General features: G+C 32.9%; 6 protein-coding genes and 1 long non-coding RNA gene across 23 annotated transcripts in view; 3 read left to right on the top strand and 4 right to left on the bottom strand.

Moving 5' to 3' along the window:
- LOC127841969 (uncharacterized) overlaps positions 1-444 on the top strand; it is an 89,295-nt gene extending 88,851 nt beyond the window's left edge. For all 4 annotated transcript variants that reach the window (XM_052371178.1, XM_052371177.1, XM_052371180.1 and 1 more), the window contains exon 5: positions 1-444. This exon is cut by the window's left edge. The gene's annotated coding sequence lies outside the window, so the exon portion shown is untranslated.
- A 7,479-nt stretch (positions 445-7,923) lies between these two features.
- On the bottom strand, positions 7,924-12,101 carry LOC127842939 (uncharacterized). Of its 2 annotated transcripts, none has more exons than XM_052372738.1 (6): positions 11,940-12,101; positions 11,223-11,734; positions 9,767-9,903; positions 9,368-9,597; positions 9,059-9,219; positions 7,924-8,699 (listed from the first exon to the last, which is right to left on the bottom strand). In XM_052372738.1, the coding sequence occupies exons 1-6, from the start codon at positions 11,945-11,947 to the stop codon at positions 8,602-8,604; spliced, it is 1,146 nt and encodes a 381-aa protein (XP_052228698.1). In that variant the 5' UTR covers positions 11,948-12,101; the 3' UTR covers positions 7,924-8,601. The 2 variants fall into 2 exon arrangements, with proteins under 2 accessions (XP_052228698.1, XP_052228699.1); XM_052372739.1 differs by having other exon boundaries at positions 9,455-9,597.
- A 1,790-nt stretch (positions 12,102-13,891) lies between these two features.
- Positions 13,892-16,718, bottom strand: LOC127843197 (uncharacterized). 2 transcript variants are annotated; one of them, XM_052373061.1, is made up of 6 exons: positions 16,685-16,718; positions 16,052-16,170; positions 15,561-15,700; positions 15,112-15,335; positions 14,521-14,678; positions 13,892-14,168 (listed from the first exon to the last, which is right to left on the bottom strand). In XM_052373061.1, exons 1-6 carry the CDS (start codon positions 16,702-16,704, stop codon positions 14,089-14,091), a joined length of 741 nt encoding a protein of 246 aa, XP_052229021.1. In that variant the 5' UTR covers positions 16,705-16,718; the 3' UTR covers positions 13,892-14,088. The 2 variants fall into 2 exon arrangements, with proteins under 2 accessions (XP_052229021.1, XP_052229019.1); XM_052373059.1 differs by having other exon boundaries at positions 16,593-16,700.
- Positions 16,719-20,229: 3,511 nt separating this feature from the next.
- Positions 20,230-25,094, bottom strand: LOC127842109 (uncharacterized). 2 transcript variants are annotated; one of them, XM_052371436.1, is made up of 7 exons: positions 24,992-25,094; positions 24,664-24,791; positions 23,954-24,088; positions 23,056-23,195; positions 22,534-22,763; positions 22,024-22,190; positions 20,230-21,407 (listed from the first exon to the last, which is right to left on the bottom strand). In XM_052371436.1, exons 1-7 carry the CDS (start codon positions 24,997-24,999, stop codon positions 21,313-21,315), a joined length of 903 nt encoding a protein of 300 aa, XP_052227396.1. In that variant the 5' UTR covers positions 25,000-25,094; the 3' UTR covers positions 20,230-21,312. The 2 variants fall into 2 exon arrangements, with proteins under 2 accessions (XP_052227396.1, XP_052227397.1); XM_052371437.1 differs by having other exon boundaries at positions 22,024-22,184.
- Positions 25,095-25,143: 49 nt separating this feature from the next.
- LOC127842383 (uncharacterized) lies at positions 25,144-28,181 on the top strand. 3 transcript variants are annotated; one of them, XR_008031585.1, is made up of 4 exons: positions 25,144-25,215; positions 25,417-25,483; positions 25,830-26,560; positions 26,834-28,181. It is a non-coding gene; the product is annotated as an uncharacterized LOC127842383 (long non-coding RNA). The 3 variants fall into 3 exon arrangements; XR_008031586.1 differs by having other exon boundaries at positions 25,830-26,570; XR_008031587.1 differs by lacking the exon at positions 25,144-25,215 and adding an exon at positions 25,240-25,273.
- A 1,324-nt stretch (positions 28,182-29,505) lies between these two features.
- Positions 29,506-33,515, top strand: LOC127842993 (uncharacterized). 7 transcript variants are annotated; one of them, XM_052372812.1, is made up of 4 exons: positions 29,506-29,579; positions 30,574-30,664; positions 32,249-32,340; positions 32,765-33,515. In XM_052372812.1, the coding sequence occupies exons 2-4, from the start codon at positions 30,597-30,599 to the stop codon at positions 33,079-33,081; spliced, it is 477 nt and encodes a 158-aa protein (XP_052228772.1). In that variant the 5' UTR covers positions 29,506-29,579; positions 30,574-30,596; the 3' UTR covers positions 33,082-33,515. The 7 variants fall into 7 exon arrangements, with proteins under 7 accessions (XP_052228772.1, XP_052228771.1, XP_052228769.1 ...); XM_052372811.1 differs by having other exon boundaries at positions 29,563-29,697; XM_052372809.1 differs by having other exon boundaries at positions 29,569-29,704; positions 32,765-33,514.
- Positions 33,516-33,722: 207 nt separating this feature from the next.
- Positions 33,723-45,918, bottom strand: LOC127842992 (E3 ubiquitin-protein ligase MIB2-like). Of its 3 annotated transcripts, none has more exons than XM_052372807.1 (17): positions 45,846-45,918; positions 45,296-45,395; positions 42,716-42,829; positions 42,291-42,462; positions 41,748-42,094; positions 41,224-41,396; positions 39,629-39,712; positions 39,245-39,425; positions 38,937-39,127; positions 38,366-38,514; positions 38,036-38,192; positions 37,305-37,459; positions 37,102-37,219; positions 36,658-36,760; positions 36,331-36,452; positions 35,831-36,012; positions 33,723-34,651 (listed from the first exon to the last, which is right to left on the bottom strand). In XM_052372807.1, the coding sequence occupies exons 2-17, from the start codon at positions 45,390-45,392 to the stop codon at positions 34,441-34,443; spliced, it is 2,556 nt and encodes an 851-aa protein (XP_052228767.1). In that variant the 5' UTR covers positions 45,393-45,395; positions 45,846-45,918; the 3' UTR covers positions 33,723-34,440. The 3 variants fall into 3 exon arrangements, with proteins under 3 accessions (XP_052228767.1, XP_052228765.1, XP_052228768.1); XM_052372805.1 differs by having other exon boundaries at positions 45,656-45,909; XM_052372808.1 differs by lacking the exon at positions 45,846-45,918 and adding an exon at positions 45,548-45,674.
- Between the last annotated feature and the right edge of the window lie 16,162 nt (positions 45,919-62,080).

Here is a 62,080-nt window from a genome sequence, read left to right as displayed (position 1 = left end):
CTGTGTCTGTGTGTGTCCTGTCTGTCTGTCTGTCTGTGTGTCTGTCTGCGTGTGTGTCTTTCTGTCTCTGTGTCTGTCTGTCTGTCTGTCTGTCTGTCTGTCTGTCTGTCTGTCTGTCTTTCTGTCTGTCTGTCTGTCTGTCTGTCTGTCTGTCTGTCTGTCTGTCTGTCTGTCTGTCTGTCTGTCTGTCTGTCTGTCTGTCTGTCTGTATAGATTTGTACAAGTTGGGTGTTTCTTATGCACGATCTTTGGAGAAAACAATTTAAGGGTTAGTTTTTTTGGGAATTCATTTTTGTTTTAGAGTCTAGCATGCTCCATATTGCTATGTCACATGTTAATATACTTGGTTTATGCTGTAAATAGATTAATTTAAAACTGTTCAATTTTTTATCATAGCACCATTATTCGTAGTTATCTTATTAAATATATGTTGTATAAACGTTATTACAAGTGTATTATTGTAAGCTGTTTAAGTATTTTTGTATTATCTTTTTTGTATTTCCAATACAACCGATATAACCTCGTTCCGTTCGTTTGTTTGTATTTCGTTCATTTATGACAGAGGCATTTACATGTGCGAAATAATGTGTAAGATGTGCATGGAATACTGGGTCGTTTGAATTTGCATGTACATATATAAACCCTCGGTAACCAAGTTTTTTTACTCAACGGATTCTTCTGGTAGAGAGTGACAGCGGTGCATACGTGGGTAAACGACAAGAGTATTTTCAATATGACTTCTACTTTGGTCACAAAATATGTTGTAACTGCCAAAAAAAATGCAGGTATTCGGCGATGAAATACAAAAAAAAACCATAACAAAAACATAACAAAACAAACACAACAAAACGAAAGTACAACATTCCGTTGTAAAATATATTTACGCGCCATTTTAATAAAGTTTTATGCCATTAATCACTTATTTATGTACACATTTATTATTTATGGCTTTTTTGTTTTCTTTTTTAACGTTTTATTAAATAATTGAATGCTTGTGTTATGGGTTGTATATATAGTGACGTGTATCTGTAATTAATAACAAGGAAAACAACTATAAGTGATTAGTGTCCAAAGTATATTGCCTTTATATAACAAATACATATAAAACTATTTACTCGTAGCATATCCAGTGTTGCTACATTTTCTTAATGTGTATTTGTGTTACATCCTTATGCACCCGACTTTATCATTCATAATATCTTTTTTTTTACCTGTTCTGACTCCTAAAACTAGTGTCTATCTTTAAACACCATGTATCTTACCGTAATGTAAAGATAATTAAGTAATCCGTTAATAATGAACAACTAATAATAAGTTCTAATTAGATTATTTTTAATAAGTATTTCGAACAAGTATTATAGTTTATAGGCCTATTTAAAACTTTATCTCTTTGAACCTCTCTCGCTCAAAAAGTCCCGGGTATTATATTTTTAAAGGCATATCATAGTGGTCATAATGTACCATAAATGGTCAATTTACATATGCAGAAAACAGTGGTATAAATTTGTCAGCTCAAAGAAAATACTTCTACAAAAATTAGATATTTTAAGGTGGAATAATACACTGAGAGGAATACCATATGAGGCTTCCAGATATGCATTTATGTTATGTTGTGGTTATTATTATTATTAGTTATATGTATGAAGGTTTGTGCCGTAGTTGCCTGTTCATTTATATTCGTTTTGTATCAGTGAGTGCATGATGATATATTTTGAATGGTTCGTTGCATACATATGTTATTATATATTTATGTTTGTATTTAAATATTCATAGAACAAAAAGAGTTAGTCTTCTTTACACATTTTAATGTTAGCAAAACCGATAAAAACTACGATTGTTACCTCATAAACGGAACAATATATGTGTTTGATTTGTTGTAAGAATGTTCTTTTTCTGGATTTGAGATTACTAATAATGTTCGGAACATGCAGTCAGTTAAATTATTTATTATGTTGTCGTAATATAAGCAAGCATGAATAGTAGTCTATTGTTACACTAGGAAGTCTTCATCGTACGCAGCAATAAACGTGTTTGTAATACATCCATTCCAGGAAGGAAGTAAATTGCATATGAAAGAGAAAGAGGAAATTACATCGCATATGGAAGAGGACATTAGACGTCTTCAAAAAAAGCAATTGAGATTGAAGCTATTAATGTAATCGTTGTAAGCAACTGAATAAAACGATTCCAAGATGTTTAGGAACTGACATTTAACCACAACATATGGAACGAAGCATTATTCTGCTTAATGCGGATTGTAGATGAATTATGATAAGTTGTTTGACATTGACGCATTTGCTGAACATATTTAAATCGGGTGACCTTGTCATTCGTTTTGACTTTGTTAATCTTACCAATAATATATACACACGGACTGTTGACTCATTTCATTTTAGGCACAGCACAATATGTCCGCATGGGACAATCCGCAAGTTAAAAAATGTGGTCTTGCACCGGAAACATGTAACCGCCATCCTTGATAACAGCCGGTCATAGAGATTGATCCCTTCTGTGCCTCTTGTCCAACTAAAATGCGCACACATGAGAACCATACCATTTACTAAATAAGTAAGGTTACATGTAGTTTTATTTACACTTTGTCTACTAATACGATTTACGAACAATACAATTTTACACGAAAACGTGGTGGTTTATATATGGTGTACGGATAGGTCCAAAAAGTCTGAATCGTATCATACGGTTTAGCTTGAACCTTATCATACGGTTTATAAACCGTATGATACGCTTTAAACCGTATGATACGCTTTTAAGACTTTTGGACCGGTTCGTACGTTAAACCGTTTGATTCAAAACCGTATGATACGAATGGTATCAGACGGATTATGACGGGTATTATTCAATTTATTGTGCCGTTTTAAAAATAGATTTATTCAGTGTAAACAGTATGATACGGTTCACGCTAAACCGTATGAAACGAATCGTAAACCGTCTGATACGAATCGTATCATACGGTTTCGCATCAAACAGTTAAGCGTACAATCGGTCCAAAAGTCAAAACCGGCTGATACGATCGTATCAGAAGTATGGGATACGGATATGTCCAAAAGTCGTATTCGTATCAGACGGTTGTGTTAGAACCGTATCAGACGGTTTTTAAACCGTATGATACGTTTTAAACCATATGATGCGCTTGTAAGACTTTTGGGACGGTTCGTACGTTAAACCGTATGATTCGAAACCGTATGCTACGAATCGTATCAGACGGTTTATGACGGGTAATATTCAATGTCCAATCAGTCATTCAGATCTAAAAAAATAGATTTATTCAGTGTAAACCGTATGACACGGTTTACGCTAAACCGTATGATACGGATCGTAAACCGTCTGATACGAATCGTATCATACGGTTTCGCATCAAACAGTTAAGCGTACAATCGGTCCAAAAGTCAAAAAAACCCCAAAATGACCCCAAAACCGTCTGATACGGTTCTAGCTAAACCGTCTTTTACGATGGTATGATACGAATACGACTTTTTGACCTATCCGTATCCCATACAGAAGGTTTATTATCGCAAAACCGTATGATACGGTTTTAGCTTAACCGTCAGATACGATCGTATCATACGGTTTAGACTTTTGGACCTATCCGTACACCATACTTATATGAAGCAAAACAATAAGCGCAGAAAACAGTGTCGTTTTTTTAATAAACCAGTTATTATGATGAATTTAAAATATAGTAGAATGCTATGTGTGTAATACTATTTGCATATATCTCCAAACTATGTAATCGGGGTTTATACGTCTTCTTCCTGAGATGATCTTGGATTAGTACTAAATATTTCTACTTTCATAATTCTTATAAAAAAGAAGAAATTTGTTTATAATTTTTTTGCCATGCATATCAAACCATTCAGTTAATATATAACAATTCAATTGAATTTAAAGTATTGCCTTTTAAGTTTAATAAAAATGCTTTGCGTTTAATTTTTATTAACATGTGTTTTTCTGTTGTTTATTTATGCAAAGTGTGAGATTTTGCGCCTCGCCCGACCTAATTTAGCAATTATTTTTTCATTAACCGTAATATGGCGGTGAGGTCAGAATTAATGGTTGTTGTATTTGATGCCTGGTTTGTAATTTCTTTGAAGTCGTTAGAGTGCTTTCCCCATTTAAGTGATTGTTGCTGGGCTATGTGTGAGGTTTGCTTCGGCTTCAACTGCATGAAGTGCAGGGTAATTTAAATTGATATTTACAGGGTGAAGACTCAAGCTTTCATGGTTTTAAATAATAAAGTAATGTTAACATACTGGTGTTTGCTATTCTGGATAATGTGGTCCTTCATCTTCATATGCTAATCTTTGCAAACTTCTACTGGAGTATTACCTTTCCGAATATCGATTCTACGAAATAAAAACTACCAAGTAGGTTAATAAAAATATAACTAAAATACATAGATATCATTAAACTTAGAAAAGTAACCAGGAGAGAAATTCTTGTCCTCAGGTCTTTTAATCCAAATATAATAGATCGTTCTTCTGAACTTTTATTGTAAAACTAACATTTACCACAGCTTATTTATATACATACAAAAGCAATAGCGATTTCAAATTTGCTTTAAAAATCTCCGTCTGCGAAGGACGCTGAATTAGGTGCAACACACACATGAATCGGTGTAACTCCACTGATGTCCTTTTTGTTTACGTCCTCACCTTCAATAAAAAAAAAATAATTGCTTAGCTCAATAATGCGTTGCAATGCATAAATACAATGTAAACGCACGAATAATTTATATTCATTAGTGTTCTGATAAGCAAGCATCGTGTAAAGAAGGTAAATGATCTTCACTCGATTGATTGACATCAACTCCGATCTCTAAATAAATAAAACACAATAGAAAGCGATATTATGATAAATAATTAAACTTAATTTAAAATCAGCCCCATAATGTGACAATATAGTATAATATTATGACCTTGTACATTGCCTCTCTCATTTCTATGCTTTAAACTCAGATATGAAACCAAACACAAATCTAATTGTATTTGTTTGATCATTCAATTTGCAATTTTATTACATTTTACAAAAGGATTCAATAAATACTGGTTAATAAACCTTCTAATCGGATTCAAACATGTTTACACATGTCAAAATGACATTGTTATATGCGTATGGAATAGTAATACCATTGCAAACCAGTTAATAAAGGTAACCTTTATGAGTAAACGGACAACGTCCACATTATTGTGATATTTGGCGGCCTGTATCGGCCTCTCTGCAATTGTTGGGTATTTCTGTACAGGGCATCGCCGAAGAATAGCTTCTGTTGTTCTGAAATACATTATTTCAAAATTGCTGATACAAATATTTATAAAATCACATACTCGTAATAAATCCGTTAACAAAGGTAAGTTAACAGAACTTCGCATTTTGATTAAATGGATGATATATATCTCTAAAAATACTTTATCTATGATAATCTGGTTAACTCGCTCTGCAGAATGTTAATCTCGCCGATTAATATCAAATATCGACCAATTGCGTCATTTTGTAAAGTTAAGTTAAAGCGAAGCATATTTTCACTTCAAAAAGTCATTATATATAAATATCAATTCAATCAGAACAAGAATATTAAACGGCCTATATATACACCATTTTACATGTACATATACAAATAATAGATTCATACAGACAAATAAGATTTTATAAAACTAAAACGCAGAAAGGAAAGATATGTAAATGGCCCTTGGATAATGATGCAATTTCGATGTTTTTATTTTATAACTTCCAACTTGTCTTGTGAAAATTGTATTAATATTTGTCAAGCTATATATAATTATTATGCAGTCTGTAAATTATAAGGTATACCGTGGAAAGGATGGGTATGATATTATGACCAAAATAATCTTACTATTACAATGAGTATAAGACATATGAAACATTATTAACGTTGTTAAATATATACTATACTAATTGCATGTTTGAAAATATTTTTTTCTAACATTGATGTCATGTTATAGAAATTAATCTTTGATTTATATAAATGTATAACAGCAGCTTTATTTAAAAATAGTACAATCCTAAGTAATACCATTTAAAAGATTGCATCATTCCTCGATAGACTTTACGTGTTATTGTCCTAGATTTTGTTTATATGTAATTATATTGTTATTGAATTTTAATGTTATATAATGCTATTTTCAAGTGACATAAAATAATGTGTATACTTTAGTATTGAGACGATGTGCTGTTGAATATGTCTGATTACTTTCTGTCTGACAAAAACATTAAGTAATGTGGTTGCTAGATATTACATAGGGCGAAATAACGTCAACAGATTGTCAAATGCGAAGATGCTACATATATTTTGTCCAATAAACGAATGATGTTCATTTATTTATACATCAGTGGTTACGGGTAATTCATATCGCGTTCTACTTAAACATTTGTCAAACGATTTGTTTGTGTATTTAGACCAAGTGATTGACAAGTATGGTATAGTTAAATGTTTTTTTTTTTCATTATCAAGTTTGGACAACTGTTTGTTGACGTGCATGTTTCAATGATAAAGCAATATGAATAAAGCAGAATTTAAAAAATATAGACAAATATAAACATACAGTAAAACATTTTTTTTCTGATGTTCACTAATGATATATACGTATATTGTAACGTTCTTCAGGTATCCATATTTAATACAATCGTATACTGGCGATCACATCTCTTAAATATGCTAGTTTTATATATGTGAAGTTTTAAAAGAATGTTTCGCAAGTTGGCAAAACTTTTGTTATTGTGAAATGCTGCTAAAAGGTTTGATGTTTCAAACTGTCCTGTTTAAACGGAACAATTTGATACGGTCTATCGAGTGGAAAATCAGTGCGATTTCATGATATTATTGTATGGAAACCCTATCAAAACTACAGTTTACTTCAATTAATTTAATATTTAACCATATATGTTATATTTATTTGTATACATATTATATGACAAGCGCGTTTCAAAAGTAATTTTGTTTTTGAATACTTGTGTGAGGACGAAAAGAATAATTAAACGTGATCCGAACTGCTTTGCGGTTCCAGTCTTTTTCAGACTATATTTCAAGTAAATAACAACCCAATAGTTTATTTTGTGGGATTTCGGCTAAACATACCTATGCATTAAAATGATTTATTTCAACGAATTAAACTTATGGATGCAAGAGGTTTACCGGTAAATCGGCTTACCTACCGAAACAACCATTTAATCGGTTACATTTTTGGGAAAAGGTTTACCTGATTTTTATGAGTTTTTTTCATGGAATAATTCGTACGATTTTAGGCTTTGCGTGTGACATGCTGCCAACATTGTCTAAAGAAACTGATAAGCTATAAAAGCAAGCGATCTAAAATAACTTTCATTTCTATAAAGTACACGTACGAGCAGTATGGCATGTTAAACGTATACTTCAACATTTTTTCTACTTACGGCTTTTCGATAAACCTGTTAATAACCGGTAACGGCAAAAGGTTAACCTGTTAATGTTTTTTTGTACCTCTTGCATCCCTAATTAAAATCATTTTATTTTCCGAAGCGTATTGCGCAATTGTTTAATGTGGGATCCGAAAGATGTATACTCAAAAGTCGTGTATTTGAATATTTTCTGCGTACATGGAACTACATTGTCAGTAGTAGCTCCATCTCGCATGTTTAGACGACGTTTTTTGTTTAATACAGACCACTGATGAGTCGCTCATTTACTTGTGCAGTTCATGCGTTCTTTGTAACGTGGGCGTCGATTTTACATTGCTTTTCGTTGCATACATATCAAAAACTTTCAAAAAATGGAAAATATATTACAGTTATGATTAGATATAGTATTATTTATTTGAACTGATTAACGACTATGGTAACACAAACGCAAATTTGATACCTAAACAAAAACGTGTACCGTGTGGGGTGTTATCAATTTTGTGCGTAACGTCTCAAATTAATTGGATAATAAAGACAACATAAACAGTTTGTATCGATAATTATTTTGATATTTGTGAATGTCGATTCGAAACGTTTACATTTATTTTCGGTTTTAATTTAAATAAATCTGCGTAAGACACACACCATAAAAATAAAAACGCTTCCTTAATACGATTATTTAAATTATTATTTCTCAATCCAAATAAAATGATTACAAACCGACAATTTACCAAATGGGTTAAACAGTTTAAAAACCATAATTAACAAATAACACTTAAAACATGTATACAGACAACAATATAAACACACTTCTGCTAGATTATAAATACATTTACCATGTGTGGTGTGTGGCGAAAATCATAATGCACGTGCACACATGATTTCTAAAAGAAGTGGGCTGAAGTTTCATATGTATTGTTATTATTATAAAATACTAACAAAAAGTTAATACATTTTCCCATATCGTGTTTGAGTTAACAATATTTGCATTAATTAACCAATATGCCGAAACATTTCACCATTTTCATAAAAAGAATAATATTTCACGAGGACAGTAAAAACAACAACGACACAATGTATTCGATTAAGCTCATGGGTTAACCCACCATTTCTTTTTTTAAGTACCTTAATCGTTTAACAAAACACACGGCCCACATCATGCATCACTTTATCAATGATGGTGTCGTCTTATTTTGTATCAACAATACCATCGCCCTCAAACTCCTTAAGATCTTCCACAAGAACCGCAACTAATTCAGGCATTGCTTGTTCCATCCGCTTCGCACCTTTAACAAGACATTTCACGTTCATACATCAATATATATGCAGTGGTATTGTTTCTCAAACAAACTGTTCTTACTTTTTATAAAATGCGATGTGTAATTAGCATATAAGTGTGCTCCTCATTTATCTAAAGATATCTTATATAGACAAAGCAACGATCATCATAGATTAAACCTAGATTAAAATAGGTGTAATTCTAGATAAACCTTAATGTAAACATATTAATATACATCCCATTGTGGAACATGATAATGAAGAACAATTACACACGTGAAAATATGCAGTGGAGGTCATCGCTTAAGATACGTTGACGAGGCACATAAGTGCTTAGACCAAATGTAAGTGGAAATGACTATCTTACCGCGTGTATAAGCATCATCCAGTTCCGAGCGACGTGTTTCTGGGCTTGTTGCCTTTTTCTTGTCATCAGTTTTGAATTCTTGGTCAATTTCCATTGCTTCATGTTTCCCTTTAAAAATGTACTGCATATTTTCTCTGATCGTCTCTTCAGAGACGGGTTCTCTGTAGCAAAATAACAACCAATATATACTGTAACCTTTGTTTCGCAGATATGTATAACTATAAACTAATCATATGACGTAAGCGTGGACACAAATTAATTTTATAATATGCAAATTGTAAAATCGCTGTTTATTGACTTATCTGATACCTTGGTTGATCCAGAATGGTATGTTTTGTTTTTCCCTTCGCAAGAACTTCATACAGTTGACATATATATCTGTCAGTTTCACTGTACCTCATATTTTGTTCTTCCCTGACGGCGGCCCAGTGAAGTGTCTTTTGCCTCAGCTCTTTGTTGACGCTTTGACTAATCGCCTTTGGACATGCCCTTTGCTGGGTTTCAAACAATAACAGTTGCGTCTCCACGATGCTCTGCACCTACTCGTAAATCAATTTTAATTTAGTTTGACTAGATACTGAGTATATGCGAGCATGAAATATTATAAACGATGCATGCTCATAAATTATTTAGTGACACAAATAATATTTTATTGATCATTACAATTTAAAGTGTTGTTAAATTTTTGACTGAAACATTTGATCTCACATCATCCAAGTTTTTCTTGGACTGGTCAGGTATCGGTATTTTTGATCTAACAGCTTTAGCCTCGTGCGTTCGTGCCTCGTATTCTTCAAGTATGGATATGAAATTGCCGTACACGCCGTATAACATCTGCTTGCTGGCTACACAAAATAATAAGACATTAAATCACTACATATGCTGCTGGTGCTTGCACGTTAGTCGACATCTACTACTACTACAACAACTACTAAAACTACTACTAATTCTTCTACTACTTATATTACTACTACTACTACTGCTACTACTTATATTACTACTACTACTACTACTACTACTACTACTACTACTACTACTACTACTACTACTACTACTACTACTACTACTACTACTACTACAACAACAACTACTACTACTACTACTACTACTACTACTACTACTACTTCTGCTGCTGCGTCTGCTGCTGCTATTACTACTGCTACTACTAGTACAACTACTACTTCTACTACTACTACTACTACTACTACTACTACTACTACTACTACTACTACTACTACTACTACTACTACTACTACTACTATTACTACTATTACTACTACTACTACTACTACTACTACTACTACTACTACTTCTACTACTACTACTACTACTACTACTTCTACTACTACTACTACTACTACTACTACTACTACTACTACAACTACTACTACTACTACTACTACTACTACTACTACTACAACTACTACTACTACTACTACTACTACTACTACTACTACTACTACTACTATTACTACTACTACTACTACTACTACTACTACTACAACTTCTACTCCTCCTCCTCCTCCTCCTCCTCCTCCTCCACCTACTACTACTACTACTACTACTACTTTTACTACTACTACTACTACTACTACTACTACTACTACTACTACTACTACTACTACTACTACTACTACTACAACAATTACTACTTCTACTACTACTACTACTACTACTACTACTACTTCTACTACTACTACTACTACTACTACTACTACTACTATTACTATTACTACTACTACTTTTATTACTACTACTACAACAACTACTACTACTACTACTACTACTTCTACTACTACTACTACTACTGCTACTACTACTACTACTACTACTACTACTACTACTACTACTACTACTACTACTACTACTACTACTACTACTACTACTACTACTACTACTACTACTACCACTACTTCTACTACTACTACTACTACTACTGCTACTACTACTACTACTGCTACAACTACAACAACCACTGCTGCTACTACTACAACTACTACTACTACTACTACTACTACTACTTCGACTACTTCTACTCATTCTACCACTATTATTACTACTACTACTTCTACTTCCATTTTTACGGCGACTAAAACAAAAACATCATCAACAACGATTATAACTTCTACTACTGCTACTATTACTCCTTATTGAAATACAATACCTTCTGCTGCGCGTTGCATTTGCATCATCGCCTGAGTTTTTTGGTCCTGGTTAAAATGGGACTCAACGGGCCTTTCTGAATGATTATGTGCGTCATACCTTGGCTGTTTATTACTATAGTCATCCGCATAATTAGCTCCAGGCACAGACGATACATTTTGCTGCTGTCTTGATCCATTGCCTGGTCTCTTTGCAACCGTTCTCTCTTTTTGAGGGAGGCTGTTTCGTTCTGCAGATTTCATTTGCGCATGTCCGGGGGCTTTTGACTGATCTAGTTTATCTTTGTTCGCGGCCTCGTTCTGTTTCTCTAAGGCGTTTGGAATCGAAGATGGATTGTTGGTTGCTTGTTTTTCTTTCATATCGTCCTTCTTTCTTTGACCATTTCGTGGTTTTCCGCTATGTGTAGCGTTTGACTTGACTGCAGGCCCATTTGGCTGATCAACGTCGTTGTCTTTATTGCCTCTGGTGCTTTCTAATGGATTTTCGCTCGACGTTGTTTGTGCATTAGGTTTGCTGCAAATGTATACATTATTCCTTTTCACATAACTATTTAAAATACAATAGAAAATAAATTTACAATTAAATAAAAAACAGTTAATCTCCATTGTTTTACTTGAAATCGTAAAAGAAGTAATACTATAAGTAATAATAAATAAAGTAAATTAAATAATAATAATAATATCAATTATAATGATAATTTTAATCATAATATAAATACCTGTTCATGTTGCTGGAGTCTTAGTTTCTCAAACTCTACAACTCATGTACCAGTGTACAGAGTCTATACTTTCATTTTTAAAAATACCTTCCGGGTCTCGGAATGCCAGCTTACAACAAGGAAATTACTATCGCACAACCCTAGCAATGCTTCCTATTCCAATAAAACAAAACCAATTATGATATGAACCTTATTTTCCATGACACATTATGGCCTGTTCTTAATTATTACTTCCTGTTCTAAAAACCAAACCAACACGTCATTCAAAAATATTTTATTTCCCAGAGAAGTAAAACGAAAATGAAACACCCCATGCATACATGGTACCGTTCCAATCTTCTTAACTTACGTATTAGACTGTAGATATCCACGCAAACAAATGATAAGAGCGACTAAATGTTTTGCTAAAGATCATATACCGACGGGATGAAAACTTCATTAAAACCAAATGGTATATTATGCATGTATACATATACATTTCAATATTATGGTAATAATGTTAGTTGAAAAATAATTTTATAAGGACAGGTTGTGCAATAATGGAACAAATGCAACAATCGTAACCAAAATAATTAGTAGCACATCTTTATTAGTTTGATACATTGCAAGACATTCGAACTGTATTGATGTGCTATAATATTTTGACTCTGTATAAATTTGTTATAATTTGAATGTCGACATTATAGTATTATAGTGGTTAAATGTCCTCGCCACCTTATACTAATTAGTATATATGCTGCTTTTTACCTGTCAATCGGTCAGTTTGTTCGTAAACCATTTCGTTCGCACACGTTATCTAGAGAACGTTTGCAACAACAATCATGCAAATGAGTATGATTGTTGTTGGTGGGACGGAAGTTGTTTTTTGATTTTTGGGTCAGTTCAACATATAAATGTTTAAGGTTAGAGTGTTTGTAACACATACAACTATGATAATGAACATATGCTTATGGTTTACCTTTACGTTAAAAGGAATATCTTTATAAACTACAGGATAACATGTCAAATGTAAAAGGCTACACAATATCTAGATTACTAGTAAGATCAGCTAAACAAGTGTGCGTATTGGTATTGGAAGACAAAATACCCCTTTCCAGTTTCAGATTATGAGATCAACGGTCAAGGTTTAGTGGTCGTAGACAATTTATTTCTTATAGCATTTATCGACAACTTGGATTTTAATAGAGTATACTTGGAGAATTCAAGTCATAGTTTACAAAATCTCTTGTTTGATAGTATACGAAAGATAAAGGAGTATTACGCTAAACGTCAGGCGGAGACTTACATATAAAATAAATCTTAATCGAACCGTCGCTTATATGGTGCCCTTTGCAAGTTATTGGTTAGTAAGTATTGCAAAATCCAGATTGCAGCACATTTTTTATTTACTTCGCGTGTCATAAAGTAGTAAACTTTGATTAAAATTGTTATGACTTGAAATCGTTAAGGTGCAACGGGCGTCATTTAATAGGTAACTTTCTCGAAAGTTGATTTCTGGTATAAAAACTTTAATCAGTGGGACACAATAATCAAGAAATTAAACTGTGCAGTAACAGTTTATCGATGTACACTATTAAGGCTATGCCGGCATAACCTCTATTTAAAATGCGGTATATTTGATGCTTCTAACCTTAAAAATCAATGTATGTTGTATGCGTTTCGTGTTACAAGGAAGGTTTTTACACGTGTATCGATGCGGATCGATGCTGTTATGGTTGTGTTACACACTTTAATCAATGCAAGTTCAATCCAGAAAGAGTAAATTATTTTTTGCATATCACGGTTGCTTTCGAAATTGTATCTATTAATCTTTTGCCGACTGAAATCGATTTTTATATGCCATTATCTTTTACAGAATGTACAGAGATTGGATTGTGTAAGACAAATAAAACTCTTAAAACACTTCACCATGCAATACGTTTTAATAAAACACAACAACAGGTGTCGACAAAAGCAACAGCACTCATCGATTACATTCCATATAAGTAACATAACTTATCATGAACAATACAATCATTCACACTTACAACAGGAAAAAAAGAGTCAACTCTTTATATAAGCCACGTATAGTCAATCAGTAAATGCACCAATAATATTATTAAACATATAGTCTGCATATTAGGAATTTCATAGTTTTCTGATATTGAATTTAAAGCAAACTAGGTTGAGTCATGTATCCTCTGAGCGAGCCTTTCAGGTCCGGCTTGATTTCTGCAAGGCGTTCGCTACCTGGATGTAAATAAAGAAAGTGCTTTGTTTTGCTAAAGATGTCTTATATTGAAATGTCACCGACAAATCATTTGCGATTTGTTTGTAAATATATGATCATAATCTTTAACAATAAGGTAGATTTAAACGCCACTTCCTACATAGCAAACACAACTCTGAGAACAATAATTTACAAATAAACTAATTAAATAACTGTTTGAGAGGCTTTTACAATAATTTAGTAATAAAAGAAACATAAAAAACTTACGTTCAAATGTAATACATTTTAAACATTTCGATTAAGGTATAACACAATTAAAACTTTAATAAGTCGGTAATGTATCACCGAGATTTAAGGTAATGTGCAATTTACCCCTTTGAAGACTGTCCGCCGCACCGGCTCTGACATTAGGAGCGACAGCCTTGCGGCTCGTATCATGCTGGAAACTTTGGTCAAGGGTCGACTGATCATGTTTTCCCCGCATCAGATGGGGGATGTTCTCACGCATGACTTCGGCGTTAATGTTCGGCCTGATTATATAAAACGAAGATTCAATAAAAACTGAAAGGTGAATGACACCAGATGTATGTTCGGACAAAATGCAACAACATCATTATAAAATAAACATTTGACAAACGAACTCTTGTTCACACATTTTTTTTACAGATTATTATATATTATTTCTATTGCTTTTGTTAGTGTAGTGTTGCTGATGTTGGAATAAACCATTTTAAACACTGAAGTTGGTCAAGCAGGTAATGCATACGTGGGATTATTAATTAGCAGTTTAACAACATGTTGATGTGTGGGGTTTGCTTTATTTCGATTTCACTTATTTATTGCATTTATATTATAAATAATTACAAGGTAGGTAAATGCTAACATTTAAAAAGTAGGTCGCAAAGTAAACTCATAACCAACTTCTTGCATGTTATTCTTTTACTATATCTATATTCACCAAACCTTGGCCGTGAATGAAATGCATGCTGTGTGCGCCCTCTCGCTAGAATCTCGTACAGTTGAGCGATGAACTTGTCCGTCTTGTCGTGCTCCTGCCCGTGGCGAACTGAACACCATTTTATTGTCTTCTGCTTAAGTTCTTCACCCAGTTGATCACGCACTTCGCCGGGGCAAGTTTTTAGCTGGGTTTCGAACAGTAAAAGCTGCGTCTCGACAATGCTTTCAATCTTAAAAGCCAAACAACAAGATGAGTGTAACGACACCTGTTTGCTGACATAAAAACATCAAAGCACAAGCGCAAAATAAATTTATATAATGTTGTAATGAATTCATCTAAAATGTGTACGTTTATAGTTTAGGTTAACAATTACCATAATGAATTTAAAACAATTACATAAATACAAGGATTGTATTAGGTAAATGTACTTAAGTAACTATGGGAACAGACATACGTCGTCATTTCCCTTCCGCGACTGGTCAGGGATTTGAATGTCAGATATTGCCAGACGCTTGTTTGGGGATTCGCGCTTCTCATGCTCCTCGATTATGCTGATCACGTTCCCGTAGACGCCATAAACCATCTGTTTACTGGCTGCATTGCAGCAGGTATCGGAACATTTCATTTTTAGTTCAGTTACAGTATCCAAGAAAATTATTGTTTTCTTCATCTAACAAAATTGCAGGGGTTACACAGCGAACAAATTGCTTTCCTTATTATTCCCGATTATCCAAAACACAACTTTCGCATGCAAGTATGTCAGAAAGAAAAAAGCCATGATTCATACAAAACATAATTATTTAATAACATATAATTACATATTTAAAATAGGTTTGATTTATAGCATAGTATATTATACAGCCCGTTGAATTTACACTCAAACAGTTCGTATAATTATGTTCTTAAAATATGAAATAATATTAGAATTAGAATAATGATACGAACCCTCCATTGATCGCTGTTTCTGGCTTTGAATTTGGATTGGCGAATCTCCACCTCCTTGGCTGTAAGTAGTGGGAACATGACCGCCCGAAACACTCGATACACCGTCGGACCTATTGTACCTTTAATGTGTGTTTGTTCAATTGGTCACGTATCTTTAAAATCATTTCACAATAAAATATGCACCATAAAAAAAACAAGAAACCATGTTGGATAAATTTATATTGTTTACATCTACAAACGTATAACGCTTTTAGCATCGACTATAACTTTGTTATATTTAATTTCAAACAATAATGGTAAAGCTTTAATAAAATAAAATATATCTGGCCTTTGAACGTTCAGTCCCACCAAAAATCGATTCTACCATTACATTCAATTTAAAACAATTTAATAGTCCATTAATAACATTGCGACTGGTTTATGGCCGTATATTGGCTGTTGTTGTTTGATGCGGTAAAATAATAGCGCGTACGTGTAGGCAAAATCAATCAAATCAAATAGATATAGGTATGGTAATACGTATAATTAAAAAAAACCTTACTTTTGCCAAATGCGCTGACTATCCGGCAGAGACATGTTTTATTATATTTGAAAAACTACCGAATCAACTACGATCGTGTAATAGGAACTTACTTCATGGATTCGATCCGCATTGATTGGAAGCGATTAAGATTTTATCTGCTTAGACTTACCTAAATTCATTAACAAGGAAGGTGATTGATCAACTTTCTGTAAAAAACCAGGAACTGATTTGCTTTGGAGAATTTAAGAAAAGGACTCGTGTCGTGGTTTACGAATTATTGCAAAATATATTTAAAGAATACGTAGAAATAGCAGAACCATACGCAACATTAAATCACATTCTCCTCATTTTCCCACGTTTGCTCAGCATCATAAGCATCATGATGAATCGATATAATAACATACAACATTTTTACTCTCTTATAGCTTTGAACAAGGTATAGCACGACCTATTATGAGGAACCATTACAATGTTCGCTGTATAAACGTGTTCGGTTTACTGTTATTGCATGTTCTGATCATAATGATTATAAAGATTTTAACCATTGTCATAATCATTACTCTAATCTTTCTTCTCTCTTCTTCTTAAACAAAAAGGAAACAACATGTCTGATTGGTAATTGATCTAATGTCAATTGAAATAAGGTAATTCCATTTTTCCAATATCTAACTTCTTTTAAACGTTATTGGCGTGAGTTCAATACAAGTCATGGCTTAATTATGTCGAACGTGTCGCTAAACCAGTTTTGTTATGACGCTTTAATGTAGTAATTATTACAACAATACTTCTTCCAATACAGCTAATTACAACATTAGCCTTGCACAGTTCCAAATGTAGACTAGCACAATAAAAAGCTCTATAAAACTTAACTAGATATCAACAACTAAAATACGTTTAATTTACTTTAAAACATCTGAATAAACGAGAGTCTTCAATAATCTTCTCAGGTACTTAACCTACAAATCAAACTTGAAAAGTTTTCAACATCCCCTTCTTTTTCTCTTTAACAACGCGCATATGTTTTAAACGACCCCGCCTACCTATTACTTTCTTCCAAAGCATTATTCTAAGCATAACCCATTTAGTACTGGCGTAAATATATGACTTTACACTCCGTAAATGTATACATTTAATATAACAGTTTCATGCCACACATTGATTGAAAAAACATGTAAAAGATACGCAGTCCAATATTTTTGTACAATAAAAATACAACATATAGATGCACCGTTTTTACTGCGTTTATTTTATCAATTTGCTTCCTAAATATATATCTTAAATATGCATAAATTTACATAAAATAAAACATAATTAAAGAGAAACCCATAGGTAATTGACTGAATATATTGTTTGTTTTAATAAGTAAAAAGAAACTAAACACAAACAAATATCACTTGTTTTCCTTTTTTTCTGCATTTTTTTTTAATTAAGTCCGAAAAAGCCATAACTAAAACAATAACATTTTAATAATAAAACAAAACATTAACGTATACATCATTAATAGAAAATAAAGCTTCAAAACAAAAGAAGGTATATATTGATACGGTTTGGAAAGCAGATCACAATTATATTTTTAAAACACAATACAATATATACATATGTATGTCAACAAAGTATTCACATGTCAATAAACAGTTTCGTGGCCATGACATAGGACGGGACGGTTTGGAAAGCAGATCTTAATTATATATATAAAGACGATACAAAATATACGTATATCAATAAAACATTCACATGCCAATAGGCATGTATTGTTATAACAATTTCATAGACCGGGGACGGTTTTAAAAGTGGAACACAATGATATCTATAAAACACAACACATAATATATGTATATAGATACAGCGAAACTTCAATGCAGATTCTGACACTTATTTCACGTCAACCAAACTGTTTTCGAAGAGCTAAACGTTGTCTTCAAGTAAGATAGATTTATTTAAGTAGTATGATACAACATGACAAATCATATCTACATCTATATACATGATAAAACTATAAAACAATAAAACATGTATGACAAATGACACCATGTCAATAGCATCATACCAAGAATTACACAAAAATGAGAACCTATGGTATTGATATAGATCGTGTTATCGGAACTTAATTCCTGCTTCGACCAGCATTAATTGGAAGCGATCAAGATTGTATCTGCTTATATTTGCTGAAATTCATTAACCAGGAAGGTGATTAATCAACTTTCTGTAATAAACCAGGAAGTGATTTTGTTTACTTTCTTGAAAATACACCTTTTCAGAGAATAGGGTTTTGATATCGTTTTTAAAAAAGCTGGGTATCGGGAACAATCCTTTTTTTCTTATTGGCATAAGAACTTGAACTTTTAGAAAACATGTTTTTCGGTATTGTTAACGTTATACATGGAATAAGAAGAATTATGACATAATGACTGAGTCATAGTGTTTTATATTTAGCTGATTGTTTTCTTTTATTGAAGACAAATATTTAAAGTAGAGCGTCGGCGTTTATATCTTCTATATTTCTGTAATCAATGCGATATAAAATAGCTATTACAGTGAAGACATACAAGAAGAAATAATAAGCACATATTAGGTAAATAAATAACTTAGGTGTGATTTGTTTTCTTTGAAGGTTTACATATAATCTTAGAAAAGGTCAAGTATCATAGATTACCAATCTTAAAACTTTATTTAAAGTATACGCAGCTAAAGCAGAACCATAAGCAACATTCAATCATATTCTCCTCCTTTTCTCCCTTTTTTCTCCGCCTCATGAGCATCGTTATCCATCAATATGATCACACGCAACATTTTTTACTCTCTAAAAGATTTAAACAAGGTACAGCACTGCCACTTATAAGGAACGATTGCCATCTTCTCAGCATAAACGTGTTCGGTTTACTGTTATTGCATGTTATAATCATTATGATAATCGAATAATCATCATTTTAGCATGGTCATAATCATCAATATAATCTTCATTCTCTCTTCTTTCTTAATATCATATAATAATCGTTTACGCTCATTTTACAATTAAAGCAAACAGGAAGCTAAATGTCTGCTTTGTAATTAATCTATTGTCAATGGAAATGAGATCATTCCTTTTGTCCAATAAATAACTTTGTTTAAAAGTTTTTGGCGTTAGTTCAATACAAATCATGGCTAAATTATGTAGCACGTGTCGCTATACTAGGTCGGTTAAGACGCTTCAAGTCAGCAATTATTACAACAATACTTATTTCAATCCTGCTAAATACATCACGAGCCTTGCAAAGTTCCAAATGTACACGTGCATATTAAACAGATCATGTAACACTTCAATTGAAATCAACAACTCAAATACATTAAATCTTCTTTAAAACATCTGAAATAACGAGAGTCTCCAATGATCTCCTCAGGTGACATTACCTTCACAATCAAACCTAAAAAGGCTTCAAGAGCCTTTAGTATTTATTTGTGCAACAGGCCTATGTTTTGAACGATCCCGCGTACCTTTTACTTTCTTCCAAAGCATTATTCTAAATATACCTCATTTAGTACTGGCATACATATATGCCTTTACGATCCATACATTGTAAATATAACATTATCATGCCTCCCATTTATTGAAAACACATTGAAATTGATACGCATTCAAATATTTTTGGTTGATCAATTAAAATACATCATCGACATACACTGATTTTAATTAATTTATTGAAAACACATTGAGAATGATACACATTCCAATATTTTTGGTTAATCATTAAATTTACAGCATATTAATGCACTTTTTAACTTCATTTTTATATCAATTCGCTTCCTAGATGTATAGCTTAAATATGTATTAATTTACGTACAAAAACATAATTAAAAAGAAACGCTTAGATAATTGATTGAAGAGATTTTTCTACTTTAATTAGTAAAAAGAAACAAAACACAAACAAATATAGCTTGTTTTCTTGGTTCTGCCAAAAACTTCGAATTAAGTCCGAATAAGTAGTAACTCAAATAAGATCTGCTTTCCAAAACGCCCCGTCCTATGTCATTGCCACGAAATGTTTTTCTTGACATGTGTATACTTTGTTGACATGCATATATATATATGTACCAAGAAAATCATTTCGTGGCAATGACAAAGGACGGGACGGTTTGGAAAGCAGATCTTAATTGTATCTATAAAACACGATACAAAATATATGTATATAAAAAAGCATTCACATGGCAATAAGAATGTATTGTTAGAACAATCACATAGACCGGGGACGGTTTTGAAAGCGGGTTACAACTATATCTATAAAACACAACACATAATAGATGTATATAGATAAAGCAAAACATTTATTGTAAGAGCAATTGCGTAGGACTTAGTGTTAGATTAGGTAACTATAAATTGTTGAGCTTTCCACTCCAATATGTATAAATGCCTGTTCTGAATATATATGTACACATCAAGTATAATGATTAAATTTTGAAACTGTTACCAATCATGTATGAATTGTTGTAAGGATTCTGGCCTTACATTTTTTTATTCTCGAACGATCTTAGCAACGAGCTTACACATTACTTATTGTATAACGTATTTTACCATTGTTTTGTTTAGAATGGTAAATATGCATAATTTTTTCACAATAACTAACACATTTCATTTATATTTTACATACAAAATTTGAAATGTCAAATAAACACACTAATTCTTAATACATTATTGATAAAATGTAATAGTCCCCAACAACACTCGAAGTTAACACAGGTAAACTTGAATGAAGATTGTTGATACTTATTTCACATCAACCAAACTTCCTTCGAATTGCTCAACATCGTCTTCAAGTTGCGTTTTTAATGCTGGTTTGCAATGCAAAATTCGTTTTGCACCTAAAAAAGAGCTTGTAAATTAGAAATAACAATAATTTGACTTTAAAATTAGATCGATCGCACACACATAATTGATGTATACTTGTAAATCAAATATTGTTGGCAGGATGTTTTATTGTAAATAATGACATTTTTAGAAAACAACCAATGCACAATGGGTTGTAACATGTTTAACTTCATACATTCGCCATTTGTTTTGAGCGTGCAGCTAACACAGTTAATTATATGTGTCCCTAGTATTTATGATTAATTAGTAATGGGACATAATAAGAATTCGGCAACCTTTTAAAACTATGACATTCATATAACTTGAACATACACAGGCACAAACATTCACAATATCTAGACAATTAATATGTACGTATTATCACATACAACGACATTATTGTCATGAATTATAGTTACTCGTAATGTATACAATTTTTTACTACCATTACTATACATTGATAGTCAAGTAATAAAAAACATCATTGAAAGCTCAATGGCAATGATTTACGAACCCACTGATGTACACTAACGTTTGGGCGAAAGTGAAGAAGTCTAGTAAAACGATTATATCCTACATTCAAAAACAGCAAGGTCAAGCCAACTCTGTGTAATCTCGTTGGAAACTTACCTGCTTTGATAGGCTTTCTAGAGGAACTGCGTCTTGTTTCAGGACGCACGGCTTTCTTTTCCTCGTGCGTCCGGAAGTCCTCGTCCAGCTGTCTGGCAGAATGCAGGCCTCCAAGAATGTGAGGCATGGACTCCCGGATAGTGGCAGCACTGTGGGGCCTTCTGAAATTAAGATTTAAACATAACAGCTTGCTATTATAATCATACACAGATCTTGTGGTGTAATATGGTTCTTTTGTTTATTAGAATTCTGTATGTTTTAAAGCATACAAAAAGCGACAATATTCATGAATATCGTAAATGCAGTTATGCATATGTACGTCCACGTCTATAACAATATAAATTGTACTTCGCATTAGTGTATACATTAGTGTTTAACTCAAACCGCATGCTATATTATGCCAAAGACCAACACGTCCTTTTAAAATTACTGTAGCATGAAATACCTTTGCACAATTAATCAATACAGAATAGAATAAAAACAAAACCAGAGCAGATAATTTTAACCAACCTTGTTCTACTGTGAAAGGCATGCGTTGTTCTCCCTGTAACCAGTACCTCGTACATCTGGGCAGCAAACATGTCTGTGTCCTCAATGTTGCAATCCTTGTCTGCTCTGACAGCCATCCACTCCAAGACCTTGCGTCTTAATTCCGAACCCACCTCCGCCCTTACATAGGAAGGACACGACTTGGCTTGGGTCTCGAAGAGTAATACCTGTGTCTCAAGGATACTTCTAATCTAAATATTGAAGAAATGAGTGAATAAATAAGAAACTCCAATGACTAATTTGATGTAGCATTTCCATAAAATATTTTTATTTGTTTCGTTATTGTGCAAGTGTGTAAGTAAAAACATACAACTATTTCTTACAGAAGACGTAATTTACGTTAACCGCGATTATTTATATTTTATAACTGCTTTTAACGTTTAAATGAATCATCATTGATAAAAATGCGTCATTGATTGTAATTTATTATACAGCGTTATATATAATAAATATAATACTTTTTTTTATTAAAGTTATACTCACATCCTCGTCCGATTTTCCACGTTGATCAGGGATGTAAAGGAAGGATTTTTGCAGATTCTTGCTGGGCGACTCTCGTGTTTCAAATTGTTCCAGGATTGCCATAGCATTCGAAAACACGGCGTACAGCATTTGCTTGCTCGCTGGAGTCAAGAATAAATGACAAGCAGAGAAACAAGACATTGTGTTTAAACATACATGTGCAAAGTGTTTTAACGCCTTTAAGAATAATGTTGTAATAATGTATAAGCACTTTTTGTTAATATTGATAACGAACTACTCCTACTACTACTTCTACTTCTACTACTACTTCTACTACTACTACTACTACAAATACTACTACTACTACTACTACTACTACTACTACTACTACTACTACTACTACTACTACTACTACTACTACTACTACTACTACTACTACTACTACTACTACTACTACTACTACTACTACTACTACTACTACTACTACTACTACTACTACTACTACTACTACTACGACTACTACTACTACTACTACTGCTTCTACTACTACTACTACTTCTACTACTACTACTACTACTACTACTACTACTACTACTACTACTACTACTACTACTTTTACAACAATAACAACTATTGCTACAATAACAGCAACAACAACAACAACAACAACTACTACTACTACTACAACTACTACTTCTTTCATAATCATCACTATCATCATCATCATCATCATCATCATCATCATCATCATCATCATCATCATCATCATCATCATCATCATCATCATAATCATAATCACCATCATCATCATCATCATCATCATCATCATCATCATCATCATCATCATCATCATCATCATCATTATCCTGATCATCATCACCATCATTATCATGATCATGGTCATCATGATCATCATTACCTTCCTTAGATCTTCGAAGCTGGGTCTGCTTCATGTGTTGGCCCGGTAAATCGTCGAAGGTGTCCGACAATTCAGTATCGAAATCAGCACTACTGTAGGTTTTACCACGCCGTTCTTGGTCATAACCTACAGTTGCTAAAATTATTCAAAAACAAATATTTACTATTGAAAAAAAGAATGTTGAAAGTATTAATAGCTTGCACTATTTATGCTTCGATGATACCATAGTTATTCTTTAAATTTAAACAGAACATGTAAACATTTAAACATCTGAAAAGTATTATACGTATTGCCGTCACTATTTGTCGAAAGAGATACATAGAGCTATTTACAAAATTAACAATATATATTAATGTAATATGTATGAACCATATATCAATCGCCTGCTTATCAAAGCTTTTTGCATACGTGATGCACTGATCACCGAGGAACACGAACATGTATTATGGCTTTGTCAAAGGAACGTCTGAATTTCCATGAGGTCTTACACTCAGCGTTATAATTTATCATACAACATGTTATCCCGATCAGTATTTTTCTTTCATATGACATATCTATAGTTTCCGTATCGTTTTCGTCTGCATCTGGGTATAAATCACCGCTGATAAGAGTCCGCAGTAGTCAACAGTTTAATGGGATGTAACAAGCGAGACTTGGGGATAGGTTTAAATAAAGATGAATAAAAGTATGCCTTTACAGTTTAAACTAACTTGTCATTGGTTTGAATCCGTGTACATTCCTCATAGCCTGGCCAAATGCGTCATCTCTTGACAAATACAATTGTGTTCTTTCCAGACCTTCTCTCTTCGTTGACCTTTCAACAGCAGTGCGTGGTCGTCTAACAACACAAGCAAATCAAAAGTTTAACAAATACATTAACAATACGATTTTATTACAATGCATTTACATGTATATTTAACTGCGCTTCTTCAAACTTTTTATTCAATTTTACTAGCTCTATATAATAAAAATAAAATACAACAATTTTTTTATATAAATAATGAGAACAATACATACATTAATCATTGTGTGTCTTACCTTTGCATTTTAGCTCATCAATGACTACAATGTAACGTAATTCGGTTTATCGGATTCTTAAGAAACTGACCGAATAATACATCCGCGTCATGAAATTTCAAAGCAGGAAGGTTAATGTGAAAAGGAATTATATTTTTCTGCAAGGTGCGTGTGTTTTTCCAGTTGTTTATATCGAAACTAGCTTTTTATATAGTTCTTTCAGTAAGCTTTCGAACGCATGGCAGGTATAAGTTATTCTTAATTCCTATCGTGGATACACAATTTGAATCATTGTTAACGAATGTATTATCATTATGAAAATTGCATTATTATTATTATCATTATTATTATTATTATTATTGTTGTTACTATTGCTATTATTATTGTAATTATATGATGTTTAAAAACAGGTTACCAGAAATGATATATTTTGTGATTTGTTTTAGGTAAACCATTTTCCGAGTGGGTGCAGTTAGAGAACTTCCAGTGCCCAGCTGCAAGGTGTCCTTCAAAGTAAGGACTCATTTATGAACATACCTACTTTAGGTTTTAACCCTATTACCAGCATGTTCCAATGTTCCATGTTCATTCGTTTCCCTATATCATAAATATTGGTCAATTTGCGTTATTTTCTTATATAAACAAAAAGTCATGATCTTGCATTTTTTATATTGTAATATTTTAATTGTGGAAAGATATTAAAAATAGTTAAGTCTTCAATGCATCTAGATACTTCGTATTCGTTATTTTTTATAATCGACACGCGTTTATTACAAAGACATCATACACTTCTAATGCTAGAACACATTCTGTTTGATTGCGAACATTAATACGTGTTTTATATTGTAATATTTGGCAGAAAACCATTCACCTGGGTGTGTGCAAAAGATGGGGACTATACGTATATGAATGCACTGGGGAACATGAAATGTTTAACAAATGCTCACCATGGTAAGTATTATTTCTGACAGTGCTAAATATATCTTCATATCGTCATTGATTTCATGGCAGTGGCTAATGGAAATAAATTTTCAACATACGGTTTATACGGCGAACTCGGCCATGCACAGTGTACCCAAAAAACCCAGATCCAACTTGGCAATCAACGACCGAGTTTACTGTGTCAGTAGTAATCAATAGCATATGGTAGCATAGTCCAATACATTTCAAACAATTCAATAAACAATTCGACTCGATGAGTAAAGGTTTCTAAAATGAATTGAAGATCCGATATAAAATTCACTAGTACACCAGTGATTAAAAAAATCACATAAAGACCATGGTTTTGACGTATCTTACTGAAACGTTCGGTTTCACCTATAATCACAACATCGAAATACACACATATCAAAAATATTTCAAAATACACAAGGACATTAGATTTAAAGAAAATGATTGCTTTTTTAAAGTAACATTATTTCATGGACCTGGAACTGCGGCGACGAGTTCCACAATGGCGAGTATCTCGCTGCGGACCTTGAAGGTTTCACATTCGCCCTCTCTCAAGCGGTGCAACTAATGGGCAAGATGGGAAGCGCCTGGGTGGCGAACCTGATTACGGAGCTGGGCAAGCAATATGGGCAATAATAGGTGCAGTATGGTAGGCATATTGTTGCTAAATACGATAATGTTGTATGTATAAAGTAGTCTACATTATATGCAGGTTAATATGTAGTAGTAATAGATATACTTGTTAAATTAATGTCTAAATCAAGTGTATCATGACAAGTGTTATCAACATTCGCTCGCAGTGAGAATGTTGTTATATTTTACATTAATATGTGCGCTCGTGTGTCATACTTATAAACTTATAATTGTAGTTATTTGGTATATTTTGCAATTATAGCAAACTGTATGTTTCAGGAGGTTCATCCAGAATTATATAATATGGAACAAATCACCGCTCGATGAAAAGATGACGTGCATTTGTATAAAATATGAAAACGATATATACACAAATGTGTTGCGCTAACATTTGTTTAAAAAACTGGTGTATTTTATATCGGTTCTTCAAATAACATGTTACTGTTTTATCTCTTCTTTTCTCTTTTTTTTACTATGCTAAATTAACGTGAACATCTGTTGACCAAAGGATCTTAAACGAAGTAAGAAAGACTTACCTATTCTACAAAATGTGTCTCTTTTGTGTGCATTGTTATATAGATAAATGCATACATGAATAAGTAACATACTTACGGTATTGAAGCAAACCATGTTTCCTGATCATACATGCTTCGTATAGAAACAATTTTAAACATATTTGTGGTTGTGTGTCATTTTGTTTTAGGGTCCCGTTTTAATTTTAACATATTTTAAGCAAGTGAAGAACCACCACTAAATTATAATATCTACCTTAATGGATTGGTTCATCATGCATTAAAAAAAAGTATTTCATGTTCATGCAAAATAGTTTAGAGCAAATTACACCAGGGTTATTATTAAGGATGTAGTTTTTGATCAATTGACAACATGTTACAAACAGATTATTATATAGCTGGTGAATATTAACATCATTGGTTTATATATTGAATAAAAACATTAACACTGTTAAAATCTTAACCCATATACCATTATTAAAATTGTATTGCACATAAGTATTTCTCTCCAACGTATACTTAATTTGTTCTATCTTGTTTTAAGTTTTGATTGTTTGATTTGGTTGTGATTATATGGGATGTTGTGTGTTTTCCGTATGGTATTTCGCATGTCCGTTTAAGCATTCATGGTTATGAAATAATTGTGTACATGTTTGTATAAAATAAATTGCTATATATGTTGCATAAACGTTAATAAACGTGTATTATGCTTTAAACATAGTTGAATTATCAATTATGTTTTTCCAATACAATTGATACCACGTCGATTCCTTTGGGTGCGTGTGCTTCGTTTATTTATGACAGAGATGTGTACATGTGCGAAATAATGTGTACCATGTGTATGGAATGCTGGGTCGTTTGAATTTGAAACGTAGGCGACTTATACATTTACGCATCCGACGTCATTATTGTTATTGTTGATTTATGTAAATATCAGCTTAGTTTGGAATTGTTTTAAGTGTGAGGCATTTGCGAGTATGGAATCATTTATGTCGGGTAATTATATTGTTGGTATTTATATTGTATATGTACGTTTGTATTTATTATTATTACGAGAGCGCGATTATTTGAATTATTTTATTTACATAATATTTTTAATGTTTTTGTAAATTTGACTGTTTATATTATATATGTATTGTATTTGTTTTTATAGAATCGTCAACGAATAAAATTTAAGACGCATATCTCGTTTCTAAATCTTGAACGGCGGAACTCTTAACACTAATTATCTTGTAACTGCAAATGACACGCATGTATTCGGAGACGAAAAACAAAAAGAAAATACCTAAATTCATTGTAATTAATATTAACTCACACTTGTAATAAAGTTTCAGAATATATATCACTTATTCATGTACACATTTCCTATAAATGATTATTTTTGTTGGCAATAAATAAAACACAACTGAAACCAATTATGTTTTATGCTTACACTCAAAATAATTGTGTGCGTGTATAACGGGGTCTTTATAAAGCGACGTGTGTCTGAGTTTAAAAATAAGGAAAAGTGGTAATCTTCCAATTTATATTTGCCTTTATGTGGCTAACACATATAAACCTGTTTTCTCTTAGCATATTCAGTGTTGCGGCACTTTTATAATATACGTTTTAATATATGTTTGGTGACCTGTTCCGTCCCATAAAATTAGTTTCTATCACTACACACTATAGATCATTCCACCGTATTACGACTAAAATGTAATCCGTGAATAATGCACGTCTCATGCAACATTCTATTTACATTATTTGAACTAAGTATGCATTATCGTTAAGAAGCTAATTAAAGCCTTCTTTGTTTGAATCTCCTCATCATCCCAATAAAATTAAGTTAAAACCCCGCGCATAACTCATCAATAGGAGTAATAAGCCATGGAGGGGGGGGAATTCATTTATGTAACGTTTTCGTTATAATGAAAAGTAGAACAAGAGATGTCTCCATTGGAAGACATATGCCCCCGAAAAAGGCATTTTCGAAACCTATACGCTTATTTCGAAACCTTAACGCGGACCCTAATTTCAAGGTCAAGGTCAAATGGGTCAAAAAGGCCTTGTCCATATACACATGCATACCAAATATGAAGGTTACATTTGAAGCGACATAGAAGTCATGAGCATTTTCGAAACCTAAATGCAAAGTGTGACGCACAGACAGACAGACAGACGAACGGATAGACAGACAGTGCGATCACTATATGCCCTCCTTCGGGGGCATAAAAATGAACGAGGGATTGTAGATGAATGTTCATTTACGTTCGGTGTGTATCAGTATTTTCTTGATTTAATAATTTTCGGAATAGTTACAGTAAGTTAAATACATCATAAGGCTGTCGTGATAAAAAAAAACACATTAATAATATTCTATTATTACACTAGGCGGTCGGTCGTCATCGTACTTAACAATACTTGTAGCTGTACTGCATTCGTTCCAGGAAGGAAGTAAGTCGCATACGAAAGAGAAAGAGGAAATCACATCTCATATGGAAGAGGAAGTTACGCGTTTTCCCAAAACGCAGGTGAGATTGTGGCCATTAATATAGTTATTGTCAATAACTGAATAAATGTGATCACGATTTTTAGAAACTGACCTATAACCAAAGATTGCGGGACGACGCATTATTCTGCTTAATACAGGTTGAAGGTGATTTATGAGTAGATGTTTGACATCGACGCATTTGCTAAAATTATGTGTCATTTTCGTTCAATGTGTCGTTTTTAGTTACCTAAAATGTATTCTTCGTGTGTAAGTACATAATTGCCAACATACCATTCTTGTCAAGATTAATTTTGAACTTGAATATTTTCGCTTACTGAACAGGCGATCTGATGGGAATCAACAGTATGCTGTGTCATTTGATTTTCCAACACGATTAATATTAAGAAGAGGAAGAACATTCGCTCAGCTATTCATGAATAGAGGAAGTAATATAAAAAGGATGTCTTGAAATGGAACACTAGTTGCTTTTAAGAGGTTTAAGTCAGTTGACCTTGTTATTCGTTCTGACTTTGTTAATTTAATCAATAATAAATACACACGAACTGTTAATAGATTTGTACAACAACCTTCCGTTTTCTTGAATTTTTGCTACAAAAAATCCATTTATTTATACATTTGTATTGAAGCATCTCCACCAAAATGATCGCTTGAATAGAGGGCATTATGTACAAACATATATGTTAATTATACAACCTGCACAAATTTCAAATACGTTGCATATTGTTATACGTTTCAATCGAACATCGGCAAAAGAAGAGTGTCGTTACTATCGGGGATATAATAAACATAGAAACGTAAAGTTTGCTTGTTTGTTACCGTTGTTACAACTTATATTGAAGAAATACATCAATTAAACATTAATTGTACACGCTCGTCCCTATTATTTCCATTCGGAAACAGAATTGGATATCCCATATTTTCTTTATAATGTGATTACATATTTAACCATAATGGTCATGACGGTATGTAGTAGGCGATTATTTCAAACGTAAATACGTTTCAGTTTTATTTAGGTATCAACTAAACAAAGCAATCAATGGCAAGACCGTTCGAGTGGGTGAAATTAGATGCCTTCCAATGTCCGGTCACAGGATGTCCTTCAAGGTAAATATAATGAAGTGTGCCAGTTTCTGTCTTTCTTATTTTAAGTTTGTCGGCGTCATGTACATTTGAGTCAGTTGATCATTGTTTTCTTTCCATCTGGCTTTATACCTATTTACATTTATCAGCACACGATATAACCTGTATTTCTGACACAAATGTCTTTTAGATTTATATGTTTTAAATGTAATGTTATAAGTTATATACATAAATGTTATAATATATTATTAATGTTTTATATAACATTTTTTGCATTTGTGTTTGTTATGTGTTATTACAACAATTCGTACGGTTAAAAGTTTTGTATAATCATCACTAATTTCACTAGTTTATGTTTTGTCGCGTAACGGCTTATACTTTATACAATTCTCTCGGTTCATTGATTGATTTCGTAATTGTCTGAATAGAAACACAGTGCAGCATACGATCGATCCGTGGCGAAATGAAAATTTAATATCTCTGTTATATTCATGAACACAGTCCTTATGTATTAAACCAAATAACTTGATTGCATGACATCAAAACGTAAATGAAAATCATCTTTCATTACAATGATCAAATATATATCATAAATACAGATTTGCTACATATCGATACATTATATTTCAATAAACATTAATTAAAATGCACCGCCACACTACTTTTAAAAACGAAATTAAATCTTAAATTCACTGAAAATCAATGTGTACGACTATAAGTTGATCTATATTTGTTTGAGCCTTCTATGTTTTGATATCTGATTGATCGGTATTACTGCGTATTTGTTGATAGGCCAATATTTCTATGTTTGTCTACCCGTTAATGGTTTTGTTTGTTCCTTGTGTAATTATATTCTGTAATTTGTTGGTCATTCAACCTTTCGACTTGTTTATGAGTTTGTGTTTATACTTGTACCGGTCGGTCTTCTTACTTGCTATTATGAATATGCCTTTATTGTGACTATCTATCCGTGTGCCTCTCTGTATTTGTTCATACAAACGCGTCTTTATGTCTGTCGGTCGAGCAGTCTTGTACAGTTTGTAAATGTATTAGTTTATCCGTATATTATCATTATGTCGGTTTGTTTCAAAACTTTACTTACACCGCTTTATTTTTGCGCTGTATTAAAATAAGTATCGTTTATGTACTTTTTATGTGAACAATTTATTCAATAGATAATTTAGTCTAAATTGTGAACTGTGGTTAATTCACCATCATTTCTATACCTTTTGAACTATCTATATCAAGGATTTACTGTTTTGGTATTGCTCAGCTACATACACGTTTAATCTGTAATTACTTTGAATCTAATAAAATTACATTAACATTATTATAACTCTAAACAATACTTTTAAATGTTTTATTACACATAGGTTTTATTAGATGGGTTCCGTTTATTTTCCCCTTAAAGTGATTATTCCCGGATAACTTATATAACTGGTATGATCCCTATGTTTTTGCAAGGACTGCTTTATGGCGGTGATTTCAGCTGTAAATGTGTTTTGATAATTTTGTTTCTTAAAGATTAGTTTGAATTATCATGCACACTTAGGCAATTACTGCTATAATATGTGTTTGTGTTTTATCAATGGTTTCATATATTTCAAGGAAACCGATTGCATGGGAATGCTCCCGTTGCCATAGCGCAATGTTTTTGAATGGCCTGGGACAAATGGTTTGTGAAAATGGAAATCACTTTGGTACGTTTTCTATTCTTAATGTTTGAAATAAATCACAGAACTTGTACTTCTGGTCAGGGCCGGCGCCAGAGTATTTGGCACCCTAGGCGAACCTGTCGTACTGTGCTCCCCCCTCGTCCACGGCAACTTATTGTCTAAATAATATTAACGTTCACAAATGAATGCTGTTCTGCCGTTTGTTTTGTATATATTATTTAAGCATTACAACTGGACAGCTGTAGGTAAACGGCTTAATGTTTCGGCTATACTTTCCCTTATAAATGTATAATGTTTATAAATTATTATGTTTTATGTACGTTGCGAACTGCTTATCTAGTTGTCTTCAATATGCAATGAATCATACCTGACAAAAATTGTGTCTTGTTCTGAGAAAATTGCACGATTGAAAAATGTTGCACGATTACGATTACTTTATATTGGGCAGGTAACATCTGTGAATGGAACTGGAACTGCGGCAGTTCCTATCACAAAGGACGGTTCCAGAGGGCGGACATGGAGAGCTTTACGTTCGCTTTCTCTCAGGCAGTCCAGCTGATGGGAAAGATGGGAAGCCTCTGGGTGGCGCATCTTATGACGGAAATAGAAAAGCAGTACACACGGCAGAATGATGGTTATAATTATAACCGACGGGATGATGGTTATTACTATGACCGTCGGGATGATGATTATTATTATAGCCGACGGAATGATGTTTATTATTATGACAGACGGTATGGCGATGATTATTATGATTATAGGTAGAGCCATTTTCGTGATTCACTATTTTAGCCATGTTTTAACTGGCGCTTTATTATTTGTTAGAACAGTTTTCAACCCTTTTTTTAAACGAACGTATTTTCAAATACACATACAATGACATTTTGGTTTGTGAAAGTATAATGTTGTTCATGATTGTGCACGTGACTCATTTAATTGCATCTTTTCAGCTTTGTTAACTATTGAAAAATATATTTTCTATATTTGGTTTGTAATTTTGTTCGCCTTTTCAATGAAAATAATACATGTATAATAACTATATGCGGTCTGATGGTAACAGTCTGACCGTGTACGTGTAGTAAATTGATGAATATCGTATAAAATGGATATGCTTTTGATTGGTTGAATGAATGCTTGCTTTGGTTTCGATATATTTGTTGAACCATTCATTCAAATAACACATAACAATTGACATAATCAGTTTTAATTTATAAATGTTTAGTTGGCTTTCACAATTAAAATATACATGCAAGAGTGGTGAAGAAAAATCTAATTAAGGAAATGAAAAACCTTTCCAATAATTACAATTAAAAGAGAATGCATACACTATGCGGTGAATGGATATCAGTTAAGTTCAATCATGTTAGCACATCTATCGGCGGAATATAAATTAGTGAAGAACTGCACATGGTTACAGGTTTCTTTATTACATCATACTATTGAAAGTAGGTATACCTCATATCTGCAAGAAGTTTAATATTCAGTAAAATAATGATATTCGAGTCTGACAGCGGACTTGTGTAATGGCAAAATATACAGTAGATGTAATATAAATATGACCAATGTTCTACGTCTACCGAATAAGTACATACCTGGAGTCGATTACCATTGTGAATACAGCATACATAAAACTACACGTACGAAAGTGATCTGAATTTGACAGAGTGATTTCCATATGTATCTGTTCATAACAGCCTTATCTCAATCACAGGAACCTGCGTACTGTTTTTGATAAGACTCGTATATAATCGTCACAACTGTTATTAACACACACTTATTAAGTTTGATGGGGATATCCAAAGGATATGCAACCAATATTACATACAATCATGCAAATAAAATATAACACTATAAATAGTAAAGTTAGTCTATTCAAATGTTCTTATATTCTATTAGAATGTAATAAATAAAGTAACGAGATAAATAAGCAATAATTTCATCAGATCAACTCTTCAATTATTTTAACGAAAAGACAAAACGCTATTTAAAAATTTAGAAACGCGTTTTAGAGTCAAAATTATGTAAATCATGTTTTATATAAGCATTATAAAAATATATCTTCATTTATTATACTATATGCATTCCATGCACATTTAATGGGGCAAATTCAAATCAACATACAACTTAACCTAAACAGAATGACTCTTCGATACGCGTGTTGCATCTCGGACATTCTTTAGCAAGCAACGTAGGTATGCATTTCAGACAAAGCACAATATGTCCGCATGGGACAATCCGCATGTTCGACAAGGTGGTCTTGCATTGGACACATGGAACCGCCATCCTTGATAACAGCCGGTCATAAAGGTTGATCCCTTCTGTGCCTCTTGCACGACTAAAATGCACAAACAAGATAACCATACCATTTACATCCATGGTTGTATTTGTATATGGCTGGACGAATCAGTTTATATGCATGCAACAGATATTGATTGTGTTTGTTTGAAGTGTATGTTAGCCGATTCTGATATTGTATTCGTATTTTTTAAATAGATAAAATTACTGTGTTTCAGTCGTATGATCTGATCAGCACGGAACATTTTGGGAATTTAAGATGCCGGGTTTTGTCTGTGTGTTCACGATATAAACTAACGTATCCCTTCTTTATCATCAAATATTTAAAAAAAATGAAATTTGATTTCACAAACTACATACAAATTAACTTAGTTTCATGAGCAACGATATTTAGGTTCATACCCAGAACAATATATGCTTTAAGTTATCGCACGGTAGCCTTTTTATTTCATGATAATTGCTCCAACTTTATTCAGGACTGGTTATATCTTTGACTTTGGTTCGAATTGTATATACATAGCTTTAAAAACCTATGCCTAAATGTGTTAGAGTGCATGTATTTTTATCTACACTTTGTATACTAATACGACATACGAATAATACAATTATACATGAAAACGTGGATGCTAAGAAGAAGCGAAACAATAATCGGAGAAAACAATGTCGGTCTTTTGCATAAACCAGTTATTATGATGCGCGTCACCAAACCTAATTAAGTCACATTTTTTCATTCACCGCTATACGGTGGTGAGCTCAGAATTAATCATGATTGTGTATTTGGTGCCGGTTTTGTTATGTCTGTGTTGTCGTGCGAGTGCCTCCCCTACTCAGTGATTAATGCTCGGCTATGTGTCAGGTTTGTCGCTCCTTCAAACCGCATGAAATCCAGAAATCTTTAAATTGATCTTTAAAAGGCGAAGGCCTAAACGTTTTTATGTCGTTTACACGTATGCATTGTCTTGTATTGTATTTGCCATCGGAATCTGTGCTAAAATTAAATACTTGTGGGGATTTCTAAACATTTATCTTCTGATAATCTGTAATGAATTAAAATAGTTGTATATTTTCCGTTATATTCCATTTTTACATCTGACGGTCATTTATAGCCTTTGTTAATTTTAGAATTTTTTAATTAAAAACACACGTTAGTCATACATACACTATTCGAAATGACATTACCTTCATGGTTATACAAGATAATAAAATAATGGTAACATACTGGAGTTTAAAATGCTGGATAATGTGGTCCTTCATTTGTTGATCTTTGCAAATTTCTAGTGGAGTATTACCAAAGCCGTCCAGAATATCCACACGGGCTCCATGTTTCACAAGGAAACATGCTAAGTCTGTCCGCTCTTGAAGTTTTTCTGTTGTATTATTACGGACGTTCATTTCTTGTATCTGAAAGATGAAACAAGTTTTATCATATATGTTGAACTCATGGTCAACACTATAATGTAAGACCGCGTGCGATCCCATGGTTCAACCATAGCTTTATGAACATTGATGCTACGAAATAAACACTACCAAGTAGGTTATTAAAACATAAATAAAATACATAGAAATCAGGAAACTACAGAAAAATAACCAGGAGAGAAATTCTTGTGCACTGGTCTTTAAATCCGAACATACCAGATCGTATTCCGTAACTTAGATTATTTGTGTATTGTAAAACTAACGTTTAACAGAGCTTAAGAATCTACATCAAAAAAGCAATACCGCTTTCAAATTTGCTTTAAAAAATTCCGTCTGTTCCACAGCTTTTAAGTACGGGGAATCAGGCGCAACACACAGGTGAATCGGTGTTACTCCACTGACGTCCTTTTTGTTTACGTCCGCACCTTCAATAAACATTTTTTTAAATAAATAATATTTGCTTAGCATAGTTGCATATAGACCCGTAATCGTTAATTAACAATGGCAATAAGTGACCGCCAGATGTAAAAATGGAATATTACGGAAAATATTCAAATAATGAAATTCCAGATGAATAAGTAAAATGTATACACAAGAACAATTTTTATTTAAAACAGTGCAGTGTCATACCTGCTTGTACTAATAGTTTAGATATCTCAAAGTGTCCTGATACGCAAGCATCATGTAAAGGAAGTAAATGATGTTCACTCGAACGATTTACATCAACTCCCATCTTTCATGAAATTAGACACATATAGAAAACGATGTATTAATAAAACAAAATAAACTTCGTTTAAATAAATAACATAATGTGACAATATAGTATAATAGTATGACCTTGTAAATTGCTTCTCTCATGTCTAGTCTTTAGACTCGGATTTGAAACCAAACACAAATCTAATTGTATTTGTTTGATCATTCAATTTGCAAATATATTTCATTTTGCAAAAGGATTCAATTAATTCTTGTTAATAAAACGTCTTATCGGATTCAAACATGTTTAGACATGTCAAATGACATTGTTATATGTGTACGGAATATTGATACCATTGCAAACCAGTTAATACAGGTAACCTTTATAAGTAAACGGACAACGTCCATATTATTGTGATATGTAGCGGCCTGTATCGTCTCATCTGCAATTGCTGGGAATTTCTGTACAGGGCATCGCTGAAGAATAGCTTCTGTTGTTCTGAAATGAATTATTTCAAAATGAATGTAACTTACACCACGTAATTTTAATGTAACTTACACCACGTCTTTTTTAAGTAACTTACACCACGTCATTTTTAATTGCGGCGAGGAGCACTGCTGTTTGTCGTTGTTTGTTCTTTATTAGAAGGTTCACCTTCCTACAATGTATAAGTTCAGCAGCCACTGCAACATTGCCTGCCAATACTGCCATATTCAGGGGTGTATCACCGTCGCAATCCTGTAAACAATAATCATATCAACGATCTTCTTTGTCATTATTACGATTGAGCTAGCAGATTCACTCATTATTAAACATGTGTTGCATAATTATGTTCAGTTATACATACAGCATAGCATAAAGGAACGCGAACATTCTAAACATCTGATTGAGAATTTTTTGTATTGCATCGTTTAAAGTTTCACGCTGGATTAAGTAGGCCAATTTTCACATAGCCAACACACGAGTCATTATAAAAAAAACTTGAAATAAAATGTGCATGGAATTGTTCTCCACATGTAGCGGTATAATATAACGTTATGTTATAATGTATGGTTTACCTCTGGGTTTGTTAGTATTGAAAAGTGAATATTCGAGCCATTGCATATCAAAAGATATAATTTATAAACATAACATGAACTATCTGTTAGCACATATCGATTGACAGGGGATTGTTGTGCTTTGTTTTATTGCACCCACAATAAATCAAGTTAATTTGTACACATGTTTATATTGGTAAGCTATGTTGTAACGAGCATTAAAACAAATGATACGCTGGTATTTAAAACGTATCACTTTCGGCTTGTATATATTTACCTGTGCATTTACGTTGACATTTCTGAGAACTAATTGTTTTATAACAGCAGTTGATGATTTGAGTGAAGCATAGTGAATAGGAACTCTTCCCTGAGTGTCTTTGTAATTGACTTCAGCACCCGCTTCGAGTAGCAATAGAGCCGTCTGTTCATGACCACTTAAAATCATATTGATACGTTTTAACGGATGTATATAATTAAGAGAAGTTAGTTTAGCAATCTGGATAGTTCGTTATATAAGTTGTTTAATCGATGTTATGTGTGTATACAACTTGTCATTTTACATATTATTTATTTACGATGTTTCCAAGATATAATAATAAACGTTTACTTTACTAGGGCCAGTATAAGGGCTGTAGTTCCTTTGGAGTTTTTGATGTTAACATCAGCGTTGCAGTTTAATAGCACTTTAGCGATATCTGCGTGTCCTTTTTGACAGGCTAACATCAGCGCAGTGAAATCGTCGTGCTTGGCATTGACCTTCAAATAAATATTAGTGACTTAATAACTCAGTGTTGTACTTTAAGGAATCTTGTTTAAAATACAAATTAGCATAGTTCATCTATACATGGCATATGTAATCCAAAAACGAAGACACACTCTTATCAGTGTATATAGTATTACTAACATTATGCAGGGGAATTTACGAATACATTTATTAATATTCGGATGTCGAATATTGATTTCTAAATTGACGTGGACTGCACTTTTAAATTCATAATATGTCATAGGATACGTATCATTTCCTATCTAACCTACGTTTACACATATAGTAAAGAAAAAACTGCAAATATAATGTAGTAGCCGTTTGCATAAAGTGTTTTTCAATTAGGTAAATACAGTTTTAAAAGCGTGTACAAGCGTTAATTGATATACCATTTATTTAATAAAAAAACGCTTACCAAATGAGGACATCGGGTCGCAGTAAGAAATGATACGGCTGCATTATTGTTCAAAACCGCATGGAAAAGGAATCCGGGTGGTACATCTGTAGGTGACGGATATTGTTCACAGAGCCTTTCTAATGCCGTTGCTAGTTCCTCTCCGCCAAGTGCACCCACTAAATGATGTAGTGCACGATCCGAATTGTTAACTGTAACACCATACATATACACATTTGAATTGTTTAACATCAGTGATTAATAGGCAAACACACTATAAACTATATGACTCGGACCACTTAATAAAAATTACACAGAAACGAATATACGAATGGTTTTTCTGGCGGGCGCCGTGTCGAGCTCATCCCCCGTATTGCATGGTCTGGTCGACTTCGTTTCTGAGACAACTTTACAACAGTCCGGCGTAAATACCCAAGATTTGCCAACAAAAGCAACCTCCAGATTACCATCTGAACATATTTGCGCTATGATTCCAATCTTGCCGATCACCTGCCGACATATTAACAATGTGTGCACATATGAGGAATAATATTCTTACATAAGATATGAATTTCTTAGTTGTATTAACAATATGTTATCCGTCATTCTTTGCAAACAGAGTAATACAACTTAAATTAGACAGCATCTGGACAAATCGAACTGAACCAACACGTCAAAAACGCATTTAATACGATTCGCATTTGAATAATTACATCTTTCATGCTGTCACTCCATTGTTCTTTCAACGATGCTCTAACAAGTTCGAGGTTATCAATGACTCGCACTTGATCCCCTACCTGTGAAATATATAATTAAACAAGAATTAAACACAAACAAATATTGAATAATTTCCAAATCAATAAAAGACAATATAATGCAAACATTTAACATATAACATTGATAAACTCTTACCGCCTTTGAACGGCTAAAGCCCATTATATGTATAAACTGATTCAAAGGCTTTCTCAATAAATTATTATTCAATATTAAAAATGAATGTTTTTTAGGTTAGCAAATTCATACGGACAAATACGATTTTATAAAACTAAATACGGGCCTGTTTGCATTAATTTACTCATCGTATTAATAGCATAGTGTATCGACGATCTGATCACCAACCTAATGGTGTGATGGCGATTTTTGCTCTCAATATACATCCTAATACATGCTATTTCCAGAAATCGCATGTTTTAAGGATATGTTTTTAACGCATTAGTCCTAAAATATGTTGATTAATATTGTCTCTGAAAATCGAGCATAAAATGCATGTGTACAACATAACTGAGCAAGTTTTTGAAGTACAACTATCAAAGTTTCGTATATAGAGAATACTAGGTCGGTGCCGAATAAAGCAAAGTTTATTTTGCGTGGCTTAGACAATCAGATTTTCGTGCCGAGCAAAATTAGCTTTGCTTTATTCGGCACCGACCTAGTATTCGATTTATCCCATCAATTTTCTTAGTCGTAAATTATTTCTTTTAAAGTAGAACAGGAAAATCGAACTACACGGAAAATGCCAAAATTATTTTTAGCAAACATGGTTTCATTATTTTAATCGTGCCGAGCCTTATACATTACAAAAAGATCAGTAACTAACCTGTTTTTCTGTTTATCATACCTCTACGTCCCCGATTTTTAAGAAATAATGAAAAAACAACAACACTAAACAACTGCAGCTTACGCGTGAAAGAACATGCATTGTGTCGTATGACGTGTAAATAATGACGTCACGAGTACGCGCGCGTAATATTTGTAAATAATGTTTTTTTGCTTTTTGAGTTGCATTATATGTTAAAAATATATTACATCTTGGTATCAAGTTGTTTGTTTTGTTGAATCTGATTCGATTTCACTAAGAATGATTACTTTATAGTTGATTCCGAGTAATATGACCATTCTCCGCCGCGCGTGACAGCTATATTTCAGCACTGCCGTAATAGAGGAAAATTTATTCCACAGTGGTTTATTTCGACTATGCACGTCTGATGATGGGATAAATGCTTATTAATTGACTGTATAAAAGCTATTTGGTAACGAAAAAATGTATTACTTCAAATCCAGTATGACAGTACTTTGTTCTTATAGGTATCAATTTTTTTAAATAAAATGTCGATTAACAAAACCCAAAAACTTCAACAATTTACCTTATGAAATGTACGTGCCGTTATATATGATATAGCCTTAAAACATGCGTTCTCTGGAATTCAGCATCTGTTTGAAATACACTCGCATACTCGGTTGACGTTAAAAAAACGTTAAACGTTGTGAATTTTTTTTTGGAAAAAAACAACATACATGCCCTACAAACCTTAATTTCAATGTTCAGTTCGGCAGCTGTTTCATTATTGTCAATTCTAATGTTTTCATGCTGACTAGGTTTGTCATCATAACCCGTGGATTTGTTTGTCATTTTGTTGTTTTTCATCGCAGGATTAAAATTGGTTTCTGTATTTTTCTCTTCTTCGTCATCCTGTTCACAACCTTTTTAAATAAATTCACACCACATTATGTTTGCAATGGATTATTTTCCAAGTTACTTTGTGTGGCGATATCATAAACATATTGTGTTACTGTTTATTTGTGAATATACATATGTTTGTCTTTGCAAATATTTATTGTTGAATTCATCAAATATACTATATTAATTAAAAGGGCAAAAAACTCATTTAAACTCAATGACTTCCAAGGGTGACAGATATTCCTCCCTTGAAATTAAAGCCCTCCGTTATTACTGTCAAATAAGATTAGCGATTTATTATGCAAAAACCATATATTCCAAATTAGGTCATGCTTATGCATAATTCTGACAATTTAAATCAAAGCGTTTCTTACGAAGAACAGGAATATGGTCTCTGTAGTATGACAATCCGGGCATCTCTTCAACACAGAAAACGTCTTCCCCAGGGCGACATATTGACATTTCGTTGTTAGACCACGTGACCTTCACAGCGTTACGATCACCTTCGTTCTCACCGTTCGAAATTACCTCTGTTACTGTTCCTAGTCCTCCATCGTCTTCACGTGAGTAAATTAATGTACCACCTTCACATGACTTTTGAGTAATCATCAAATGTTGTGTACACTGTTTCTCGTTGATTGGCAATCGTTTCACTTTTGCCCCCAGAAATAATCCAGTTGATCGAACTTTGTAACTAGCTGACCTTTTTGCAACGGCGACACTAAATTCGAATGTATAAACTACGTTAAACAATAACACTATATTATTGCAAGGAGACACATACATGCATACAATCTAATAAATAACAAAGTTAAACAAGGAAATGGTTGACCCGATTTGTTAAAGTTTACAAATACATTCACTTTATTATTGTACATCTAGTGGTATATAATTCCAATATTGCAAATACATCACACCCTTCTTCTGTAGGCGAGGAAATCCTTTTGCATGGGTGTCTTATATCATGTCGGTCACCACAGTAGCAGCTGTTGCAGAGATAAATACCGGGGCATTCCTGACACGCCCACACTACACCCATGCAATCCATCTCCTTACAACACCCGCATCTTATGCCGGCATGGTTTTGTCCTAAAACAAGTATGATAATATTGTACCAGATTTTACATTCTGTATATTTAAGAGCATGTGAACAAATACAGTATGGTGTTACAACAGGATCTACCGATAAATATCTGCTATATCAATACATTTATTTCAGACCAAACATTATATTTACAAGATATGTGTGATTGATTTGTTTTAAATCAAAAGAAAGGATTGTGCTGCATTCGTTAGTTAGCGGACACAACTCAATACTATACATCGATGCACGTGTGTATACCTATTAAAGTGTTGTCATAAACGCGGAGTTCATATTTGCTGTCCTTCCCGATACTGTATGTTCCAAATTTGCCATTGTCCCAAAAGACTCCGACAGTCTTGTTAGCGTAAACATCTATATAATTATTCACAAATATACAAGTTTATTAGTATGTGGCTATATTATTTTCTTATGCATATAGATTTACCACAATAATCCATATCGTGGACTAGTTAAATTGATATTTTTAATTACAAAACAATTAATTATACATATATTTAACACAACAAGTACATGGGACTGTAAGCTTCTTTACATGGAAGATACAATTGCTGAAATTGCGCTCATCTCTATGCGCTCAAATGTAGTTTGAGTTTGGGGTCAAGCAACGGAGACCATTTAAAGTTTTAAATATTAGCTCTTTATTCTTGCAATCATTAAATAGTCTTTAATACAATAATAGCTCTATAACTATTATGCCAAGATATTGACTAATAAATGATGGATGTTTGGCGAACAGTTGCCCTGCTTTAAAATTGTCGATATCATAAAAATAGTACTGATATTCTATGAACTACTTAAACTTTTGTTTTATTTATAATACCAGTAGTTAGAAGTTCATGTAACAAAAATGCTGTTTAATACTTTAAATTCGTGAAATGAAAATGTTATTTCTATGAACTAATAATGTTTGTTTCTTACTTTTACAAGGGTTTCAATTTAACGAACAGTGATGTTTGTTGTTAGCAACTGTTGCCAAAACTATGCGGAGAACCTCCTTATATACCCTTCGGATGCTGCAGATTTGGCTGCAGCCAAAGATTTGGCTGCAGCCAATCACAATCCTGCAGCATCCTGCAGCATATATGGAAGTAATGCGGCTACATGTAAACAAGAATATACTTCTAATTATAATAAATCGACAATCATCATAAATATCACATCTTAATCACAGAAAGCAATACGTTTGATGAATTGAAACAATAAACAGCTTTAAATATGCATGGAAAACAATACAATATTAAATGCTGCAGCATGAAAACTTTAGTAATTCTTACGCAGTCAGCGTCTCAAATAGTTCCCTGCAAACTATTATGTTTTCACAATAAATATGAATGAACAATTTGCAAGTTATAATACATATCACCTTTTATACAAATAGAGGATTGAATATTACAATTGTACAGCCTATTTGAAAGTCAAACGCATGCAATAACACTCCACCATATTCCTACGTATGACGTCATCAATATACATTGCTGCAACGATTTTGACAGTGCAGGAATTTCAAATATGTTGGATTATTCTCACAACAAACAACATATAATGGACTAAACACAAGGTAAATACAAATATATAAATATATTAGATTTTGGAGAACATTATTTTGCTAAATGCAGTGCACTGTATAGACAAAATGTGAACAACAAAAATAATGTGCACCGATATTCGGATCAGGAATGAATTCGGATGATATTTACATGTAATCGTGAAATGTACATTACATTACATAGATAATGCATTTTCGCTTAAATATTGCTCTTCTTTTTTTGTATTAATTATTTTTCATTCAATCTTCATCTTAATTTTTACATGATGACATTATCGACTTCATAAGGTGTTTATACATGTTAAGGTTTATAAACGCTTCATTTATAGCAGTAATTGAAGGGGCTTTTTCACAGGTTTTGGTATGTATTGAAGTTTGTCTTTAAATGCTTTATGTTGATAAATGTAAACAGTGGATCTAAAAAGCTTCAGTAAAACAATCAAGAATACAAGTTTATAAAAAAGAAAAAAAGGCAATTAACAGGACTCGAACCACTGACCACTGGAGTCCTGGAGTCAAAGTCTACCCATTTAGACCACTCGGCTATCCGTGCTCAAACAAGGAGGGATGTATTTTATACCTTATATAGGCAATCCTCGTAGTTTCACAAAATATAACGACAACAACAGAACTATCGAAATTATTCAATCGTTTCACGTTGCAACGCTTTATAATTTCAGGTTTTTAAATCGTAAAAAGGTGCATATAATGGCTTTTTTATGTAAATATTCAGTATTACTGTTTCCTCACAAATATCATAACTAAAACAAAATTCTGCGATTCTGAAACAACTTTTTTAATTTTGTCAATTTACCAAAACGTGAAAAGGCGCCCTTTAAAATACATGTTTCATTACACATGTAAATCGGAATTATTCAACTCACTTGTTTTATTTTTATTATGTCTCCGCAAACACACGTATGTATGTAATATAAAACTAACGATGTAGTGCTATTATACAAAACGTGATTTGGAGTTTAAAACTATATCTGATAAATAGAGATAGATAAAAATACATCAGACACGGTTTTAGTTCAATAATGCGCATGAGGATTGAATTATTGTAGTTATTGTCAGTAAAGGATTGATTCTTACACGTATTGGTATATATTTAAGAGGTCAATAATACAATCTAACATTTTCATATCTTTGTTCAAATAGCCTTGGTCTGAAAGACATGCAAAGGAATCCAGGCTATTGTAGTGTTCAGATCTGAAATATATCAACAACAACACAACCAATCGTGCATAAATGTTTAATATGACGCTGACCTTTAACTGTACCCACGTGACCTTCACCCCCATCCTCTTCACCCTTGCTCCAGTCGGGACCTCTGACAACGCGGATGCCAACTCGTGCTATATCCATTATCTAGAGTGTGAAATAAGAATATATCAGATGCACACAAAATGAGCCAATATGTTGGCATGAATCTAATCTGAAATGAAGGGCTAGTCATGTTTACTAATAATTAAAACGCACATTGTCATACTATACTATGCTGAACCGATAAAATGTCTTACTTTATTATACAGGACACATATAGCTTAAAAAATATCCAGTACAAGAATATCCGAGACGTACACATTCATGCAATTAACAGGCATACCAATTTATATAATTGTACATACTGTTTATGCTACACAATCCTGACACAATATATGAATCTATTCTACATTATGTAACACTCATTTTATCACGAGTTTAAATCAATTTGATCCACCGGTATATACGATTAAAACTCTATTTTGATTTCTGAATTATTAAAAAGGTTTATATATAAATATATATTTTCCAAACAATTTACAAAGAACAACGAACACAAAAACACAGCTATATCCCAAATACGGTTATTTCTCAAACTAGTTTCGGTTTCCATTATAATGAGCTATGTCATATGATACCTTACTTTTGCTACGAAAATCGATAAGGTCTATTGACACACGTAATACGCATGGTTTATGACTAACACATTATTTGTTAATAATACGTTTCACATATTTTAACTGTGCATGGTTAAATGTTGTTTGTTTATTCAGGCTTTGCGTATTGCATTTAACCAATCCGATTATATGCTCCTGTCCTATTATATGCATTAAACATCCAAAGTATATGTATGAACTATTGCTTTTTGAATGAACGTTTCAATTTAGTCGCACAAAATCTACGGATGGGATCCACAATTCAACAGATAAGATTTATAACTCAAATTACCGTAATTTTATTTGTTTATGTCGTCTTGCACGATTTATGCAGTGTTAGATTAATCATGTACATTCCATAAAAGATTTCATCTGATTAAAAAAATGTGTATTCTTGACATAAATCTAATATTGATTAGTTCAGGTGTGAAAATAATATTAGAATATATTCATAGAAGACACACATTGCTATATGGTTTCAAAATGTATTAATGAGATCATTCATGTTTGGGTAATGGCATGTATTGATGCAATATAAATCTAAAGTGGCGTACATTACGATGGGCATCGCGATAAAGAGACAACCCATGCATATTTAGCTTAATCATATGATTTAAAGGTGCGTTTGGGATGTACAAAATTAAAAATATCTTACGCAGTGAATTGACTTATTGCAATAACCCTTTCATCAAATGAAAAATCAATTTAAAGTGCACATAATTTAACAAAAAGTGTTAATGTTCACTACACGTTTCATTTGTATACATTCTATTCGTTACAGATTTAAAAAACAATATTTATTCTCACTCGTAAACATTGTTAAATTTTCATGAAATTGTAATGCCTTAATTTACCTTGTTGATGATACTGTTTATGTTTCCATAAAAATGGGCTATTTATGAACATGATTTTACAACATTAAAGCCACACACCTAGCCTCTGACTTTGAAATGAAATACATTTTAATCAATACATATAAATGCAATTTGGAAGTGTACAAAATTGTCATTAAATCTTTAGCCTATAGAGCAAATAATTTATTAGTTTTCAAACGGTACCGCTTTTAAAACCGAAAGTAGGATTTATAGACGCATACGTCCATTCATTTCGACAAACGCGATTATTTTTAAGTTTTAAAGCGCAACAAAGACGGATTTCTACCTTGTCACCACCAGATAAATTCTAATTTGCATAGATACAATTAAATCTATAGGCTAGTTAGCAAGTTATTTATTATTTTTCAAACGGTACCACTTTTAAAACCGAAAGAAGAATTTCTAGACGTATACGTCCATTTCGACAAACGCGATAGTTTTTAAGTTTTATGGGCGCAAAATAGACTGATTTATACCTTGTTACCACCAGATTTATTCTAATTGGCATAGATAAAATATGTTTCTTATTTATACTTAAATTTACTATGCCAAATAAGGTGTGAGGCTTTAAGATAAAAATCTAACATTATTTGACTTACAATATATTTGAATTTACTAACTTTTCACATTTATCAAAGAACAAACCATTAACACCTAATTATATCCACAGTTAGGAAAAAATACAACCAATGTCGGAAACGATAACCTTCAGCGGGTATAAACTATTTCAAGGGTCCCATGTATGTGCCGCGAACAATGGATGCCCATAGAGCTTCTGTAAGACTGCATGAATAGCGTATAGTTGTTTCTTTAAACATCTTGTATTTATTGTAAAGCATCAGATAAGTTAAACGGTGTGGATGAACCAAACCCAATAATGCACATTTGATAAATCATACAATTAGTTACTCATAAACTTGTTATGTTTTTTTAATTTATACTCCAAAATGCATATATTTCATACCGCCATGAGTGTTATCAAAACATAAATCTTTCTTTGCAAACAAATTATTTTTTATCTTGACTGGATGTTTTCAATTAGTTGAAATCTGATAAAGGCAAATATGTTTATTAACCAGATACGTTTTAAACGTTTCACATTTTTTATGGCGATTTATTTACTAATGTGACGTTTTTTTCTAGAGTGTCCTAATTCAATTCTAAAAGAAGATCATTCTGTGAAACAATCAAAAGCAATTCAAAGAAGATACTATTTTTTATGAAGGGACACATTCATCGCCTGCAATTTTGAAGTTTATAAAAATAAAACCTATTAAACGAACTATTTTCACAAAAGCGACATTTTCTTATTACGTCCAACATCAGAAGAACAGATAGGCGTGCTCTGTCTGAAAAAATTTCCACGAGGAAACAAATACGGGACACACTATGATCTGCAAAAAGAACATCGATCACTAGGACAATACAATAGATTAAATGCGATTTTGCGTATCGATATGAAATAATGACCTCAACATAATGTTTGTGCAGTTTCATATATTCATTGTTGACATTGTTGATTATCATAACGATTGTAAATCGTAGTATAGTATAGTGCAATCATGATGTGACACTTTACGATTTTATCGGGTATTATCGGTTCTAGAAAACTTTTCTTCAGTAGTCGTATTCAGAAAATCTGAACGATTAAATTCAATCAATTTTAAAACGGATCATCTCATCAAATCGTATTTGATTCTGTTCTAACGTAACAAAGACAGAGCATCTACATGCAAGTAAATCTTAAGAAGGAGCGACGTCACATTTTTACCTTTATGTTGAGCTCTAAATAATACATTGACTATATAGTTTATCGGACTGTTTTTAAAACATCCTGCTCCAGTTGTCGCTTTTATTGAGGATACCATCGTAACAATCGTGAAATATATCAAAACCAAACTCGTATCACATCGTTACGTAAAGGAGCGAATTGATTATTGCTAAACGTATGGTAACGTATCACCTCGTTCAAAAACGTAATGATTCGATGAATTGTGATATTGATGATTGTTTCGGATTCAAACTCAATCGAGGACGTATTCGAATACTCCCAAAAGAATGTATGTATTTGTATTTTAAAAAGGCTTTCACACCGTTTAAGCTCGTAGCGTCAAAAAATTTGAACAGATCGTAACCGAACGAATGGTAGCGCATCATCACGTACAGACTCGCGCGATATGTTACGTACACTTGAAATCTTAGTGAATGAAAACGATCAGTAACATGTGGCAAATCGTGATGTAAATGGCGGGTCGCAACACAGTTAAACGATTTAATACTTTTATCACAATTTACCCCATAACCTTATAAAAACTGAACAGGTTCGATAGGATCACTATGTTTACTTTGATATCCCGAAACGAAGACAATATTGTGGTTGTGGTACCTGCTATATTGTTAGTAATACAACTGTGTAAGATCATAAATATATAAAATGCAATTTGAAATTGGATTTGTTAGCTGCCCAATCATGTTCATTTAAACACAATGTAGATACATTTCCCACGCGCTACGTTGTTAAATATTCAACAGTTCTTTGATAGGATTGACTAACAGAAAATGCATGCATTAAACAAGTCTCATGGAATGTGTAAGGCTTAAAAACATATTTGCAAAATATTGCTTATTTTTTACGAGAAAATGTTGAACTCATGTTATCATATGATTTATGCAAGCTTATGCACACAACATACACATCAACCAGCTTATAAACTGGATACTTTTAAAGCATGTTTTGAAATGTCACATATTTTATTTACTGATAACATCATGTGAGTTATAATTGTACGGGGACATAACTTATCAGACAGGAAACGTATGTGACTGCAGAACATTTGATAACAAACCTAAATTAGAGGACGTGAGGAAAATAGTTGAAGGTTAAATATTACACCACGAAATAATTGCGAAGTTATCGACAACAATGTTTTTTGTGAAACGATAATTAAATTGTGCAACTGTTTTCCGACTATAACATAAATTAACGTCAAATACAAAATGTGCCCAACACTGTTAGCCTACACTCAGTCAAACATTTAAACCATCATTTTTATATTGAGTGTTGTCTTTTAACGAATTGGTTGATTGATTTGGTCCTAAATAATATGCTGTTTGTAAATACACAATATTGTGTAACGAAGCTCTGCATAGTGATATATGACGGTTTTCTATGTATGGCTGCATAACTTTGCATACGTTTTTGATGATATTGCTTAGTATGCCAATGACACCAGATTGTGTATTATTATGTTGTTACATTTATTATATCAAATGTTACCCTAATCGGCATTACATACGCAAGAAATGACGTATGCGATTTTTGGGGGAATATATTTGGGATTCCGATAGTGTGTCTAATACCTATTAATTTGTTTATATATGTTTATATATGTGCTGTAGACGTAAGGACCAGTTTTGACAAATGTAAAAGTCTAACTGTATGGATAACAATGTATTTAATGTGCTTTACAATGATTTTTTAAACCTTTTTATTTAAGCTCGATTGCATAGAAAGCCTAAGGCTTATTTGAAACGCTCTCGATTACAATGATGTATAACAACTATTTGAAACTGACTTCTACGTCATAAGTATCGATGCTTACAAATTTGTTTGGCAATTACACGAACTCTGTAGTAAAACGAATCGCCATAATAATATGTCAAAGATAGAAAGCATGTGCTATGTTGAGGATAAGTCTTTAATGTCTAATCTCATTGTTCGTTTAATCTTAAGTTCACGAATGTCCGCAAAACAAGAAATTGCATGCAATAGGACATATACCATTAAAAAGGACAATTTGTGTATATGCAATTGATAACGATATTAATAATACTATATACATATTTCTGATAAGTACTTAAATTATGAGTAAGCGAGTTAGTTAAACATTATAGAAACTACATACATTAATACTATTAATCAATCATTATCTGAAGTAAATAATACGTGCATTTACTTGTCGCACAAAACCATAGTGAAACGATAACAAACACAAACACAAAACTACTGAAAATACTGAAAAAGGTAAGTAATACACATACCATAGTGCACTGTATTCATTTTAAATTAACAATTATAGAAAATTCAATACATGAGCTTTAGAATGAACGTGTTACATTCTAATAACAGAACAAGTCACGTGTTTATTACGCAACAAAACATATGGTATATGACATGCACAGATTACATCATATAATAAACAATCATAAAGATAAAATTCGATTGGTTAATTTAAAATAAACATTTACCCAGAAGATGACTTCAACGTCATACCTTTAAGTAGCGTCATTTGGTGTAAAATATTTAGAATTAACAAGTACTAATTCCAAAGCGCCATAATGTATCATAGGCAGAAAAAAGTAATACGGAGTGTCCTATAACGTAACTTGAAACTGCATATATATATTAATCATATTATACCTAATCGAAATCAAATCTTATTGATACTTTAAATTCAGACAATTTATTAGCACAAGCAAGTCATCGCAAGGCAAATGTACCCACTATCTGACGATTCCTAACAAATTGTGTAGATCTATTCGTTACGGCACAATGATACACAGTATGTTTCTAACACGTACGACTACACGCACCAGCATCGGCTAACATGGAATTACATGTATTTATACATTACATTTGTTTGCATGTGTGTTGTAGCAGTAGATATATATCTTGTTTATTGAATAATGGATTACTATAAAAGCTTATATTCTCTCATTTTATTATAAATGGTAATCAAAGATGTTGATCCAGCAAGAATATACAGTTTATCTGAAGTAAACAACTAAATGATTATTCCATATTTACCATTTAAATTTCAAACTTTACCTGTAACTCTGTCCATTTTTCTTTTTCTGTTGTATGGAAAATCTCAATTACTACACACATGTTCCTTATGTATGTGTTATATTTACAAGTTTGCGTTAATGAAGTTTGTAGATTAAGTCATCAACGACAAACCATTTTAAAATCAAGACGTGCACAATAAAATCAAATATGGGATATCTATTGTAAGAAAATTGTATTTTCTAAATTAAGTGTAATAATTTCGTTTTAAGAATTAAAACCTTATTTTACTCATATACAGTATGTCCATTACTAATTAATGTATCACATATTGCTTTAAACCAAACACGACATTTAGCATTGTATGATAAACTTAAAAAGGTTGTGTACATTTCCATCAAAACGGTTTATCGTCAGTACTGGTAAATAAGATATAGTCCATACACATGTTTGCAAGACGTACGTGTACATAAATCTGTATACATTTACTTTTATTAGCGAAACAACACTAAAACGTTTGCACGAGGAACGTAAAACAAAGAACTGACATAACTTATTCAATCGTAACAAATCCAGTTTTGTTCGATACACATCTATTGTATTGCCACATGCCAAAACATTTAACGCGTATTGGCAACTGTTGAATAACTATATTTAAAATTAAATTGTTTGTGTCAGAATTCGTCGTTTTGATAATAGTATACATACATGTTAAAGGAAATACACAATGACAGACAGGAAAACATAAATAACTTAACGATCTAAATTATGCCCACACATTAATCATGTGTTTTGATCAGAGAGAAGATATATGTCCGCAAAGTAAATGTTATTCCGATGGCTACATAAAGTGATTACATCTTGCAAAGAATCAGTATATAAGATAAAACGTTCACGATTCGCTGAGTTCGTGTTCTTTAATTCCATTTTTAAACTGTTTCCAACTTAAAACTGTGAAGCACCCCAATTGTATATCATTCATTGTAAGTAAATATACTCAAGGCTAAGTAATACACTGCAGTATAAAGTAATCTAGAAGATTGAACATCGTTCTTATTAATTCCCTCTTATTATTCGACAGTGTGTGTGAATTAAGATATTCGTATTTGTTTTAATGTGAATGCTATTTACTATCACCAACGTCTTGAATTCAAACACATCAGAATGTTGTATGCTTTTTATCTTCGTATTTAAATTTATACTTTGCAATCTGAAATTGTAACAACAAACTATGAATACAGGTATAGGGTATTCACCATATTATATATTAAAAGTATAAGATTCGTTGGCAGCATACAATCATAACAGTGTATAGACGGTCACCAGATAAAAAAGTTTTACCTAGACAGAGCCTCTGTTCAATACCACTGTTGCATCGAGGACGATCATAATATTACGATGCGCAACGTCTACAAAGCACAACATGCCTACAGGGGATTAACCTTATCTCAGACATAACGATCATGCACTTGACACACGGTAGCGGCATTCGAGAAAATACAGTGTCAAACCAATTGATTCCTTGTTTGCCTTTTGCACGGCTAAAATATATTAAAAACGTAGTAAAACATAAACGTACATAATTGGAGTCAAAATGCAAGAGCTGGAAATAACACATACATTCACAATTCACGATGCAAAATCACTTGTGGTTTAATTAACAGCTTGCATCAATATGTGGAAATATATTATGTAGTAAAAACAAATTTAGTTAACAATTGCTGCTTTAACTGGAAACAAATGCCAAGCGTCGACATATCACTATATTGCACGTTGCACAACAAAACATTACTTTCTGGACAAGGCTGTAAATATGCCAGAATCATTCATAGAAATATGAGTTCTAGATGTATTGTTATGGAGAATTAAAATACAGTAACACGTGTAATTAGCAAACTGTTATTAACCTTGTGAATGTAAGTATACAACTTACTAAAGCCTGACCGTGCAAATAATAGCTTCTTTCATTTTCACATCTATGAATTCATCTAGCGGACTTTTTCCTAACCCGTCCGTGATCTGAACGTTTGCACCATGTTTGACAAGGAAACATGCCAAGTCTGTTCGTTCCTGTATCCTTTGTGGCATTGTATAAAGTCTGAGAATTTCTTCCGTCTACAATATAACTATAATCTTTACTATAACTGGTTTGTGAAACGCATGGGAACGAATGGCTCTGGCGAGTTTAAATCAGTACAATACAGTTGGGAATGACAACAAATACCCGGACATTATATGAAAATGCTATAAAATACACGACTTAAAGTAAATATTACGACAAAATGCTGATGCATTCTTAAATATTTTTTACTGTAATTTTGCAAAATAATTGTCATCCAATTGGTCAGTTGTAAACCACAAGTAACCAATAATTATACTCTAGATGTAAACCTTCAATTTTTAGCGAAAAACAATCGAATTGGTAACTTAACACTAAAAAGGATGTAATTTAATTGTTTTAACTGCATCCTTTCAAAAACATTACCTCTGATTTAATTCCAGCACCTGAGCGTGGACAAACGCACAAATGAAGAGGCGTAACTTCAGTTCTGTCCTTCCTGTTAATGTGAGCGCCTGAAAATGCCCAATTCAATTCATACATCATTTTAGAGTCGATTTGCAATTATAAAATTACCAGACTTATGTAATATTATTATAAAATTAAATAAACGCAGTCATAAGTATTGTATGCATACAAATCAACACAAACACAAACAATAATGTTCGCACCAAATTCCAAATACTTCATCTATGCATTTAATACATTTTTATTGCAAACTGTCGTTCGCTGTTACCATTAAATTACCATCAGGCTAACACACATCAATCTAGAATGAGGGGACATTGCCCGTTAATAATGTTTGTCTCGATTTGTATTAACTGCTGTTAGGGAAGAGGAATTCAAGTTTGTGAATATATTTCAAATAAACACGCATTTGATTTGAGTGGTATTGTCCTTTTTTATATTTGGAACATAATATATCAGGCTATAAAATGAGATATGATACACTGCAACCTCTTATTTGTATTTTTTCCATATTGTCACGTGATGTAAAATGTAATTGATATCCTATAAAAATATGTGTGAAAAAAGCTTTACGTTTTTACAACAGTCTTATTGGGTCATATTGCACAAAATATAGGACCTACATCGATGTGGTGATTAAAATGTATTTTAAACTGGGTCTGCATAGAATAATGTGTTATAGAATGTGTACCTTCCTGCCTCTTCTAACAACTTCGATATTTTAAAATTCCCGAATTAACAAGCAAAGTGGAGGGCACTGGATGGATCTTGGTACGTGTCTTTACAATCATCGCACATGTCGTTTACATCAACACCCACCTGCAAAAGAAAGTCCGTAAGAATGTCAATACGGTGTGATAGCGCGGGACATTTTTGGTTATTATTTACTCATTTCTAATGCTGTGGTTTTGGCACAGATAGCATATTTAATATAGTACCTATGAGGTAAAATCCAAACAATAACATAGTCCTGTGTTTAAATTAACATTGACACCTTTCTTTTTCAGACATAATTTGAGAAGTTGAGAGTTACTGAAATGCAAACATTTAAACAAAAAGTGGTTTAAAATCAGTCACACGTTAAGATAGTAAATTAAAGTATATGGCTTATATACTGTAACAAACGGTGAACAAACCAAATTGAATTAACAAATAAGGCTTTGACAGGGTACCTTAATAAGAAAACGGACAGCGTCTGCATGACTATTGTAGACCGCTGCCTGTATAGCCCCATTAATTATGGAATCGTTTTTATGCATAGGGATTCGGTTAAGAATCTGTTCTATTGTTCTGAAATTGACACATTCATAATATCATGTTCGGTTTTAAAGTTTGACACATAACATGACTCAAGCCTAATTTGTGTATGATCAAGGTAATTAATCAAAGTACTGACAGTACTGGTGTGACGATGCTTTTGAAGAGGATGGATATATAAGCATCCATTTAAGTTAATCTACATCACCACAATTGTGTAATTTTTATTGCTTGTCATTCATCCGCAAGTCAATAGTTTAATGGTCGTGGTGCAATAGTTATCGTTCTTGGACACTGCACTCTCCTTCAATGAGATATTTACCTGAAAGTCGCATATTTGAACCTACAATTATTCTTTTGGGAGTAATGGTCTAGACAACCAATAGATAAAACAGCAACAATATGCTAACCCATAATTTTTATAGGAACATAATTAACAATTCAGGATACGACGCTAAGAGAATTCCTGTGCTAGCCCCGAATAACAGTATGTTGGGGTATAATAATAGTCAATTTTGTTTTTCTTCTCAAAACATTGTTATAGAGTATAAGCTGAGGAATATATCATCCAACACTACTACTTTTAGAAAGCCTTTTTTTTTTCATTTATTTTTTATTGATAAACAAGGTTTTGTAACAAACTATACTATACATAGATGGCTTTAACAGCCCAATGTGGCTCACCTGAAACTAATTGTTTCCTGGTGATGTTAACTAATTTTTCATGAAGATCTGGAAAAAAAATGGCATTGTGAGTATGAACAAACTATTTGCTTCGATCCGATCTAGTTGAGCCTTGTTACCGAGTTGCTACTTTTATTGATTTGAACATTCTGATGAACTGTCATGAAGATCAGGCAAAAATGTAAGTGTTAACATAGATTTTTTAATGATTTTAGGTATTGATCAAATGCTTGGAGGCACATGACCCACATTGGAACGTGACCTGTTTATCACTGAGACTAGACCTTGTGACCTAGATTTTGAATATGCCACTTTCATGCTTGACTTTGAAATCATTTAAAATAATATTCTAACCAATTTACAAGTGGATCAGAGAATGTGACCACTAAAGTTTTAACAGACCTTTTATTATATTTGACCTAGTGCCCTATTTTTGACAGAATACAACAGACAAAGAGTGATAACAAAAGCTCACCTCGTCACGTCGTGACAAGTGAGCAAAATAACCAAAACTATGACATCATAAAATTGCTCAATAACTTCCAATAACAATAAAATGTTACTTTTGAAACATATACAATACTTTCCCTTTCTTACTACAGGCTGTTCTAAAACAAGAAAGCCCTGTATCGCACCCAAAACTCCTTCTAGAGTGTCAAAAACTTGTGTTACAGTATGATTGACTAAGTTGTAACCTAGCTTTAGCCTGCACATGACCCTCTTCCAAACTCAGCTTTTGATTTGATTGAGATGGACATTGTAACCGATTTTCATAAAAATAAGGAAGATAATGTGACCTGTAGAAAGCTAAGGAAAGTTTTCTATAATTTGACCTAATAACCTAGCTTTTGACAAACTACCAACTTTCAAACTGAACCTTTATTTCATCGAGATAACATTCTGTCCAATTTTCATGAAGATCTGGAAGAAAATATGACCTATGGAGTGTTCACCAACTTTTGGTCTGTTTGGACCACATATGACCTACTTTCAAACTTAACCTAGAATTGACCGAGATGAACATTTACCAACATAAGACAAACAAGAGTACCGCATAACTGGTGCCACGCTCGGCTGCGAAAGCTTGTCATATTTTGTTTAGAAAAGTTAGAGTGACCTTGACCTTTGACCTAGTGACCCAACAAGAAATGTGTTCGTCAGAAACACAATGATCCCTTATGCGCCGCTTTGAAATAAAATTTCTATTTATCATTTGGCAGGCATAGAAATCATCTCCCTTTAAAGCGTATTACTTCCCTTGGATTTTGTCCAATCAAACCGGGGGGGGGGTCTGTAGGTCTGTAGACAGTCAAAAATGACCAAGTTAGACATCACTGACAACCAAGGCCTGTGGTTTATCAAAGAGATCATAACCAGAGTTCATCATGTATCTTTGGACAAAAGTCCACTGGTATTTAATGACAAGAGGGCCATGATGGCCCTGTATCGCTCCACTGCTGAAAAAAGGCTGAAACAAATATTCTCTGCATGAGAAAATACTTAAATATAGGCCCTATTTAAGCACATGTACACTTTTGTGACCCCCTGGGCTTGGTCAAATTTAACCCCAGGGGCATTATTTGAGCAAACTTTGTAGAGGACTACTATATCTCACTACATGTACATACAAAATATGGTAGCCCTAGGTCCTAGAGCTAAGGACAAGAATATTTTAAAAGTTTTCACAAAATAAGCAAGATATAAGCGTATATAATGTTCAATTTTGTGACCCGCGGGTCAGGGTCAAATTTGAACCAAAGGGCATAATTTGAACAAACTTGGTAGAGGACTATAAGATGTTACTGCATACCAAATGTGGTAGCCATAGTCTGAATGGTTTTCAACAAGAAGATTTTTAAAGATTTCACAAAATAGGCGCTTTATAAGTGTTTATTCAATTTTGTGACCCCCAGAGCAGGGTCAAACTTGACCCCAGAGGCATTATTTGAACAAATTTGGTAGAGATTTATTAGATGTCACTACATGCCAAATTTGGTAGCCTTATGCCCCATGGTTATGGACAAGAAGATTTTTAAAGTTTTCACAAAATAGGCCCCATATAAGCTTATGTTCAGTTTTGTGATCCCCCGGGCAGGGTCAAATTTGACCCCAGGGGCATAATTTGAACAAACTTGGTAGAGAACTGTTAGATGTCACTACATACCAAATTTGGTAACCCTATGACTTATGGTTAAGGACAAGATAATTTTCAAAGTTTTCACAAAATAGGCACTATATAAGAATATATAATCTATTTTGTGGCCCCCAGGGCAGGGTCAAATTTGACTCCTGGTGCATAATTTGAACAAACTAAGTTGAGGACTATACAATGTCACTACATACCAAATTGTGTAGCCCTTGTCCTAATCGTTATGGACAAGAAATTTTTTAAAGGCTCGGACGGCTGACAACACGACGAGCTGGCTATGACAATACCTCGGGTTTTCTCCGAAGAGCTAAAAATTACAATAACAGACAAACGACAAAGACTGACCATGTTGTATCATTTTAAAAACGTTCTACCCAGATGCCCAAAAAATCATATGATTATACTAAAATTTGGATGGTTGCTGAATGTTATTATTTTTAATAACATCTTTTGGATAGAAAGAAACAAGAGCTGTCTCCATCGGAAGACATATGCCCCCGGAAAACGCTTTTTCGAAACCTAAACACAGATTTCGAAACCTTAACGCGGCCCCTAAGTGTGTGTGTGTATGGAATGAGTGATGTATTGGACGTCATCATTGATGACGTTCATTCGAACGAATGATAAAGGGGGCTAAGTTTCATTAAGTTGGTGCATATAGTCGCGATTTGTGGCGCTTGAAAACTAGTCGGTTACTTTTGCTGAAATTTGACATGTATATGGACAAGAATGCGATCTACCTGTTGGCGTAGGCGTTATACCTAGGAAAAAACTAGTTTTCGAGTATTTTGCGTTTAAATATTTTTATGGGAAAGGGCACGCGCGCGTGACGTCATGAAAAGCGCTTAGGCTAGCTTCCATCTTGCTACGAAACAAAGAAACTGACGTTACGCGTTATTAATTCAGTTAGGCGTTTAATCGATAAACAAAGGCGTAATAATTGTGTTTGAATATCAATCGGTAGTACACATGCATGTCTTTTGTGCACATTGTGGTTTTTTAATGAACATGACATAAATCTATGTGTTATTCAACGTATTGAGTGCGACGAGTTAAAGAAAGGTTTACACGGCTAGGCTTTCTGAGATAAATGTAAGTACACACTGGTATTAGAATGGTATTCTATTTATCCGATAATATCTTGAATATAAATGATATTCAGACAATTACATTATTAGGGTTTAATAATTTATTATTTAATCAATAAATAAACGCAAGCAGCAAATCAATTAATTTCGTTTGTAGTGGAAACCGAAAGTAAACAAACCAACCGTCAAAATGGCTGACGACATAGCAACGTAGGAATTAACGCTCAGAAATTATTTACAAAATAAGATCATCAGAAATGATGTAAAGTGAACGCTAATTCGCTGTTTTGTAGATAAGTATACGATCTATTGGAAAACACTAACATTTGACATAAAAAAACTCCAGTGGATATGGAAATCTTCATCGTTCGAAATAGCAGACGGCGTCGACCAATGGCTGCCAATACAGGTTCGAAAAAAACGCGAGAAAGTACTAACAAAATAACATAATTAAAAATGATGTAAAGTGAACGCTAATTCGCTGTTTTGTAGATAAGTATACGATCTATTGAAAAACCGTAACATTTGACATAAAAACACCCGTGGATATGGAAATAGCAGACATCACACGGCGTCTCATCTGATTCTACGCTGTTTGCCAAGGCCGATAATATAATGAATGGAAATGCACAAACTCAGTTACTGGCAAGCATATATGCATTAGTAGGTTGTTTCGTGATTATTTAGAAACGACTACATAATTCTTTTGGTTCAGCCAGTGCAACTAAACAGAAATAAGTATAAAAAGTTTCTACACCTGACAACAATGTGCCAACTTAATACAAGGTAAGTTGTTTACATTATTTAAAATATTGCAAGCTTACAGTATACAACAATAAACAGCCGGTACAATGTAATGTCATCATTTTAATTTTAATAAGCCCGTGGTTAATTACCCTTTTAAATCTTATGGATCAATGCATCTCTAACACCTTCAATTGACTTGTTCGTGAAAAATATACACCCTCAGTGCATGTTATCCCATACACCATCACTCACTTACTAAGGCTCGATTGGTCATTCTCGGCTCGGGTACTACTTACCGGTACATGTACCCCGGGTACTCTTAATTTTACTTACATGTACCCTGGGTACGGTAAATAAACTTAAACAAACCCGCAAATATTAGATTATATCCGAGTTGTATATCCGCCAAAAATCCGATGTCGTTAAACATGCTACCGATTAACGTAAAACAATATCGTTTACCTTAAACAAACTTCTCTTTTAAAAAATCTGCATCAACATGCTTTTTAGTATGAGTGTTGAGAGGACGCCGTAGGAATAAGCAAGTAATCAAGAATACGTCTCTGTTTCTGCTTTTATTTCCTTCATGTATAATGACGATAAGGATTGACGACTAACATCGACGACAATGATCACAAGCATTTACAGCGATTTTCCTCCTTCTTTATAAAGTACCGGTAAACGGTACTTTCCCAATCGAACGAAAATTCCCAAATTCCCAAAACGGTACTTTCCCAATCGAGCGAAAATTCCCAAATTCCCAATCGGCATCTGGAAAAATCCCAATCAGCGTCCGAATTTTTTCTCAAAACGATAGAAAGTTTCGTAAAAAAACCAACTTTCGGCGAGCGAACAAAGAAAATCGTATAGTTGTGTGTAACCACGCGCTCGATTAATTTCGGGTTTTATTATTCAGCGCATTCAATCAATAGAGTTGTTACTGTTTCCGGTTCTTTTGCCAGGCAGCCAGCGTACTGTTTTACGTCGGTTTGTAACCTTATCGTAGTTTGAAATGAGTCATAATAGCAAATATTATGCCAAAAAACCAATCGGAACCATCAATCACAGGACACATTGACAGCAATAATGATGCTGTGCAGGGAGGGATGCAAGCAACTGAGTGATGATTAAACATCAAAGATTGTTGAAATTTCACAAAAATGAAAGAGAGAGACATTGCTTTAAAAGAGATTAAAACAACTAGTAATTGATTTGGTGTGTTCTTTATAATATTTTGTTATTTATATAAACTTTATAACTTAATGGTCATTAAGGCATGCCTGCAAATGATTATTTAAATGGGTATGTTCAATTAAGTATGAACTGTATGATGTATTCAATAAGACCCAAACTTCACGACGCGATTTTCCCAATTTCAGGATTTCACGACTCGATTTTTCCCAATTTTGAGGTTTTCACGACTCAATTTTTCCCAATCGGACCGGTACGGGTACTTTTCCCAATTGGACAAGGAAAATCGCTGATTTACGACTAACACTGACGACAAGCATTGGCGACTAGATGTAACATTGACGATTCTCTACAATAAATGAAATTAACAGTAATAAATGAATAATAAGATTATAGTACAACAGATATGCTTTTCAAAGTATAATATAATAGCATACACTCATTAGAATAAGAGGTTTCATAAATAACATTTTGAAACATTTTCAATAAATATCGAAATATCTTAAACAATATTTATTACACAGCATTAATTAATTGTTAAAACATAATATAAATACCGAATATGGTGTTCCCCATTTAACAGACCTTGGTAACCAAATAATGTTTCTTTTAAAAACTCTATGACGGTAAAAAGTGAACGTGCGATGTCGCGGAAAATATTATACTTGACGACGTCATACAATGACGCGACTTTAAACAATTTAAGATTTAAAATTAAATCCCATTATTGATTTTAACAATGAGTTTTGATAATATAAATGCCATTTAACAGAAAATTTACATAAATGTAAACATAATTAATTTTTACAAATAGCCGACAACAACCGATT

This window comes from Dreissena polymorpha, chromosome 8 (assembly GCF_020536995.1).
Source record: "Dreissena polymorpha isolate Duluth1 chromosome 8, UMN_Dpol_1.0, whole genome shotgun sequence".
NCBI lineage: Eukaryota > Metazoa > Mollusca > Bivalvia > Myida > Dreissenidae > Dreissena > Dreissena polymorpha.
This window is presented reverse-complemented; position numbering and strand designations above follow the sequence as displayed.

Coding starts and splice junctions, on each gene's coding strand:
- LOC127843197 (XM_052373059.1), bottom strand. CDS start 16,627: ATGTCTCTGCCGGATAGTCAGCGCATTTGGCAAAA. Junction 16,171..16,592: donor AGTCAGCGCATTTGGCAAAA/GTAAGGTTTTTT, acceptor CACACATTAAAG/GTACAATAGGTCCGACGGTG. Junction 15,701..16,051: donor GAAACAGCGATCAATGGAGG/GTTCGTATCATT, acceptor GCTGCAATGCAG/CCAGTAAACAGATGGTTTAT.
- LOC127842939 (XM_052372738.1), bottom strand. Junction 9,598..9,766: donor CCAAGAAAAACTTGGATGAT/GTGAGATCAAAT, acceptor ATTTACGAGTAG/GTGCAGAGCATCGTGGAGAC. Junction 9,220..9,367: donor ACCATTCTGGATCAACCAAG/GTATCAGATAAG, acceptor ATTTTGCTACAG/AGAACCCGTCTCTGAAGAGA.
- LOC127842992 (XM_052372807.1), bottom strand. CDS start 45,392: ATGGATATAGCACGAGTTGGCATCCGCGTTGTCAGAGGTCCCGACTGG. Junction 36,453..36,657: donor TAAACTATTAGTACAAGCAG/GTATGACACTGC, acceptor TGTTTATTGAAG/GTGCGGACGTAAACAAAAAG. Junction 34,652..35,830: donor ATCCAGCATTTTAAACTCCA/GTATGTTACCAT, acceptor TGTGCATTTTAG/TCGTGCAAGAGGCACAGAAG.
- LOC127842109 (XM_052371436.1), bottom strand. Junction 23,196..23,953: donor GCTTCGAAGATCTAAGGAAG/GTAATGATGATC, acceptor TCTTGACTCCAG/CGAGCAAGCAAATGCTGTAC. Junction 21,408..22,023: donor TAGAAAGCCTATCAAAGCAG/GTAAGTTTCCAA, acceptor GCTCTTTTTTAG/GTGCAAAACGAATTTTGCAT.
- LOC127842993 (XM_052372812.1), top strand. CDS start 30,597: ATGGCAAGACCGTTCGAGTGGGTGAAATTAGATGCCTTCCAATGTCCG. Junction 30,665..32,248: donor GTCACAGGATGTCCTTCAAG/GTAAATATAATG, acceptor ATATATTTCAAG/GAAACCGATTGCATGGGAAT. Junction 32,341..32,764: donor TGAAAATGGAAATCACTTTG/GTACGTTTTCTA, acceptor TATATTGGGCAG/GTAACATCTGTGAATGGAAC.